Source organism: Psittacula echo (assembly GCF_963264785.1).
Source record: "Psittacula echo genome assembly, chromosome: 7".
Classification (NCBI taxonomy): domain Eukaryota; kingdom Metazoa; phylum Chordata; class Aves; order Psittaciformes; family Psittacidae; genus Psittacula; species Psittacula echo.
This window is the reverse complement of record NC_137740.1, coordinates 10593736-10662082: the sequence shown is the minus strand read 5'-3', so window position 1 is coordinate 10662082 and position 68347 is coordinate 10593736. Positions and strand designations below refer to the sequence as shown.

At 47.6% G+C, this 68347-nt stretch overlaps 6 protein-coding genes across 9 annotated transcripts in view; 3 read left to right on the top strand and 3 right to left on the bottom strand.

Moving 5' to 3' along the window:
• Positions 1 to 16629: 16629 nt before the first annotated feature.
• RAD54L (RAD54 like) lies at positions 16630 to 29709 on the top strand (the record flags this gene model as incomplete). The annotated part of the gene is made up of 13 exons (XM_080623164.1): positions 16630 to 16657; positions 19052 to 19340; positions 19791 to 19915; positions 21166 to 21316; positions 22814 to 22940; positions 25014 to 25088; positions 25528 to 25658; positions 25761 to 25871; positions 26005 to 26128; positions 26548 to 26626; positions 26734 to 26913; positions 28229 to 28392; positions 29508 to 29709. Exons 2-13 carry the CDS (start codon positions 19115 to 19117, stop codon positions 29707 to 29709), a joined length of 1695 nt encoding a protein of 564 aa, XP_080479290.1. The 5' UTR covers positions 16630 to 16657; positions 19052 to 19114.
• A 677-nt stretch (positions 29710 to 30386) lies between these two features.
• LRRC41 (leucine rich repeat containing 41) lies at positions 30387 to 38372 on the bottom strand. Of its 3 annotated transcripts, XM_080623028.1 has the most exons (10): positions 38218 to 38372; positions 38045 to 38131; positions 37407 to 37477; positions 35482 to 36640; positions 34833 to 35078; positions 33786 to 33950; positions 33383 to 33481; positions 32784 to 32906; positions 31783 to 31858; positions 30387 to 30812 (listed from the first exon to the last, which is right to left on the bottom strand). In XM_080623028.1, exons 1-10 carry the CDS (start codon positions 38303 to 38305, stop codon positions 30578 to 30580), a joined length of 2349 nt encoding a protein of 782 aa, XP_080479154.1. In that variant the 5' UTR covers positions 38306 to 38372; the 3' UTR covers positions 30387 to 30577. The 3 variants fall into 3 exon arrangements, 1 of the variants encoding a protein (XP_080479154.1); XR_013957400.1 differs by lacking the exon at positions 30387 to 30812 and having other exon boundaries at positions 33339 to 33481; XR_013957401.1 differs by lacking the exons at positions 30387 to 30812; positions 31783 to 31858 and having other exon boundaries at positions 32885 to 32906; positions 33702 to 33950.
• Positions 38373 to 38583: 211 nt separating this feature from the next.
• Positions 38584 to 40645, top strand: UQCRH (ubiquinol-cytochrome c reductase hinge protein). Its single transcript, XM_080622606.1, has 4 exons — positions 38584 to 39055; positions 39137 to 39157; positions 39820 to 39981; positions 40421 to 40645. Exons 1-4 carry the CDS (start codon positions 39014 to 39016, stop codon positions 40451 to 40453), a joined length of 258 nt encoding a protein of 85 aa, XP_080478732.1. The 5' UTR covers positions 38584 to 39013; the 3' UTR covers positions 40454 to 40645.
• Positions 40646 to 41594: 949 nt separating this feature from the next.
• Positions 41595 to 46386, top strand: NSUN4 (NOP2/Sun RNA methyltransferase 4). 2 transcript variants are annotated; one of them, XM_080624269.1, is made up of 6 exons: positions 41595 to 41711; positions 42300 to 42715; positions 42880 to 43034; positions 43179 to 43333; positions 45113 to 45237; positions 45970 to 46386. In XM_080624269.1, exons 1-6 carry the CDS (start codon positions 41604 to 41606, stop codon positions 46241 to 46243), a joined length of 1233 nt encoding a protein of 410 aa, XP_080480395.1. In that variant the 5' UTR covers positions 41595 to 41603; the 3' UTR covers positions 46244 to 46386. The 2 variants fall into 2 exon arrangements, with proteins under 2 accessions (XP_080480395.1, XP_080480396.1); XM_080624270.1 differs by having other exon boundaries at positions 41611 to 41707.
• Positions 46387 to 47417: 1031 nt separating this feature from the next.
• Positions 47418 to 57018, bottom strand: LOC308223802 (vitamin D3 hydroxylase-associated protein-like; the record flags this gene model as incomplete). The annotated part of the gene is made up of 15 exons (XM_080623248.1): positions 47418 to 47543; positions 48169 to 48314; positions 48611 to 48719; positions 49156 to 49195; positions 49646 to 49689; positions 50517 to 50616; positions 50792 to 50889; positions 51592 to 51717; positions 52611 to 52735; positions 52965 to 53005; positions 53252 to 53458; positions 53847 to 53980; positions 54893 to 55036; positions 55376 to 55489; positions 56809 to 57018. The coding sequence occupies 15 exons, from the start codon at positions 57016 to 57018 to the stop codon at positions 47418 to 47420; spliced, it is 1764 nt and encodes a 587-aa protein (XP_080479374.1).
• A 6683-nt stretch (positions 57019 to 63701) lies between these two features.
• The window catches only part of LOC308224322 (vitamin D3 hydroxylase-associated protein), a gene marked incomplete at its 3' end in the record, with an annotated part of 11186 nt that continues 6540 nt past the window's right edge, over positions 63702 to 68347 (bottom strand). Inside the window, exons 12-15 of the mRNA XM_080624103.1 lie at positions 67823 to 67862; positions 65542 to 65650; positions 64540 to 64685; positions 63702 to 63830 (exon numbers count right to left, since the gene is read on the bottom strand). Coding sequence (XP_080480229.1) covers positions 63702 to 63830; positions 64540 to 64685; positions 65542 to 65650; positions 67823 to 67862 — 424 coding nt within the window. The remainder of the gene's footprint in view (positions 63831 to 64539; positions 64686 to 65541; positions 65651 to 67822; positions 67863 to 68347) is intronic.

The following is a 68347-nucleotide window of genomic DNA, read 5'->3' as shown; positions in this document are numbered from 1 at the left end:
CAGCTGAATATCTTTAGCCCCTGGATTTCACTTCTTTGGAAAGAGACATTGCACAGCAGGCAAGGGGTGATGGTTGCTGCATTCCCCCTGATTGGCAAGGGCCCTCCACTGGCTTCTTAGCTCTGCTTCTGTTTGGAGGTCACACGCAATAGGAAATGCCAGAAAGTGGCCATTCAGAAGATGTGAGTAACTGCTGGCTGTGGTTTCTCCCAGGGCAACAAAAGCACCGGGATCTATAGCCAGCTTTAGGAGAGATGGGGACCATGGCAGCTCTTGTTATTTGATGAAATTAATGAAGTCTAGTCTTTTTTTCTCCTGAAAATTGAAATGCTTTGGGAAAACTGTATCCTCTGTCTCATGGCTGCAGGCAGCTCTCCTGAATAAGCTATTGTCAGGCCTCAGAGATGTGAGTCAGAGCATCTTTAATCTCTGGGCGGGAGTGTTCTCCGTGGCTTTCATGCTTTGGAATAAATCTTCAGAGACGTTCCCAAATTAAGCATGATTCCTTTCTAATCTCCTTGCACTTCTCCCTCTCCCCATTTTACCAGCCAGGCTCAAACATATTTTGCATGGCCTACTTCGAAGCAAACTGATTAACGTGATCACTTCAGGTTTTAGGAGGGATCAGTGCTTACAGCAGGGGAAAGGGCTCCTACTGTTGCCAGCAGCCCCAGCTCCACAGGGGCTTGGGAGGCTTATAGAGATCTGCCTGTGAGCAGAGCTGACAGCACAGGGTGGCAACAGGGATCACACACTCACAGAGGTATCTTAGAACTCCAGTGGGAGCCTGCTTAGTGTCCAGGTGATTCTCCAAGCCCTCGAGGATCAGAAGCGGCATCACGCTGCATAATGTGGTTGGTTCCTCCGGGGTTTGGGGGAGAAGGAGAGTGGAGCTGCTGGTTTGCATGAGGGATGTGCTGGGGTGCTCAGCGGTACCTCTCCCCTTCCTGCCCCTTCCTGGGTGCCATAACCTCAACCTGCTCCTTCAGCCAGAGGCAGCTGAGCAGAGGATCACAGCTCGTGCTGCTCAGCTGCAGCTGGTGCACATCTGGCATAGGAGAGAGGTTTTGGGTTTGCATCGCCACCACTTGAGATTCAGGCCTAGCTGTAGGATGAGCAAGTCTGGGAGCAGCTGTTTGAATGTCACGCTGCTGCAGGGCAGGGGTAAGAAAGGGATGTTGAAAGCGGGGTGGTGAAATGCTGTTGGAAAAGCACTAGCTCTGGATCCATATGTGTGTATTGATGTTGCTTGCTGGAGAGAAACCCGCTCCTCTTGGCTTTTGTGAATCAATTTTTCTGATAAAAGATGCCATCTCTCACTGCCAACCTTGCCTGCATTCAGCTCATGCAAGTTATCTTCTGTTTGGCTGATGGAGGGGCTCCTCATGCGCGGTGTCCTTGAATAGCCCCTAAGAGTTTACAGCCTAAATAGACAAAAGCTGTGTGCAATGATTAGCTCCAGTTTACAGATGAGAAGCTAGAGATGGAAAAATTATGCAGAAGGGAATCTCCTTCTGCATCTGCAGTTTTGGAAAACCAGGATCCTGAATCTAGCTGTACATTCGCGTGGGGTTGGGAGACTCCAAAGCTTTAACTGCCCTTGGATTTGTCACCAGGCTTCCCAGGACCAGAGTGGGACAGGCTGTAGTTTTTGAAGGTGAAATGAAATTATAGCTAAAACGCTGAACTAAAAAGTCAGTACATTTTGGATGGGTAACACCAAAATGGGACATTGCCTATGGAAAGCTGAAGCTTGGAGTTCCATGGAGCTCGTGGAGCACAGTTGATAGGAGGGGAGAAGAGAGGCGTAACTAAAACTACAAACCCCAAACCCAGCCTTGACAGATGTGGGCCTCCAGAAGCTGCTTCAACTGCAGAGTCTTTGCCTTTGCCTCCTCAAGCAGGGTTGTGAGGAGCCCTACCAGCTCCTCCTTTTGCAGTCTGGCCCATGTGCCTACACTCTTGGCTTTTTGTCTTGATTGACAAGAGCGGAGGACCCTCGTGCTTTAGTGAGTGCATAATGCCTGCCTTGATGTCATTTACTGAAGCTTTGGAATAGCTTTCTAATTACTTCTTCCCGCCTGCCTGAAGAGCACCTTTTGCTTTCAGATTAACTTCTTGCTGTCTCTTTGAACCTGTGCCTCTGTACTACGAACACCCTGGGGTTTGAGAGATCAAGACAGGCTTGGTTAAGGTAAAAGGCAAGTAGTGATGAAGCTTGTTTGGGGTTTTTTTCCTTTTCTGCACACAAACGTGCCAGGTTTGCTGATTAGACCGTGTGTGGCACAATCAGCTGACTTAGGGACTTTGTGCCTTTAGGAGAGACTCTCCAAGAACAAGCTATTAGGCTGCCTTTGAAGGGAAAAGCCTTCTTTCCAATGTTCAGAGGGGCATTGGTAGTGTCCAGCATGTCCACATGCACTGCACATATATTTTGGACATCTACAGTGGCCACTTTGCTGTGCAAAAGTGGAGATATTTGGTCTGTGTGCTTCCTATGTGAGTGCAGTTTTGCAGTTCAAGCTGGAATGGCTGATTTAATCCAGACACTCAAATGCCCTAGATAGAAATGTCAAAGTCCGGACCCAGACTGGATTTCTCCACTATATAGTAGAATAATGGTTTGGCTGAGTTTAAATTAGTAACAGTTGCATTGCTGTCATGGAATATAAATTCAGCAGAGCTTTTAAAATGCTAATTCACTGTAGTTTAGTTGTGGCACAGAGGAAAGTCCCATGGTTTTCCTGAATACAGATGGGAAATTGAGGCATAAATGATAATGTGGAATTTGCAGCATCCTTACTGTCCAGAGCAATGGGGCAGGAGTTGTCCTTGGGCTTTGTGAAGCTGACAAACTGGCATCTTCTCTTCTGATGCTCTTCTCTTCTGATTCTCTTCCCATCTATTTTAGGAAGAGCATTAAGCTGTTGGTGGTCTCCTCAGTGATTGTGGCTTCCTTACAGAAAACTAGATATTAGGTCAGGAGGGGGTTCTAGGGTCACCTCCATCCAAAGTGTAAAAAGGGTGTATTGCTTGCTCTTAAAAACCATCCCTGTCCAGAAGGATTATTTTTCCTCTTGGCAAGGTTTTCCTTAGTTTCTAACCCATATCCTCTTGAGCTGCAATGGAAGCCTACCACTTCCTTTCCTACCTGTTGTGATCACAGAGAAGACTCCCTTCTTCACAAGAACTCTTTGCAAATTCACAGATTGCTCTCTTATTTCCCCTTTTTTGAGACTAAAACAATAGCAGCCTTTTCAGTCTCCTTCTGCACCTTCTATTTTCAAGACCTCTGGTAATGCTGATCACTCTTCTCACCTCCCGACATTGAGATTGGGTACCCCAAACTGGGCACAATATTGCACCTATGTAGACAGGAATGATGTCTTGATGCATTTGATGGCTTATCCCTAATGATACACCCCAGGGTGTAGTAGAGCTCTTTAGCAGCTGCACATGGGATGTCTCCAGCAGGTCAGGACTAAAGAAGCCCTAAGCCCAACTTCCTTCCATGATAGAAATCATTGCTGCTTGCACAAAAGCGTTGCTCAGATCAAACTGCAAAGCCATGCCTGGGGAGACAGATGGGCTGAACCAGCACAACCCACTTCCCAAGCAGTAATTCCTGGAGGCCAAACTTTGCTTGGACTCCACAGTGCTCAGTAAATGAGTTGTTTTGTGACTGTCGACAAGAGGCATTTTGTGCTGGTGTAGTTTCTGTCTCCTCTCCCCAGCTGCCTGTTTACTCCAGACTTGTCAGAAACGCAGATCTGGTTCCCCTTGTGAAAAATTCGGTGCAAGCAGCCAAAGGATTTAAAAGTTATTAAGGAAAATTAAAAAAAGAGAACAGCGGCATAATTCTGCTTCCCTCAGAAATAAAGCTGAAGAAAGATGAAACGTATTTGCCTCAATTTTCTGCAGGCTTTACCTCGACAGCCAGCTGGAGAGACTTTGGGAAAGCAATTCCAGGAGCCTGGAGCTCTTAGTGTCAGTAAAACCCGCCGCTGGGACAGCTGAGCCATCTCACTGCAATCCGCTCTCCTCTGCTTCCTGGCAGTTTGAGTTTTCCTCCTGTGGTTTTGGGGGCTGAAAGTCCCCCGATAGCTTGATCTGCTTCCTGTGCAAGACTGCCCACAAATGGCAAGCAAATTCCTTGCCTGGCGGTCCAGGCTGTGACATTGAGGTTCTTCCTTTTTGTTTTATTGCTTCAGAGACTCATAAATGAGCCTCGTGCTCCCAGAAATGTGATTGCTAGCAGACTGATGAAGGGGGGAACAAACAAGAATGACAGACCAGGTATCACAGCTTTGGAGTACAGCTTGAAGGCTGGCTTGTGGTGGGGCTGAGTGTCTACAGCATGGCTGGTTTGGATGAGGCTGGTTTGGAGAGCACTCACATTCAATTACTCATGTCCCTACTGAAAGCTGTGTACAGAGCATGAAGGTTTTAGCAAGCTTTGGCCCACACCTTTATTTTTGAGGCTATTTCCCCTGCGATTGTAGATGCCACTGCATATGCCAATCCTCCTGGATTTCTTCCACTACAATCCCAAGGCAGTGAGGGGCATTGGGTCATTCTTTTAGCAGGGCACTGAACCTGGAGGCTGAGAACTTGGGCGCAATTTCTCTGTGACTGGGATGAAGGTGCTGGGGTGTCCATCCACAGACATCTTTGAAGCTCAATCAAACAAAGCCCAGAGCAAAACAAAATCTTTGACGCCGGCCCTGCTTGGAGAATGGGGTTGGGCCACAGACCTCCAGAGGTCCCTCCTCATGTAAATGAGGCCATGATTGCAGGCGTGATTTGAGGTAAGACTCATCGTTATGGACCTCCAGTCTCCATCTCTGGAAGAAGGAAAAGTCACCTTCCTAACTCTGCATTATCCACCCAGCCAAAATCATAAAGCAGAAAGTCAAAAATAAAATACCCAATCCCCTTTTCCAAGGCTGGGAAGATTATTGTGCTTGTCAGACATTTCATTTTTTATGACATTTTCACTGATTCCTTTTTTTTCTTGAAAATGTTATTGCTTTTTTAGCTTGACTGAAAAGCCAGCTTTCAGAGAGGAGAAACTCTCAATAGCCATCTTGATAATGCTTTCTGGAGCTCTGTCTTGGTGGTGTTATTTATTTTTTTGAAACCCAAATGATTAAAACCACTCATCACAAACGCTGAAACTCCCTCGTGGTCTCTCTCTTCTGAACCCTGCAAAATGAGAACAACAGATTTTTGTGTATTTTTCACCAAATAGTTTTTCCCCTTTATTTTTTGAAGTCCTTCCATTCAGACTGTAAGCTTTTCAGGGCAAAATCTGCCTCTTTAACAATGTCATTTTCCATTGCTCACTTCACTAAGGTTTTCTATTTGGATGTGAGCTCTAACTCACATTCAAGATCACAATGTCTCTGGCTCAAAGCAGTGCTGACCATTTTAGGTCACAACTCCAAATGAAGAAGTTCTGTTTATTAAAGAGTGAAGTTTGAAGGTGTTTTTTTTTTCCCTCAGTAGCTGAGTTTGTTGGTTCCCTGCTCGTTTTGTGAAGTATTGGTAAAAACAAGTTATGTTTTTTCAGGGAGGTGCTGTAAGTTCTCTGCTTCTCATGAATTGCAGCTATCAGAAATTACCTTAATGCCTAAGAGATATGTCATGCCTGTCCCTTCCCTTAACACTCACAAACATGTATCATGTTGATGAATTTAGATGGTCATTTAAAGGCAAATTGCTTGCCCTACTTTTTGCTTCTTATTGATTGTCATGTAATTAACTGATTCATTTCATTAATATAATCCAAAGTGTCTACAACCCACTTAATCAGCAGAGCCTGATCAGAAGACTAGGGTTTGATGAGACTGCACTAATTGCCCCAATGAAATGACATTTCCTCTGTCCTGAACCATTACTTAGAAGAGCCAGATTTATTTTATTGATATTTAATCAGGGCAGAGAGAGGAATATTTTGCCTCCTGACAGAGGAAGGACTTATCTAAATAAAGACAAAGCTGTTGAGGAGAGCAGTCACACATGGTTAGAGGTGACACATCCCTTATCAGGTGAGCAATATGATGATCTGCCCAGTCAGTGAGACTAGGTGTGTTTATGGTTGCATGGTCCGTGCTGTGAGCTCCCAAGCTGGCCCCAGAGCGCACTGGAGCCATACAGGACCTGGGGCAACTTGGTACTGTAGTGGGAAGGTCTGTGAAGGACCATGTGTTGCCACAAAATAATCTGTCAACCTTGTTGCCTGTATGTTATACTCAACCCCTGCCAGCCCCACTTTAAATAGAGAAGCTAAAGTGTTTGGGGACCATGCACACTTCAGAAGATGCTTTCTAAGGGGTGCATATCCACCAGCTATCAGATGATTCCTTAAACCTAAGTCCCAGCACAGCGAGCACCCCTGCTGCCAGCCAGCCTGATTCCTGGCCCTTGGAGGTTGTATAAATACCAAACATCATACGCAGGGGCCAAGCTGTTCTCCCAAGGGAGCCAGTGCTTGATCTCTGCAGAGTTCACATAGCAGGGAGGGAAGCAATTCCTCCTGCCCTGGAGAAAACGCAATTGCAGAAAAGTCTGTCTTAGTCATGCAAGCTGATCAGCAAATGTTTTTAAATGTGGTGGAGGGTGCTTGGAGATTAATCACTTAGAAAGTAAGTGTGTGTGTGTCTGTATGTATATATAGTATATACTTATACATATATTCTGTCCTTCAGCTTTCACACCCAGACTGACTATGGTGGGTGTCACAAAAGTGACATCGTGGAGGCAGCTGTAATGGTAAGAAGGTTGCAATCTGATTTATTTCAGTCCTGGTCCTGTAACTGTGTTTGTGTAAAGTTCCTATGTTCCTATCCTCATGTTCCTATCCATGAGTGCAGCCCCAAAGAACTCTGGTGGCGGTGCTGGGTGAGTGGTGAGGACCCAGCAGCACCAGGGGCTGTCCCTGGTCCATAAGGCTGAGATCCGCCCTTGGCTTTGTTCCGGAGGTCTCTGAGTGCTCTGTAAGTGCCTGAGCGTGGCAAGGAAAATTACAACTGATTGCAAATTCCTTACAAAAATGGACCTTCAGCAGGGCTAAACCAATCTGCAAAATCAAGCTGAATTTGGGAAGTCATTCTGGCTTCCCCTCCTCCCCTTTAGAAATGAGAGATGTGTTTTTGGAAGTGCCAACACAGCTTGACTCTGACGCTTCCTAAACCCAGGCTTTTTTATGAGTGCGGGTTGTGCTGTTGGCTTGCCTGTTCTTATGAAGGTGAGGGAGATGACTGGCTAATTAGCTTCTGAACAAAACAGAACGTTTTGCTTTGCATCAAATGAAATATTTTGTGTTGCTGAGTCAGACTTAGGCTTGCTTAAAAGGAATTTGGGGGAAGAATAAAAAACCCACAAAGATGGTGCAGGGGGAAAGTAGCCCATGGAGACAGCCTTCCTCCTGAATGAAGGGCTGCCTCTTGGAAGCAGTCCCATGGAGTGGGAAACAGCTGAAGCACTCAAGTTGCTGATGTTTTTTCTTGGAGTGGGGGGATTTTGCTTTGTAGGTGAGTGATGCTGAGCCTAGGCTGGTGTGTGAGCCTCTGCCTCCAGGTGCTCTTCAGCCAGTGCCAGGAGCCTGAAGAGGTATCAGGTGCTTAATGTTAAATTAGCATCAGGGACTGTAATTAGTGCTGGACGCAGCAGCAATGTGGAGAGAGAAAGCCCAGGGCTTTGCCTCTGGAGAAGGTTGTTGCATTACCTGCAGGGCAACCCTATTCCTCTTCCCAGCTCATCCCACTTCTTCCCCCTCTCTGCCACTGGTCCCTTCTCTGCCTCTTGGCTTTCAAGCCATGGCATTCAGCTCAGCACTGTGTGGAAGTCTTTGCCCTCAAGCGGAGGGCATTTTGATTTACAAAAGAGGGGCAAGGAGGTATTTGGAGAGGGACACACCAAACCTGTGAGGAAGGAAATGGATGTGCAGCATTTCTGGGGCTCAGAGCTCACTGGAGCAGCAGCTGTGATTCTTTTATTTGCTCCTTTTGCCTTTGCTGCTTCAAGGAAATAGGATTTTGTGGTCTTTTTTTGGTAAATAAACAAGATCAGCAAAGATTCCTTTTTCCTTTTCTAACAGTAGTAAGGATTAGGTACCACTAGGGCAAAAGGGACAGCAGTCATAAACGAATGAAAAGAAACTGTGAAATTTAGTATATAATGCGTGATAGCAAAGAGCTCAGAGATTGAAGCAGGCAAAGCCAACCCAGCTGTGCCACCCCACTGTGGGACACAAAAACTGTGCCTTTGGGTGTGCTCATTACACAGTGGAGTTCAGGCTGAAGTGGGTGCTGTATAAGAGGGTACTGCAGGGATGGCTGGGTGGGATGTGGGCCAGCCCCATAGCCACAGCCCTTTGTCGCTAGGCACAGCCTTAAGTGCTCAAGCACTGTGGCAGCTCAGCAGCCAGAGGGATGGAGGTGGGAAGAATACAATCTGCTCGACTTGCACCATTCTGGGCTCATGACTCAGTTTTCTTCCGGGTGATATTCATGCAAATGTGCCAAAAGCATCAGCGGCAGTGCTGGGATCCTCACCGCTAACTTTGCCTCCATGCAGTATGCAGCCCGGCTGCGTGTTGAATGGCACACGACCTCCAGAAAGGAAAAAGATTTTCCTCCCTGAAGTTAACATTTTTAAAGCACTTCATGTTTCCTCTCTCGATAAGTGGCTTTGGCGGAAGAGCAGTTGAGCTGTCTCTGACGAGGATGGAAAGAGATGACAACTCCAGCTGACAGCAACTCGGTATGATCGCATTCAGTTTCCCTCTCGTGGTTTGCAAAGGAATTAACTGGAAGGATATTTAACTAATTACTTTCTCAGCTGAATACGGTCAAGCTATGCTGGTGCACGGGAGTTTTCATCCTGGAGTCCTGGTCTCTCCAGAGCTTCATTCACCTGAGAAGATCCAGGTGGCACTGCTGAATTGTATTAAAGCTGTGGCTCTGCCCTTCCTATCATTACTGATTTTTACCTCTGCTTTTCATTGCAGAATGGCTGAAGCTGTTAGATGAGGTCTGAGGTGTCCTTCCATCAGGAGACATTTCCTCACATTATCTCTCCCCCATGCTGTTTTATGTCTGCTGCAAAGGTCACAAGCTGTCTTGGGCAGAACCTGTCCTTTTTCCTGCTTGCAAAGAGCTGGATACGAGGCCCCAGCTCCTGCAGCACATCTCTTCAAAGTCTCTGTGAGGACCTGGGGAGAGCCTGAGCTCCACAGTAAAAGGAAAGAGCTACCTCCTTCCCCCCAGAAAATGGGGAGATGTAAATGAAGGGAGACCCCACAAATCAGGAGGGTCACTGGAGTGCACCAGGGACTGGGTGGCATAGTGGCCCCATGGTGGTGGCTGATACTGAGGCAGTGCCATGAGTTCATACCATGGTGGTGGCTGGAAGACAGGCTTTGTTTTATGATTTTTTAATTTTGGGGAGTCTGGGGTTTTGGGGTTTGGTTTTTTTTGCCTAATCGTGTAGGGTCCCTGAGGAAGATGTTTGGAATCCTCCCCTCTCCTTGCTCATACTGGAGGGACTCAGCATCCTGCAGAGACTCAAGAGAAATCACAGGATTATTCCCCATGGTGATTATCCTGTGATCTCTCAGGGCTGCGTAAATGGGAGCTGATTACAGCTAGAAAAGAAGTAAATCGTGTAATTAGAAAGGGGGAAGAGGGGAGGATTTAACCTCTGCCTGAGGGTGCCAGTTTGGGGAGAAGAGTGGAAAACTGAGCAGTGTCTGTGCTGGGACCTCATTCCTGGCTGCTCCTGCAGCCTTGGGCAAGTCCTTGGGTCTTTCCCTCTGGAGAAAGATGCAAGTTTCTTTCTCCTAGATCTCTTAGCCAGTTTCTTTGGGAAGAAAAGGGATCTCCCTTGTGCATGTGTGCCTTGCCCCAGTCTTGCAACGTGGTTTGCAGTTGAGTGGGCTGGCCACGCTCAAGCATTAGCATCACTGCACATTTCCCTCTGGGACTTCTCACAAATGGTTAGAAGAGAAAAGCTGTTGCAGGATGGAGTCCCCATGGGTTCTGTGTCAGGTTTAAGTTGACTAAGACCTTTCTTGTCACTCTACACAGAGCAGGAATGAGCATTTTGCATCCCCTCCTCTTATTACTGACCCAGCCTGGCCTGGGCCAGAAAATGCATCTGTTCCCATCACAGACAAAAGGCACACAGCAGAATTGCTCTCAAAGCCATGGTAAGGGAGGCTTTTTATGCGAATATTATTCATGCCAGGAAAAATGGCCAATTACCTTCCTATAGAACCACTCTCTGCCCAGTGAGCCAGTAATTGCAACATCTAACATTTGTCACTGAGCTCTGAAAGCACCTCGGGGATAAAATAGTGACAAATGGCTCTGGACTTGAAAAATACAGGGGGAAAAAGTAAAGTTTTAAGGTAGCGGATATTCAGGAGGTGTAAAGGGATGCAGGGGAATCTATGCCCACTTACACCTCACATCCTGGGGGTGCAAAAAGTTGGCTTTATCTTACAGTCCCCCTATGTTTTAAAGGTGCACAACTATACTAACATAGATTGTTTAATAAACTGAACAGAAAACTAGTACGTAACTTGAGGTGGGGATATTGCCAAAGGGGATTCTTGTACTTCTTGATGATTAAGAAAGTCACTGTTCAACCGGAAGAGACTGAAATAAGTTTTCTCCTTTAATAACAAAGGGGAAATCCATCCTTCCCTTAACCTTTTTCCTCCTTGGAGGAGGAAGGAAAGACAAAGTCCTTTGAAGAGCTGCAGCGTTCTGCATGCTGACTTGTTTGCTCCACTGGACTGCACTGAAGGCCACATTTCACTCCTTGCCTGTCCCTAGGTGCAGCACCTAGAAATTCAATGAGTTTAAATAGATTTTGGGACACTCTGTCAGCTGCTGAGGACCCCGAGAAGCCAGGGGCTCCAGAGGACATGCTCTGAGGCCTGTGAGAAGCACATGTTGATATCACAAGCTGTATGGAAATCTCATTGTGTCTCCCCTGCCTGCCAATAGAAGAGTTAACTGCATGTATGATGGCTTATTTCATGGAGTTGTTTGGGGCTACCTCTGTGTAGCCAGAAGGAGAATTTAGCTGGCTGCCTCCAAAATGCTGTGGCTTGCAGTGTGTAAAAGGTCCGCCCTTTAAATTGCTTAGGTGAGCACCAGTTGTAATTTATCATGTCAGCTGTGACAGAAACAGCCTCACTCTTTCCTGAGGACCAGCCCACCCTTCTCTTTCAAGAAAAAACAATCTACGTTCAAGTTGCTGCTTTTCTTCACCCTGAACTCCCCCAAACATCCTTTAGGATGCACCAAAGGGAATGTCTTTTTGTGCTGCAAGTGCACAAACGGATGCTCATCCATAATCAGGGCCTTAAGTCAGCCATAAACAGCTAAGTATGTAAAATAACACAGAGTGCAAAAGCAGCAGTCCATTTACAAACTCGAGTGTAAAGGGAAGGCATCTCCCTTCCCACAGCTCTTTCCTTGGCATGAGGGGTCCCTCGCCTCTTTCTGTCACAACACCCAGCTTCATTCCTCCTCAACACCCAGTAATTTCATCCCCTTTACCAGAGCCACAAAATTTTACCCTCAGAACCAGCTCCCAATTTGCTCCATTTTTAAGCTCCAGCTCTCATCCTGCACACTGACACTGATTGACACTGATTGACTCTCGCAGCCCCCAGCCTCAGCAGAGCCCCGAGCGAGTCGATGCGGCTCTGCGCTCGCTTGGCCACGCCTGTCGCTATTGAGACGAGGAGGGGCGGAGCCCACCCAAGCGGTTTTCCCGCCTTCGCCGCGGCGCGCGCGGGCCGTTACGGCTGCCCGTGTCCCCTTCCCTGTGAGGCGATGGTGAGTGCGGGACGGGGTGCGCGGTTCCCCCCTCCCCGGCCCCGCCGTCCCCTCAGTGTATGTGTGCTGTGCCCCTCTTCCAGAGAAGGAGCCTGGCCCCGAGTCAGTTGGCCAAGAGGAAGGCGGGCGAGGAGGAAGAGGAGGAGTGGCACCCGCCGACGGTGAGTGAGGGGCCCGGAATGTAGCGGGCTCAGGCAGGGTTTTAGTGAGCTTGGCCTTGTGAGGTACCGCAGTGGGCAGGGGCTGTGGGGTGGTGGCGGAGCTGCTGCTGCCGCTGCCCTGGTGCCTGACTGGAGGTTGTGATCACCCCCATCTTCTGGGGACTAAATACCAGGCCACAAGTTTATGCTGTTTTCCTTGCATAGCTGTGTCTGGGGGGTGTAACTGGTAGAATAACTTCGCTGTTTGCAGGTCATGCATTGTGGTTATGGAAAAAGCTATCCCTAGGAGAGCTTCCAAGTGTTTTGTGGGAGGGCTGGTAACTAGGAATTGGTAAGACAAAGTAATGCTATGATGCTGTGTTCTGTGACATACAGGTCAAAGAGTCCTACCTGCTGCTTTCTGTGTTAAATCCCTTTTTCTATGCCAACAGGTGGTTAAAAATGTGTCTCAGTCTGAAGAGGAGTGTGTTAAATCAGGAAACACATCAATGACTTATTTATCTTCATGCTTTGCTAAGTGTTTGAAATCTAGGTTTCAATGTGAGGCCTTTCACCTGTGTAACAACAGATGCTTTGGGAGCCTCTGGGGACTTTAATGTGTTTTGTTCCATGCTATTGACCCTTCCATTCTTCTCTTCTGCTTTTCTGGGGGGGACAGGACAGACAAGCTTGCCTCCAGGTTAGAAGGAGGTAGCCATTTTCTTATCTAAGAGAATATTTTAACCTTCGTGTAGTTAAACTTTAGGTCATCATGACCTTGGTGGTGTTGCTGTCTCTGTCCTTTGGCATTGGGGGTGAGTAATGATTGTGTCTGTTTAGAGGTACTCAGCTGGCTAGATGGCTTGTCTGTGTGGTTAGGTGCTTACTGAGTGTGACAGCAATGCATCTCTCTTCTGGTCTCACCAGATGCCCCCCTGAGTTGTTTTGTCTTGGTTCTGTTTATCAGACTCAGAAAAAGCAGAAGCCTGTCAGTGAGACAGACAGTACAGAATGTTACAGGTCGCCTTTCCGGAAACCCCTGACTCAGTTGACCAACAGACCTCACTGCCTGGATAGCAGTCAACATGTAAGTGGGTGTTACTGCTGGCACACCATAGCAGGTGGGTTGCATATGAAGCTCATTCATCAAAGGAGTCCAAATGCTTCCATGGGCCCATTTAATCAGAGGCATTGTGGAAGTGCCACACACACCAAGAGACTTTAGGAAAGTCCTTTTGCTAGCTCCAAATATTTAATGTTGAAGGAAGTGCGGTGGGGATTATTTTCTGTAATGGAGATCTTGAACAAGATCGTTCTGTGCGGCCTGGGTAGAGGACATGGAGAGGTAGAGGACAGTGCCCAAGGACATGGGTAGCTTGCCACATAGATGGCTCAAGTGCTGTCTGCTTGCCCAGTTCTCTGGGCTTCCACTGCTGGAGACCAGGGGCTGTGGACTGGCTGCTTGCTGATCCAGCATGGATGTTCCTACAATGACAGCACAGCTCTTTTACAGGAAGTGAATTGCCTGACTATATTACCAGGGCAGAGATACGCAATAGCATTTAAAGAAGTGAATAATGCCAGTGGGTTTAAGAAGATGGGAGTTATGAAAGATCAATTTTACACATTGGGAAACCCAAAGGAATAGTTTCAAAAAACAGAATTGGTGGTGGGAATTGTGCTGGTTTGTTACTTTCTTTTGGATATTCTTGAAAATAGTTGGAGTTAAAGCTTTAATAGGTTGAATAGATGGACTCGCAGCACTTGGCAAAATTGAGTTCTCAAAATGTCCTGGGCTTGCCTTCTTGAGCAATCTCTGATTTCAGACTTCTTAAGCATGTTTTCTTTCTGAATTCCTAGGAGGCTTTTATCCACAGCATTTTGTCCAAACCCTTCAAAGTCCCGATTCCAAATTATAAAGGTAAGATGAGGAGGTTTAAGGATTATCTGTGCTAACTGACTTGGGTAAAACAGATGATTCTCAAGCCTGTCATTTATATCTGTGGGGATTACTGTTATTTTTTGCACTGATGCATATGTTCCAGAAATCCTGACTTAATTTTGAAAGAAAAATACTGGCACGTTAGCAAAGTGTTCATATTTCTTACTAGTATTTAGTTTGGATAATCCTACACTTCAGAATTGGATTTTGTATTCTTGCTGCTATGTATTTGATGTAGTGCCAGAAGATTGTACAGCCTATTGCAAATACAAAAGCAAGATGAATTCCAAGTTATGAAGGCTTCCCATCTAAATAATACCCTAATGATACTAACAGACAGAAGGCTGTAGGTGAAAAAGATAGTATGTGCCAGTTTTCTTTCTACTTGACTTGTTGTGTTGAGTCTCAAGGTGATCTTGAAAGCATGGCAGTTTTGAAGTTCAGAGCCTCAGCTGGTTTGAATCAGTGAAACACAAGATCTCAGAAACAGATGGGCTTGTTGTGCCCTTCTTCCCCTTCACCCTCCAGCTGAAACATTCAAATGCAGATCAACTTTCACTCAAACTTTAGTTACAGAAAGCATGTCTGTAAGCAAATGCTGACTATGAAATGTCAAGCCCAAAAAGAATTTGACAAAGTTAGCTTGTGGAAAAGCAGATCTGTTAAGAGGCTGAAGCAGAACTGTACCTAGGGAAGCTGCTTTCTGTGGCTGTTATCTTCCTCTGTTAATTAGGAGATGAGACTGTTTCATGTGCTCTCTTCTTGGAGTGCACTCATATTGCCTCAACTTGTGACACACTCATTTTGCAAGGAACTTTAGCATTCAGCGGGCAAATTGACCCTGCTTGAATCTTTCCAAAGAAAAATCAATCCTGGGAGCACAACTGGCTGAGTTTTGATGGGAAAAGGGATTTTTATACAGTTCGTTTTTGTGTTCATCTCCATTCCTAAACTGTGACATCAAAATACAATACTAGGGAAAGAAATTCATGCTTAGTTTCTGCTTTTTGCAGAAATTGGCTCCAAGGCCAAATGTGAATATTGCTCAGCAGAGAGCATGTAACACCCTAGAGTAAGTAATGGCAGTATGGTGCTAACTGTGATACTGTAAAACTTCCATCACTGTTAAAGATCAATTCCTGACCTTGCATAAAAGATAAAACTCTGGCTAAGCCTGGGTTAGGTGATCCAAAAAGAGGATTTGATTCTGTATATTTTATATGTGGGAATTTATTTACTGAACTGCCGAGACGTGTTCTGGAACCCTACTTGTCTCTCAAAAGACTAGAACAACCACCTTTAGGTACCGGGAGTAGTTCTGATGCCCAGAGATTGCCGACTTAGATGTGCCTTTCTGTGGTTGAATGCCAATAGCACATATCCGGGATGTCACCTTGCCAGACAACTTACAGTGTTGTGTGTCAGCATAGATGTCATCTGCTGCACCCAGTTGTGTCCATTTTGGTGCACCCAATGTGGCAGGCAGTCCCATTGCTCCACCTTTGCCTCTGTTCCTTTGGTCTGTTCTTTCCTGCTGCAGAGCTACCTGCTGTGTACTGGCGTAGTGCTGCCAAACAACCACACTGTGTAGGTTTGCTGTATGCACCAGTTGTGCCTGCATCTCCACTCCGGAACCCAATTAATTCACTGTTCCTAAACATAATAAGACTTTTCTGCAAGTCTCTGCTTTCTTCCAGGAAGAGGTTGTTCTTTGAGTGGTGCCTTTGTTTGCTTTCAGGGCCACTGGGCTTGCGTGCACTGGGTATCAAACGGGCAGGGCTGAGGAGTCCTCTCCATGACCCTTTTGAGGAAGGAGCTCTGGTTCTGTATGAGCCCCCACTGCTGAGTGCCCACGACCAGCTGAAAATAGACAAGTGAGTCATCACCTGGCACAAGTGCTTCAGCTCTGACCTTGTTCATGTAGGGTTTGTGTGCTTTCTTCCCAAATGTGTCTGAGCTGGGGTCTAAGCATCAAGGGAAGTTTAGTTCTAAGTATTCTGCCTCTGAATTGGTTCAGGTATGGTAACAATTGAAAAAGGAGTGTACTCATGCTGGATTGTGTTCTTCTTCAGGCTGTTTCCCGCTTACCAGAAATTCAAACCTCTGGCAGGGAATGAGCATGCACACATGGAGAAGCTGCTTAGAAAATCTTACGGCTTAGTTGTTAGTCGGGAAACATGAGCATCTAAGGACAAGCAAAGGGAGATGACTGACAGCCAAGTGTTAGACTGCCTAATGGTCTTTACTCTGAAGTAGTACCTTTTGTGCTGTTGTCGTAACTTAAAAGGCTGACAGCTGGATCTTCATGGGCAAAGCAGGGGGTTCCTCTCTAGTTATGCAGTTACAATATTGCTACTGAAACAAGGAAAATAATAATGACTCTTTAACTGTGTCTCTGGACCACATTCTGCCCTTCCTTTAACTACAGTCTGAATATATAGTTTCACTGATGTGTTTGATTGTAGATCAGGCCCCTGTGACTTTATTCTCAAAACTGAATTAATCCATTTTTCACTTTCTTGTTGGCACATGCTTCCCTCGTGCCACTGGGGAGTCCTCAGTATAACAGTGAGATTTAAGAAACCTAAACATACGCCGTGCTGAGTTCATTAATCACACTGTTGTCTTCCTTGACTGCCTCCTGCAGGGACAAAGCACCTGTACATGTTGTGGTGGATCCTGTCCTCAGTCGTGTTTTACGGCCCCATCAGAGAGAAGTAAGTTTTCCATTGGGACCTAAGGGTATGGCTGGAGGACTTTTAAAAAGCTGCAGTTCCTCTGCTGGAATTGTTACCCACCAACTGTGAGGAGACTAACAGCCTGTGGCAGTCTAAGAGACTAATCTGCTGCAGATGCAAAGTGAAACATTTGTTTTAACCATCCTCTTAGAGGTTTAAATGTTGTCAATATTCTCTGTCCTGTGCTGGCAGTGTTACAACAGTCCTGTTTGTCTTAAAATTATGTGGAAATTTACTGCTTGCTTATGGGTAAGAACTTTCTCTTGCCTCTGATGTAGCAGGGTCGCAGCACTCTCAGCTCAAACATGCTGCCTAATGCACATGTGTCTTCTCTTCGGGGCTGGAGGTCAGGTTAGCTGATAGTGGAAACCAGGGAATTTGTGACCATTGTGCACTGGTGCACAGGTCTTGGAAAGCACATTGGCTGACTTCTGTGGCACTAGTGATACCTTAGGAAAAGACCAAATTCTGCCAGGAGATGGTATCTTGCGGTGTCAGGGATGAAAGTCCAGTCTTTACTTATCTTGAAGACTAAGGATGCAGCTCTGCTAAGTAGAATTCGGTGTGGAATGTGATGGGATATAGTTGTAATAAATCATATTGCAGCCCAGGCTTGAGTTGAGCAGAGCAGACTGTGTTTTGCTGTCAGCAGAATGAATTGGATCTGTGGTCTCTGAGCCATGAAACACTGAAGCTCTTCCCTCTGGTACCATGGTTCCCTACACAGTGTGGAGTACATTCCTGCTTCATTGTGTATTATTCTGAGACTACCCTTTGTAGGTGTGAGCTGTCTGTGACCTATGTAGACATGGAATTCACCAGTGGAGAATGCTGAAAAACATTTCATGTCATAAATATATATAACATCACAATATTAAAATGATAGGTACTAACCTCCAAATACCTAATGTAGGTATCTGGACAGTTTGAAGTTTATCACAGATGCGGTATATAATCATTTAAGCCTAGAGGCAGCACAGATGGAAGCTGTGATTGTTGATCTTGCAGGCTAAGCAAGTCAAGCTGGATGTGTCCCTGTATGGGAGATCTTCAGATAGCTCTGAGAGCGCTGTACGCTGCTCCTAGCATGTACTTTTATCTCAGAGTTGGTACTGAGCCTATGACCCAGTGTAATGCTCATCTCTGGCTACGTAGCTGAAGGCATTCTGGTTTTGGGTAAGGTACTGCCTGCTGGGGCTTTTGTCAAGTAACAATAGTTATGTTGGTGTCCTAGGCACAGTATCTGTTTTTTGACAGCTAGGTATCACTGATAAAGCAGTCTCTGTTCTAGTCTGATGAATGAGTCTCTACCTGCTAAGATTTCTGTGCTGCTTTGTTCAGATGATGCTCCCAGGCTGTTGTACAGCCTTGTTCTTTGTCATGTCTTTTGCCCAGTTGCTGGGAGTCACCTAACTGGATCCCCAGCCAAATGCACTCTTTTAGTCAGTAATGTATTTTTTAATTGTTCAATTGGCTTAAATAAACTTTATTAAGTTGTTGTTAAGGGCCTGAGAAAGAAAAAGGCTTGAAAGTGCAAGTGAAGGTGCTCAGTCTTCCAGTCCTAAATAGTGGAGCACAGAGGTGTGCTTAGGTGTGTGTTTAGGTTGTGTCTCTCACTCCCTGCTCGGTTGACACAAAGCAGGGAGATTGCATATTCCCAGCACAATGTCCCATTTTTTTCTAACTCTGTCATCACATGATAGAGGAACGTTTTACAGTCTGTCCGTTTGGTTTTATTTTTCCTCTTTTATCTGCCTTGGTGACGTGCTAGAGCCTAACAGGGCTAAGCTCTTCTACCATGTGATGTGGGCTCAGCCTTGTGTCTTCGAAGCTAAATCAGCTTTGGACCTTGAGTTCCCAGGTGAGTCATTGTGCTTCTAGACAGAGGCGATGAAGGCTGCTGAGGGTATTCTGGGAGCTAATTGGGCAGCAGAAACAATCCTGCTCACTCTGATCTGTGTTCTTAGAACTATCTAATTGAGTGTTATTAAGATGATCAACTTCTTTGCAGTGATTGATGCAGGTTAGCTGATGGCCTGGGCCTGTCTAGTGCTGCCAAGGGTAGAAATTTCTGGGACTTCATGCCAGAAAGCTAGTTATAATTGTACAGCTAAAACGTAGTAAGATTGAGTGCATGTTACGAGGGTACACACTGGCACCAGTAATGTTTCAAACCAGATGTGGCTGCATTTTAGTTATGTCTCGGGCGATTTCCCTCTGTCTCATTAGAACACACCATGTCCCCAGGGATGTGCTACACAGATTTCCTGTTTGTTGTAGTATTAGTTCTATGTGTTGTGGTAATGAAGCTGTAATGAAGTTGACATTTTGCTGATGCCCCCATACTGCTCTGAGTGAACAATTTTTTGACAGGGAGTGAAATTCCTCTGGGACTGTGTGACGAGCCGGCGCATCCCTGGGAGCCATGGCTGTATCATGGCAGATGAAATGGGACTGGGCAAAACCCTGCAGTGCATCACACTCATGTGGACACTTCTCCGGCAAAGTCCAGACTGCAAACCTGAAATAGAGAAAGCCATGGTGGTGTCTCCCTCCAGCCTGGTGAGAAACTGGTACAATGAAGTAGAGAAATGGCTGGGGGGAAGGATCCAGCCATTGGCCATTGATGGAGGCTCCAAAGAAGAGATTGACCGTAAACTAGGTACAGAAATGTTTGCAAATGGTGTGGTTGGCTGTCTTTAAGTCAAAGTCTTGCATGGGAAGAAGCCTACAGCAGCTGATGTGAACATCTCTGAGCTGTCATTATAGCTCAGGAGACTGACAAAAGTCTCTCCACTAATATCTTAAGATCAGGCCCTTACATGTTAGGTAATAGTTGATCTTTTGGAATAAGCTGAGTCTAATCATGTGCTTAAGTTAGGGAGGTTCCAGTGCCTCTTTGCTTCTGCCAAAGAAAGGATTGGGCAGAGGTGGGAACGGGGAATGGAAATGGGGACAGTTGTAGGGAAAGGAACATGAGATACTGCAGAGTATTGAAACAGACAGATTTTCCTATATATTTTAAGGCAGATGTTTTGACTACAGAGCTTGAACCCTTTTCTATTAAATTTCCTCATCCCTCTTGTTTTCTTTTTCCCCTTTCCATCTGTAGTTGGCTTTATGAACCAGCGTGGCCTGCGAGTGCCTTCACCCATCCTGATCATCTCCTATGAGACCTTTCGACTCCACGCTGAGGCATTGCAGAAGGGCAGTGTTGGACTGGTCATATGTGATGAGGTACAGTAGAATCTTTTCCTAATGTTTTATTTGCATCTAGGCAGAAATGGTTCTGCTTTCTTGAGAGGGAAGGGCAGGAGGAAACAAGGTTTAGCTGTGGGCAGCACCCATTCTTGTGTTTGAGATGCTCTGAGTAACTGGCTCATCCGTACTGGGTGAGCCCAAGCAAGAGAGAGGGTATTTTCAGGAGCCGAGATAAGGTTGAAATCCAAGTGGCAGTAACTGTGGCTGCTTTGTAGAACCCTGGCAGGGTGGGAGAACTTACTAGAGCCCTCTCAGTGTGAAATACTTAGTGGAAAGGAGGTCCACTGCCTGTTCTCTGGCTCTGGAAGAGGCCTTACTCTGTTGGGATGGGAGTGCCCTGGCTCACAGATCACCAAATCAGGTTTTCATTTGTTTGTCTTTTCTAAAGTGAGAAGTACTTTTTGTTTGACATGGCCCCATGTTCAGCCCGCTAATTTTTAACTGGTCTCTGTTTTAAGCAAGAGGTTGGACTGGAGACACCTGAGGTCTCTCCCAACCTAAATGATTCTGTGATTCAGCAGGCTCTTGTGTGTAGTGCTGGCTGCTGTCAGCCATTTTATTTGGCTATCTTATTCTGTGCTTGTGGGGAAGGTTGAAGGGCACTTCCATGGCAGGACCCTCTTCCCCTCTCTGAAGTCTCCTGCTTGGGGCAGAGAGGTAGGAAAGCTGGGTGAGGAGTTACCTCATATGCTGCTTGTTTAAGAGGAAACAGACCTGGCTTGATGCCCTGCTTTGAGTGCTGGATCTAGCTTTGCCAAGCCTGTGCTGCCAAGCTTTCCTTTCACACGGCTGAAATGGAGTTGTTTTTTGATTTATAGTTCCTTCTATGTGGTTAAAGGGTAGTGAGAGCCAGAGATGCTCTGAAGGACAAAATAAAACAAATGCCCTCAGCCTCCTTGATGTGATCAAAGTGAGGGCCTCAGCCACTCCTGAGGCATTCTCTGCTGCCAGTTAGAGGGAATTTGTTACATAGCGGTGCCACCCAGTGGTTTGGGTTTGTATTTGCTAGAACACTGCTGAGATTTGCTTAAAAAGAGCAAGCATCCTCGTAAGTGTAACAGTTGAATATACATACAGCACTTAGTCCACTACCAGGAATGGGAAAAGTGGTGAGATGCCTTCTAAGAGATTACAGCATATCAGTGTTGATGAGGATGTCCAAGCTGCTTCTCATCAGGGCTACTGTATTTATCAGCTTCATTCCTTTTGTTTTCTGATTTTCAAAGGGCCATAGACTGAAGAACTCTGAAAACCAAACATACCAAGCTCTCAACAGCTTGAATACACCTCGACGAGTCCTTATCTCAGGCACCCCCATTCAGAACGACCTGCTCGAATATTTCAGCTTGGTGCACTTTGTCAATTCTGGCATCCTGGGTAAGAGGTGAATGTGTGAGAGATATGAGGGAGGGGGAAGTCGCTGGTGAGGCCTCCCCTAGCTACCAGTGCCAGCAAAGGCAGCATCCAAGCCATTACTGAGAGGAAACGTTATGTACAGATTGGAGACTTCTTCTCCTTCAGTTTGTATCCAGAAAGTCTAGATGACAGTCACCTTGTCTAGAGGCTGTGTATATCTTGTATCCGACTGGAGGCTGAAGTGACTGGTGCAAGGTGGAATGGTGTACCCTGTGGCAGAGCTAGGCAACAAATCCTGAATTTCTGGCAGTTTGCCATCCCTCTTTCAGATAATCGGAGAAAGCCAAGGGTGATGTCTAGCATATTCAGATTTAAGACTGCTCTTGATTTTTAAAGCAGTGGAGGTACGTGAAAATGGGGTTAACTTCATCTGAGAGAAAACAGTCTGGAGGAGAGATACTGATAAGTGTGTTTTCAGGATCAAACACCACCTACAATTGCTGGTAGCAGACTGAAATATTCTGTCTCTAGTTCTTATGTCTCCAAGCTCTTTTAATTTTAAAAGCAAAGTCATCTTTGCATCCTCTCCTACATCACTTGATTAAGAGCAGGTCTACTTCTTTCCAGTGTGGAACAGCTTGGTTTTGTCGAGAGGTCGTTTTTTCTGTCAAGGAATGAAAACAAACCAATCTGTAAATCATTTCCTTGTTGCTGTAATTTGTGACCTATGTTTGTCTTGGATTGTTGGGCATCAAGTCCAAGAGGCTTCTCATTAATTCTAGTGCATGCACAACTCCAGTTAAACACCATTTGTCAGATTCTTAGTCTTACTAGCAGCATTTGGGACATATCATTTTCTGTTCAGCTGTTCTGCCCCCAGGATTTCTCAAGTAAAGGATGGAATGGAGTGGTAGATATTCTACGTCTGTTTTTTCCATGCACTTCAATTTTGGGTAGTTACTGCAGGGAACTGATGTGGTTTCCTCTGTCCCCCTGGACCTGTACTTTGGGCAAGACTAGTCTCAGTACTTCCAGTTTGTTCTTTCTGAGGTGAGATTAATACTGTAACTCCTGCCGGCAAAGCTGCATGCATGCAGTAGTAATTTTTTCCCACCTTCAGCCTGTTGTGACCAGTAATAAGCAACTGATTACAGATAATTTTGGAACAGGCACACATAATGCCTGTGCTGTTGTTTGCAAAGACAAAATCTGGGAGTAAAAGTATAGCTGGAATGTGAGCAAAACCAGTGTGTGCCTGAGTGGACTCAGATTTAACTAAAATTGTCTGACCTTTGGCAGTGCGTTGTTGTTGGAATGCAAACTGGTTTTCTGCTGTACTCATTTGTCTGCCTTGTTTGAATCTTTCCTGGCTAGAAAGGAAAACAAATTGTGCTGATGGGGCGAGAGTTTATTTTATCTGCTGGTTCCTGTGCTTGTGGTATGATAACCGGGGCTGTGGGGTACTGATCAACAGTTACTTAGTAGTAGTTGTCACCTTTTAACTTCTGTTTTGTACAGGAACTGCACAGGAGTTTAAAAGACATTTTGAAATTCCCATCTTGAAAGGCAGAGATGCGGATGCAAGTGAAGCTGAGAGACACAAAGGAGAAGAGAGGCTTAAAGAGCTGATCAGTATTGTGAACAGGTGAGCTTCATCCCTCTTCTCTTTTGCATAAGCTCTTGGTGTATGCTGGTATCTTTCCAAATTACAGTAGTAGCTTTAATGAATTCTTTTGCCAGTTACTTCTGTTCAGCAAGTGATTGTGCAAGTATTTATTGCCTAAGAAATCTACACAGTGTGTAGCTTTAGTCTGAAAAATAGCACACTGAAATGGCACAGGTAGCTGCAGCCACCTCCAAGCAAGAGTGCTCAGTCATTGACTGTTATGTTTGTTTTCTCCTGGGATCTGAATAGCCAGGCAGCATCCTTTTATTTGTGTCAATGTAACTACAGCATAGACTGAGTCAGAATTGAGATCTGTCCAGCCCAGATGTTGAGTGGCAGACAGAAAGATTATGAGGAATATCACTCAGTTCTAGTGTTGATTGCTGAAGTCGCGAAAAAGTCCAGCTCACACTTTTATAGCTGTATTGGCTTTGTAGGTAATGGGATTAGACTATGAGTGTCAGAGATGAGACTTTTGATCACCAAAAAGCACCTCTGTGATGTGAAATGCTGTCTTATTTCTCTCTGGTTGATTTTTTGGTATGTGTTTAAACCTGGTTTCTTTTCTATGCATGGATACAACCAATTTATCCACATCTGTGGCAATTGCTTGTCTCAAAGAACTCTTACTAGAGACTCAAATTCTCAGCATTGCTGGTGTGTCTTCATTTTTTTTCTTTTTAATCTGAGCTTTTGCAACCATCACAAATACAATTCTGCAGTTCACAGTCAAGGTAAATTGAATTTCACACCAAGAACAGCCTCTCTGTAGAGACAGCCCTGACCTTGACTCAGGTCTGCTTGCAGAAGCCCAAGAGAAAGGAAAGGTTGGGAGGAGAAGAGCTTGTTCCTTCTTGTGATGCATTTATTTCCTGTTACAGTTGATGGAAAAGAGGTGTAAAAGTGTGTCAGAAATAGTTATACCTGGCTGTGTTGAGTGAGGTCTGTCCTTTCCTTTGTTGTGGTTTAGTCCTGATACACAAATAGGGGAGGTGAAGCATACAAGTAGTAGCAGATGAATCTGATGAATTTGGTAGGAATTACAAATAAGATAGTGATGCAAAGACGTGGAATCATAGGTCCAAGGCTGTTAAGGGCCCTGGGAAAGACATCTAATCCATCTTGCTGTAAGGTAGAAGTTGTTAGACCTAAACTGTCCCTTACTTAGCCCCCACCCAGCACTAAAGACCTTACAAATTCCCCAGGATGCCTTTTCCAGGGCATCACTGTCTTTGCAGTTAGAAAATGCTCTTAATGTGTAATATAAATCTTCTTTACTGCAGTTTAAGCCTGTTACTTTTCATCCTACTGCTTATGGGTTTGGAGACCAGATTATTCTTTTCTTTAACAGCCTTTGACAGATTTTGGGGCTGTCATATATCCTTGCTGTTTTTCTCCTATAGATTTCATAACATATTTATGTTTCCTGGCAGAATTGGGTTTCTGCACTTCGTTATTCTGGTTGCTCAGTTCAGCATTTTTTTTAGTCCATTCCATCTTTTCTAAAGTGTGATAGAACTGCTCCGTGGGGCATTTCTAGAGCCCCAAAGGTTATGCCCTTTGAAATCTTGGGCTGGACAATGAACCCATCTTAGCTGCAGGTGGCTACTAAGTTATTACATGGGGAGCTGCCTGCTTGTACTTTGGGTTAAGTCCATAGTGTGTGGTGGTTAAATCCTATCCTCCTTTGCTGTCCTTGCTACTGGTCTGTTGTAGCTCAAGTTGAAAATGAGTCTGAGGAAGAGCTGAGTTTCTCCTGTAAGGGACTGGGCTCTGTTAGGTGAAATCATGCATGATGCCTCCAAATCTCATGAACTAAATTTGGAAGCCTCACAAAGACAGCAGGTTATATTGGGCTCTGTAGCATGGGCTGATGGAACCTTTTAGCGCAGTTTTGTGTGGATGACAGTTTCTGGCCTTTGCCATGTGTTGGACTGTCTCAAATTTTTGGAGATATCAAACAGACTGTGTGTTGAACTCATGAGGAATAATAGTGATAAAACAGGGGTTTGATGTCCTCCAAACATTTGATCTTATTTTCCCTCCCGCCAGGTGTTTAATCCGAAGAACTTCAGACATCCTGTCCAAATACCTGCCGGTGAAGATCGAGCAGGTCGTCTGCTGCAGGTACCAGAAGGCATGTGCTCTGCCTGGGAAATGGGAGGAGCAGCAGGAAGGACTAAGAAGTTGCAAAAAGTCCTCCAATTCTTGTGGTGACTGGGACTACTTTCCTCTAGGAATAAGACTGTAGTCACTGGCAATATATTGCTTTTCCTCCTGAAGCAGGCATGAACAAGCCACAACTGGTAGTTCTGCCAGCCAGCCGGTGTGCTCTGGACATCTGTATACAGCAGAACACTGGGCTGGGCAGAGTATCTGTGAGCTTCTCTTCCAGCTCTGGGCTGAGATATCAATGCTCTACCATCAGCCCTGGGGACAGTTCTAGGCTTTCTGTGCTGTAGCTAAAAAAATAATAGGGCTAAAAGGAACACAATTCAGTAGATGGAGGAAAGATGGGGTTGGTTTGGTTGCAGGCTGAGACTGCAGTGCTCTTGTTCTGTTTCAGACTGACACCTCTGCAGGCTGAGCTATACAAGAACTTCCTGAAGCAAGCCAAGCCAGTGGAGGAGCTGAAGGAGGGCAAAATCAGTGTGTCGTCTCTCTCTTCCATCACTTCCTTGAAGAAGCTTTGCAATCGTGAGTTGTTCTACTCATGTAATAGGTTTGGGATTTGCACTTACGGGGTTTTTTGGGGTCTCCCTTGTGCACACCACAGTCTGAGCTCTGTTTGCTCTTCAGACCCTGCTCTTATCCATGATAAGTGTGTGGAAGAGGAAGAAGGTTTTATGGGAGCCCTGGACTTGTTCCCTGCTGGCTACAGCACCAAATCTGTGGAGCCCCAGCTTTCAGGTACTGTGGAACTGGACAGTATGAATGTGCTGCCTAACAATCATGGGACTGTATTTAGCATCTTTTGCCCCTCTAAGGTTTGGAATTCAGGAACTTCTGCTCTAGCTTTCTTCTTTCTTTCCCTTTTATTCAGGAAAGATGCTGGTTTTGGACTACATCCTTGCTGTTACAAAAAGCACTAGTAATGATAAGGTGGTTTTAGTGTCTAACTACACTCAGACACTGGATCTATTTGAAAAGCTCTGCAGGAACAGAAGGTTTGTCTTTGGATTCATTTGTTTAATCCTGCAAAATGGGATGGGCTGGGGTGAGACTTGGCATCATCTTACCTTTAATCAAACCTTACTGCCAACCACCTAGATCATACATCATGAGTGATCTGTTTCAGTGAAGTTTTAACTCTGGAGCAGTCTACACTGTAAAAGAAACTGGCTATTTTTAAAGTTTCTATCAGCAGGAACTTGTGATTTGTCTTTTACCTCAGACATTCCTGAACTGGAACTAATGTGGCTTGTGCTTTGGCTACTGAGGTCACTCAGCAGAAAAGTTCTGGCCCTCTGCAAAAGCTTTTAAAGCCCAGGCCACTGTTAAAAAGCTTTTGTGAAAGATTTCTCTTTCAAGTAGGATGCTCTAAAGGTTGCTGCAGTCTAATTGTAGTAAATGCTGTGTATTCCAGGTATTTATATGTCCGGCTGGACGGTACCATGTCCATTAAAAAGAGAGCAAAGGTCGTGGAGCGATTCAACAGTGCCTCGGTAAGTAGAACTACCAGATGCGAACAGCTTTCCTGCCAGCATTCAATGCTGTGAACTAAAAGTATGCCTACCTCTGTAGTTCAATCCAAGCCTGCCTTTTTCCACAGAGCCCTGAGTTTATCTTCATGCTAAGCAGCAAAGCAGGTGGCTGTGGTTTGAATTTGATTGGGGCTAACAGACTGGTTATGTTTGACCCAGACTGGAATCCAGCTAATGATGAGCAGGCCATGGCTCGTGTGTGGCGGGATGGCCAGAAGAAGACGTGCTACATCTATCGGCTGCTTTCGGTGAGTCTTACTCTCACCTCCTCAACATGGAGCTCTTGGTGCCAGCCCAGGCTGCAGTTGCTGTGACTGGGATCAGAAGGGGAAGAACTGTTTTATGTTGGTGACCAGAACTGACTGAAACTTAGTTGCTTCCTGCCCTTAGATATGTTGCTGTGGAAAACTATGAAGGTTCAAGCTGGAGGGTTATTGCTGCAGGCCTTGGTTTCTAATGGTGACTGGCTTCTCAGAAATAGAAACAAAAGTGGCTTTCCAGACAAGATGTTCCTTTGATGTCATTTAGGCATCTGAGTTATTTAATTTTGTGGGGTGTCTGATGCCAAAGTTGCTGTTTTCCAGTCTGGCTGCAGTCTGTTTTGGTTGGGTATATGGGTACTTAATAAACGATTCCCAGAAATATAGCAGCTTTTGGGATAGGGATGCCAATTAGCAGGTGGAGTAGCTGCTCTGCATAGGAAAAACACAGAGGAGACTAGTCTTGCTTCTTGAATGCTTTGTCCAGCAGTGCCAATAGTGATTACTGCTCAGAACAGTCCCCTGTCTGCCCTTGTTCACCTTCACCTCTCATTAGTTCAGACTCTGGCTTTTTGTTTTGGTTAGATTTTTGTTTATGTTGTAAGCTTGTGTTCCTTTGATCAATTATTAATTTAGTTTGACAAAACACATACTCTCTCTTCTTGTTCTCTGACCTGGCTGCACCTGGAAGCAGGTTGCTCCTTTGCTTTTAGAACTAGGAAACTGGTCTACAAATCATGACTAATCACCCCCTCCTTTGTATTACATCTGTTTGCAAAACAGACATTTTGCTCTTAAGTTTTTGTTTTAACAATATAGTGTATTATATTATATATATATAGTGTATATTCTGCATAACTGTTCTAGAAGTAGGCATCTCCCTCCAGACAGCAGGGGTGAACCAGCAAGTACTGCTGATGTGCCTCTCACCTAGGGCAAGCCCTTGTTTTTTGGGAGGAGGTTGTATTTGGTTTAGTTTTATTTTTTTGTCAAGAGTGGCTGTAGCTGCTCAACTTCTTTCCCTTCCTTCCTGTCTGTCAGCCCAGTGCAGTGTGTGAGCTCCAGCCACAAGTGACAGCTTCACCTCTTCTTCATCCACATTTCTGTTGAATCACTCCTGTAATCACATGAGATGTGGTTGGAGTGCAGTTAGTAGAACTTGCCTGTCACTTGAATTAGTCTGGCAAGGCACTAAATAGTTCTGACAGCTTAATGGTGTTTGATCTGGGACACTTTCCCTGTGTAGTGTTTCTTTCACACTAGCATCCCAACTGTGCTTCATCTCTGACTCTCTCTCCTGTAGACAGGGACCATAGAGGAGAAGATATTCCAACGCCAGACCCACAAGAAGGCCCTCAGTAGCTGTGTGGTGGATGAGGAGCAGGATGTAGAAAGGCATTTCTCACTTGGGGAGCTGAAGGAGCTCTTCACGTTGAATGAGTCCACCACCAGTGACACCCATGACAAGTGAGTATGCTGAATAACTAATGGCTAGGGTCAGCAAAGAAATCCTCTCAGTTTGGTCAGTGATTCAGGTGTTCTTTAGGGAGCAGGAGAAAAAGAGGGAGTGTGTCTCTGCTTCTCAAACTGTTAACCACCTGGACATGAGCACTTCCTTGCTGTCCTCCCTTCCTGTTGTCTTAGAAAAACTGTGCTGGCTCGACAAGTGAGCAAACTACCTTGCTGCTACCTGTGTTTGGAGGCTGTAAAATACTGCAGCTAATGAAATAGAGGAATTGATCAGAGCTGTTCAAATCGGTGGACCCCAACTTGGTCCTTCCTTGCTGCTCTCTTCCTGGTGGTTTGTGATCTCCAAATGCTGAATTGCTTCCACAGCCAAGGTTAATCCATCTGCTATGAATTCATGAGGCCAGCCCAAGTGCTTTTCTGGGGACTAAAAGAATCCTATTCTCCATCATCTGCTGTTTTCCCCCACCTCTGAGACCTATGATATTGTAACCACCAGAAAAGAGGACAAGGGAGTGCAGGAAAATGCTTCACTGCAGAAGTTAAGATTCTTAGTTCAGGCAAGAAGTGAAGAGGATTAGTTTTAAGCTGACTCAAAGCTTAGCTCTGTGGGGGTATCTTGTCTGCCTGGCAACAAGCCTTGCTGGCAGGGCTGCTGCTGCTCTTCTGTCTCCTTATGTAGTAGCTCAGTAGGGCATCTTCTAAACAGCCTGATCACAACCCGTGGCCATGGTGGGAACCAGGATGGAGTGGTTTGGAGCATGGTGTGCTCTCTTGCACATGAGAAGTCTGGCATAGGGCTAAGAAGGTGTTAGTAGGAGGGATGTTCGCTTGAGATCTGCTCTAAGCAACATCCCTCATCATAACTAAGCATGGGGGGGGTGTGCTACAAAAAACAGAGCCCCAAGGTTTCCAAAATGTGTGTCATTCCTTATCTGTCACATGGCTGTGTTTAAATGAAATGTGGTAATAATTAATCCTGTCTGAAGGTCCAGTTGCCAGTGTTGCAGGTGGAGGGGAGTCAATCGCAATGTTAATGAACTGTGTTTTTAAATAACCTGTGTGCTGAAGAAGTGGAGGAATCGTCCACTGATCTTGCACTTACTGTGTTCCAGGATCAAGTGTCGTCGTTGTGTGAATGGCCACCAGGTCCGGCCCCCTCCTGAAGGGTCTGACTGCACCTCTGACCTCTCCCAGTGGCACCACTGTGCTGACAAGCGGGGGCTACAGGACTCTGTGCTGAAGGCTGCATGGGATGCTGCTGTCACCTTCACTTTTCATCACCACTCCCATGAGGAGCAGCGAGGGATCCCCTAACAGGAGGTTACTGTCCCCTGTGGGGGCAAGGGCAGGCTGCTGCAGCAGTCCACCCCGTTTTAATCCCTTTCAAGGAAAGGGGCAGCAGGTAGCAGTACGTGCTGGGCTGTTCTGTGGCAGAAGGGCATGCTGAGAGGCTGGAAGGCTCTCAGCATTGCCGTCTACTGCAACAGCAAGGAGTCAGTGGCTTTTCTCTGCTGTGGGTATTATGTGCCTGAGAAACAGCCTCTGGGAGCTGAGAATAACTGGTCCTGGTGTGTTTGATCAGGTTCAGCACTGGTTCTCAAGCTGTTGGTGTCTGTGCCTTCTACTCAGCCAAGTTTTGTCTTCAGGTTTAAGTTAAGCCTGGAGTTTTATAGTACCTGAAGTGCACAGTCATGCTATTTTCCTTGACAGCTATGGCTCAGAGCTGTCAATCAGAAACTTGCAGGATCCGTTTCTTTTGTGAAATGTGAACCTTGTTGATTACTCAGGAACAAGAAGATTTGTACAAGGGGAAACAGTTTCAGCTTGTGTTGAACATTTGGCCTGAAAGATCATGCGTGCAGTATTAAGGTAACTCCATTTCTAAAACCACTTGCTTTTTTATGGGCAGGATCCCCTGATCTAGCAGAGTGTTTTAATTCAATCACATTACAAACCAGTAATAAAAATCACACTTTGTTATATTATGGGTCTTAGTTATATTTTTGTTATAAAAATGTTACAAAAGAACAAACTATTCAAAACCTCTGTAAAATGCCAGCAGATGTTGGAGAGGACAACATGACTGCCAACAAACAGCAGGCTACTTGGCCAGGGACTGAACTGCTTAGTTCAAACTGTTCAGTTTTCTCCCTCTCCTGTGTCCATCGGTCCTGCAACACTATCACATAACACTGATGTAATCAGCAAAGGCCTGGGAGGAGTCCCATGAGTCATTGACCACACTGCACACAGCTTTGAGACGCCGAAGTGCTTCTTGAGCTGTTTCAGCATCCTGGTCCAGCCAATTCTGGAAGAGGCGAAGGTGTGTGAATTGAATCTGTCCCCCTCTCTGCTGGATGTAGCCTTCCAGCTTCTTTGTGAACTCCAGGAGCCCATCAGGTTTGATGCAATTTGAGCTTTCCAGGGAAAGGAGGACAAAAAAGAAGTCATTAAGAGTCTAGGCTATAATTTGAGCAGTTTAAATTACTGTTCCTTGTAGTAACTGCTGTTTTTGGTGCACAATAAAACTGAAGCACAGCAATATGAAAGGCTGGAAGCTGTTTAAAACGAAGGTGGTAACCACTGACAAGTTAAATTCAGTATCCTGGCCTCCTTTATACTGACTGAAGTAGACTTGGCTGTGGCCTTAAAATGTTGCTGGACCCAAGCTGCTGGTTAAGTGGTGCCAGAAGCACTGCAGTCTCACAGCAGCTGTCAACTGCCTGGTCCAATCTACAGGCCTCAGCAGTAAGTAATCATTTATCTCTTCCTTATAAGAAAATCAGGAGAGCATGTGTCTGGGCCTGGGGGTTCCCAGGAGATTAACTTATTTTCCCTGCATAGATGTGTAAATAAATATGAAGTTGCATGCTGGACTTAATCTTGGGAAAGGCACAGTGACAATCAGGATTCAAGGCAGCTGAAGGAGTGGCCATGGTTAAACTCTCAAGCCTGTGTATTCTCAGCAACCTGAGCCTTCACGCTCAAGAAGAGAGAAGCAGTTCAGCTGGAAGACCAAAGATGATTAAAAGAATGCAGAGGCATGCATAGGCCCTAACAGGGGCAATGGGAACAGAGCTGTTCATGCTGATGCCCAAGAATCAATGTACACGAGGATGCAGGAAGAGCATGCAGCTGCCTCCCAGGGGAGCAGCAAACCAAAGCTGCTTTTATGGAGTTTTTTGACTCATTTATGTAAGTGACAATGATATGTCTCAAAGATGCTGGAGATCCCTGACGCTGTATGTGCCCACTGCAGCATTCTCTAAGCTTTTCTTGGGCATGTGTTCCAATGAAGAAGGTACAAAACCATTCTCCTGCTTTCTGTGCCCAGTTCAGCTCTGGCCATCCTGAAACAAGAAATTCAATGCTAGAGCAGCAGAATACCTGACATCCAGCTGACAAAGAGAAGAGGAGGAATCTTCAGAGAAAATGTCTGCAAGGGCAACCAGCCTGTGATTCCCTAAGAGGAGATAAATGTGGGTGTTAGATGCTAACTGGGAGCCTCTTAAACATTTAAATGGCTACAGGGCTGGGATAACAGTGCAGAAAGGAGGTCATACGCACATGCACACAGGGCTCATCTCTGGACCCTCAGTTTGTCCCCCTCAGTGGCCTAAAGCGAGTTCACCCTCCAAAGCAGTGTTCAAGGCAACAGAAACATTTGCTCATAGAGCAGTCTGTTTCAGTAGAAAAATCCTGGGTTTGTTTGAGGAGTCAATATACAGCTTTATTTTAAAAATTGCCAAAATTACAGGGTTAAACCCATAATTTAGAAATTAAGTATAGTTGGGTGATCCCAAGTTTTCCTTCTTCAGGTCATTAAAAGAACAAAAAACAGTATTCTGGGTTTACACGAAATTCACTTCTCAAAATATTTCTACTTGGCCTGTGATCCTCAAAGCCTATCATTTCTGTAAATTCACTTCCACTTCCTTGACACAAACCCTTCCTTTACTTTTTCCCATCCCTCGAGTGGCTGCCAACAGCTTTTAAGGCACAAAATGCTCAAACTCAGGCAAAGCCTGCACTGCCTCATTCAGAGGTGCATCTGCTGTTGGCTGTGTTCCTGCTAAAGAGTCTGAAGCAGATCAGAGTCCAGACAAAGGTGGAGTCCTGCTGATACTTGCTTTTGATGCAGAAAAAAGCAACCGCAGTGTCCGCACAGCACCTGGGCTCCTGGTACACTGCTGAACACAACTGAAATTCAGCCTTTAAAAATGAGCTCAGTACTCCTTATTTTGTGAACTAAATCCATTCTGTTCATGTGTGTGTGTTCAGTTCAGCACTGAGGTCACCAGCTAGCGATGGTCCTAACTCCAATGCTGAAGTTGTCTCTGAGGGCTAGCCTAAGGTCAAGGCCCCATAGCAACATTCACAGTACTCACCAAGGCGATTCCCAGGCAGTTTGAGACTCTTCAAAGCTGAGTTTCTTTTCACTGTATTAATTATTTCTGACAAAAACTCAGTAGTAGAGCTTTCAAACAGCCGGCAGAAGGAAAACGTGATTTCTAGGGAAGAAATTGATTGACAGTACATGTTAGTACTCCCTGTGTGCTTCATTATGCCATAATTACATCCTGCAGACAGCTCCAACCCCTAATCCGTATGCAAGAACAAAGCTTCCCCAGCAGTGGCTTGCACACAACAGCACAGGAAGAGAGCAGAGATCACACCCAGCGAATGGCTTTGCCAGCTGACCCAGTTAAAGGCGGATGTGCTCTGCAGGTTAAAAATCTTTGTTTTATAGCCAAGACTATGGACTCATCTCTCCAGCATGCGACAGCTTTGCAGCTGCTCCTCTCTGCCCTGCTGGCACAAAGAACTAGATGTGTTCCCACTCTGCCAAGAGCTACAGATCTGTTCCAGGGACAGTGACATTTGGCTAAACTTTACGCATCTAAAGATCACCTCCTAAACACCAGCCAGCCCAAAGCAGTCACCTGCAGCATCCTTCCAAGCAACAGCACCCGGGAGTTTCCTGTACCTTGCAGGACAGGATCCTGAAGCAAAAGCAGGACTTCTTTCTGGTGCTCAGCCAGGTTCACATCATGAAAACTCAGTTTCTTCAAATTTGGATTACACTCTAAAAGCAAAACAAGTTCTCAGGTAAAGTACCCTTATGTCCTTGGGATAAAAAGACCCTCCCCAGAAACTGAGTTGGACTGCGGATAATTTGTGTGGGATCGTGGGGAATTCAAAAGGATTGAGCATTCAAATGCTCAGCACAGAAAGTGGAATGGCTGATGCCCACTTCCTTTTCTTGGGAGACTTCAAGGATACCCACACTGAAGAAATGGACCCACCTAAGCTGGCTCCACGCTAAAGGATGGAAGATCCCAGCAAGGAAGCTACTCTGTGTGTCACAGTGATGCAGGTGAGCAGAGTACCTTTGAGAGCCTCCAAAAGGAGCCCAAGCTCCTGAGAAGAAGGCAGTGTAGCACTGTCAAGGGACAACTGCTGGAGGGAGTTTGATGCCTTGAGCACTGGCAGCAGGAATGAGGTGTGCAGAGGTTCCCTGGGGAATCGGATCTCCAGCTGCTCCAGGCAGGTCTCTAGGGAAAGAAAACCAAACAACAATGGAAGAGCTTGGCCTGGAGTGTCTGTCTTCAATGTAGCTAGGTCCTACAGCAAGCAAGGAGTCTGTATACCTGACCCAGGTATCATTTCGGTTGGTAGAAAGGACCTGTGTGATGCACCCTGCCCTGCAGAGCTCGATGATAACTCAATCCTATGGTAATGTGCATCACTTCAGGCTCATTTCAGGACTCCCACCACACCACAGGGCCACCAATTTCTACTGTGTTCTGGCAGTAAAACTGCTTGAGAAAAGGTCACACTTCATCCACAAACCAGTCAGTGACTTCTCAGAGCACAGCTTTTCCCTGACCCCACTCCATACTCGCTCAGGCTTTCCCCACTGCTTTTCTGGTCACTCCAGGGCTAATGAAGGTGATGGGAGACCTGCGAACTGAGAATACACCACTACAGCTCCCAGACTGCAATCCATAGGCTTGGGCAGTTCTTTGCCACCACCTGTGGTATTGTAACAATCAAAAGATGCTATCCCTCGGCTGAAGGGTCTAAGGCTTAGAGCCTCACAGTCAATAGGAGTAGAAGCTCCCAGCCAATTCACAGATTTTGTGGGACACACTCCCCATGGCTACGTGGACAGTAGGTTATGACTAGCCCTGTACAAAGCTGCTGTTGCAGCAGCTTAGCCTACAGCAACAAAATGCTTTGTCCAAGACTCAGGCTCCAGAGAGCATGTCACAGACTGGAAATGACAAACTACACCACCACCTAAATCAGAAAGGTGAGGCTGTAATTGCTTACTTACACATCACTGTAAGTGCAGAGTTCAAATCTATATGCCAAGCCTTATGGCTCTATCTGCCTGCCACATCCTGGCCACCACTCAGAACGCTGATTCCTACCTGGAATTTCTACCTCACTGCAGGTTGGATTCCCCTCTGCCCTGTTCCCTTCCAGCTGGTTTTTGAGGTCGAAGCTGACTGAGAGTGTGTGGAGCTGGGGAGAGGCGCTCAGGATGCAGTGAACAAGCTCCATGCAAGGCACGTGGGAGAAGATGTCGCTCACGCGCAGCACATGGAGGTGGCAGTTCGAGTGGCGGGACAGGGTCCGGAGCGCCGAGAGGATGCAGGAGATGTTAGCACCCAGGCCTGGAACAGCATTTGTACAGAAAGGTGTTAGCTGTGCCCATGCAGGCACCAAAGAACACACAGCTGGTGCTGCACCAAAGGCCAAGCAACCCAAGTCAAAGGCTAAATGCATAAACTGCTTTATACACACGTTCTTAAAGCTAGACTGTGTATATGGGAGATGGAGATTTGGCTCTTCCCTTCACCCTCTCAATGGTAAGCACAAGGGCTGTTCTGGGGCAGAAGGGCACCATTCTCTCCCTCAAACAAGTCCTCACACTCATTAAACATTTCTACCAATGCCATTCTCCAGATCAGGTACCAATACTCTTACAATGCCAATCCAGTAAAAAAGTCCAGGTAGAGCAGTACATCAGCCCATTAGACCAAGGCTGGAAGGAAGCAGCCTGTTCACACCACTAACCGTTGTAAGACAGAACCAAGTTTTCTAAAGACACCCAGGAACTCAGCAGGTTACTCAGAGTCCGACATGTCTCCCCAGTCAAGGGAATGGAGAACAATTCCAGTGTGGACACGCTTCGGAAGCGGTGAGCAGCTTTCAGAGAAAAGATCCCAGCAGATCCTCCTCTTTTCTTACAGCCAGCATGGCCACTGCACGGAGATCCTGGGGAGGAACTAGTCCAGTTCTCAGCGTTTTCTCCCTCTGTGGCACTGTTTTTGTTGAGTAACCCTGAATTATCCTCTTTAGCAACAGTGAAAACAAAATCATACAGGTCTTCTGAGTCGGCATGTGGTCCCCTGCTTCCTCTGAGGCAGCGACGTTTCCTCCCCACGGCAGATTTTAGTCGTCTGCGTGTCTTCCGAAGAGCATGCTGACAGGACAGCTGGTCTGAGACGCAAGAAGAACCTCCCTCAACGCTGGTGTGGTCACAGGGCACCTTGCTGCTTGCCTCCTCACATGCCTGGTTATGCAGAGGAGAACTTGCTCTAGAGAGGGCAGAGTTCAGATGAGCATCAGCCCCACATCCATCCACCTCCATGTCAGCCTCTTCCAGGGCGCTGGGGCATCTCTTCTGGTTCTCATCACTGCTCCGCTCCCTCTCATCATAACAGCCCCTCTCTGCTCGCTCTTGTGGGAGCTCCTGGCTTTGCGCTTTGCCCTCCTCTCTGCAAAGGCCACACGGGCTGCTGTGATACATTAAGGCATTGCCCGAGCGCCAGAACCCAGCGCTCATGCTCAAAATGAGAACAAGAAGAACCGTGTCGGGAACAGGCCAGGAATACATGGACACTTGGCTGACAGAGCCATGGTGAATCAGCCGGTGAAGAAGCAAAACCAGCGAACGCCTGATGGACTGGTCGGAGGAGAGGAGGTGCTGGAACTTCAGGATCCGCAGGGATCCAGCCAGGTTTTCAAGCACTTTCTGGTTGTGCTCAGCAGTGAGCTCCACCGCGCCCTGCAGCATGTTGCAGAGGGTAAGCTGGGAAACGTGCGGGGAGCTGTGGAGCAGTGGGGAGAAGTGATGGTGATGGAGGCGCCAGTCAGAGGAGACATCCAAGACACCGTGAAGAACATTTGAGAAGAACGTTTCAAGGAACTTCTTCCTCCAACAGGTTATATTCTGCAATTAAACAACAGGGACACGTTAACAAAGCCACAATTTTTTCTCATTCTTTTTAAGTTAAATTACTGCTCTCTGCTAACATGGTAAATGTGGTGTCCAAAAACCCTGCTGCTAGCACAACCTGTCTAGCTCTCAACATCCTTCCTAAGCGTACCTGTTGAAAAAACACGTTACTCCCATCGCTCTCACCTCATCCTGCTTCCAGCCTAACTTTAAACACACGTGGTGGTTTGAAGCTAAGCCATTGGTTTTGCTTATCAAAAACCATCATCAGGAATTTTATTCCCAACCATCAATTTATAGGCTGTGATTAAGCTGCCTGATAATGATTGTTTTGTGGTGCTGGATCAGTGGAGCTGCCTCAGTTTACCTATGCAAAGCCATTCTCCTAAACTCAGTCTTCCCTAAGTATTTCTTTAGTGCTTTCTGAGACGTCAGCACAACTTTTGCCAGCGTAGGTGTAAGCATGATATCAAATACTGATTTTATCCCATTTCCCTAAGAATTACATCTCTGAAGACAGGATTTACTCTTTGGTCAAACTCGCTGTTGTGAGATGATGGGCATGGTTGTACACTACAGTCCCTTTTAAGAACCCCATTTCCAAACTGATTGTACTACCAGGGTCATGCCTTGGTCCAGAGCTCTACAAATCCCTATAAACAAGCACCAGCAATGGCTTGGAGGCGGCCAGCAGCACCACCGGGCTTAGAAACAGGGTGCCTGCCTTGTGCCCCTTCTCCCACCGGCAGCGTTTCCTCACCTCCGAGTTGGGCGGCCTGGTTTTCATCACATCATCCCACAGCTTGCGCCAGATGGGCTGCGTCGAGAGGCCTGCGGGACAACAACAATCAACCAGGCGCTGTCATCCCTGCTCCGCACCCCGCTGTCCTGCCTCAGAGCCTGCAGAGCAGACAAGGGGCAGCACTGGGGCACACAGACCCAGACCTCTGCAGCGAAAGGATGGTGCTTTGCAGTGAGGGGACGAACACGCACCGCCTTTCATGGGATATGAGTTAAAACCAGCAGGGTTTGTTGATCCTCTAAAGGAGCACTGACAGCAGCACCCGCACTGCTGCATGAACCCTGCCCAGGGATGGGACAGGGCTCAAGGTTTTGGGCACTGGGGGTACCCGAGCCCCGGTGGTGATGGTGGCAGGGCCTGTGCTCTGCGGTGCCCCACACCCTGCTGAGGGGCTCACCCCTCTGGGCCAGGGCTCCCATTTCCAGGCAGGAGGGCTCTGTTCGTCCACAGCAGGTTCCTCCCTCCAGACACGGGTCCCTCCGGTGTGGGGCTCATCCCCTCAGGCCGGAGGGAACCCCTCAGTGTGTGTATGAGGGGGGTTTGTCCACCCCATCAGTATGGGGGCTCGTCCCTCCCACCCCTCCAGGGTCTGTCACCTGCTCTCTGTGCTGCGCCCTCAGCCCGCTCGAGGTGGAAGATGGTGAGCAGCGGCAGGAGCCCCCGCAGGAGATGTCCGGGCAGCGCTGTGGAGAGCCAGAGGGAGACGGCGGCAGAATGCGGGCAGGCCCCAGGCCCAGCGCCCCTCCGCCCCGCGCCGCCCCCGCCTTACCCCAGACGTCCCGCTCCAGAGCCGCCATGCTGCGGCTCACGGCCGCCGCGCTCAGCGAGAACAGGCTGCGCGGCCCCTCCGCCGCCATCGCCCCTCTCACTGCTGCCCCACCACCGCCATCCTGGGGAGGGACGCACCCTCCCTTCCGCGCGTTGTCGCCGCCATCTTGGGAAGGAACGCGCCCTCCCGCCAGCTCCGCCACCTTGGGAGGAGGAGCAGGAGGAGGAGGGATCGGGCGGCCATGCTGGGGAGGTCGAGTTGAGCTGGAGAAGGCTCGGGGCGACCTTATCGCTCTCTAGATCTAACTGAAAGGCTAGAGCCAGGAGGTGGGTGGTGTCTCCTCCCTAGTAACAGATGACAGGACAAGAGATAACGGCCTTAAGCTGCGCCAGGGGAGGTTTAGTTTGGATTTTAGGAACAATTTCTCCACCCAAAGGGTGGTCAGGTATTGAAACAGGCTGCCCAGGAAAGTGGTGAAGTCACTGTGGAAGTGTTCAAAAACTTGCAGATGAGGCCCTTAGTGACATGATTTAGTAATGGACATAGCAGTGCTGGGGTGACAGTTGGACTTCATGATTTTAAAGGTCCTTTCCAACCTAAATGATTCTGTGATCCTAAGGAGGACAAGAGGAAATAAGGCACACAGCGGTAGCCGCCATGTTTGCAAAGGACGCGCCCGTCCCTGAAGCACCACCCTGCGTTGGAGCGGTCCCGGCGCGTTTCCGCTTCCAGGGCGGGCAGCGGCGCTTCCGTCGGGTGACCCTGCTGAGTCCTTCTGTGCGGCGGCAGCGGGGCCATGGGGCTGCGGGACAGCGTTGTTCACGCCGGGGAGCCTGAGGTGAGCGCAGCTTCGCCGGAGCCCTTGGGACGCGGCCGGCGTGCGGGCAGTCGGTAACGGCTCTGCTTTCCTTTTTCACAGGAGGAGGAGGAAGAGCTGGTGGTAAGTCGGAGTATTGTGTACGGTTCTGGTGTCCTCCGCATAAGAAGGACATGGAGCTGTTGGAGCAAGTCCAGAGGAGGCCACGGGGATGATCAGGGACTGGAGCACCTCCCGTATGAAGAGAGGCTGAGAAAGTTGGGGCTGTTCAGCCTGGAGAAGAGAAGGCTGCATGGAGACCTCATAGCAGCCTTCCAGTATCTGAAGGGGGCCTACAAGGATGCTGGGGAGGGACTCTTCATCAGGGACTGTAGTGATAGGACAAGGGGTGATGGGTTCAAACTTAAACAGGGGAAGTTCAGGTTAGGTGTAAGGAAGAAGTTCTTTATTGTAAGGGTGGTGAGGCACTGGAATGGGTTGCCCATGGAAGCTGTGAATGCTCCAGCCCTGGTAGTGTTCAGGGCCAGGTTGGACAGAGCCTTGAGCAGCCTCAGCTAGTGGAAGATGTCCCTGCCCTGGGTGTTGTAACTGAATGATCTTAAGGCCCTTTCCAACCCAAACGATTTTGTGGTTGACAGATCCACAGCTCAGCATGGTGGCAGCTCAAATTCCAACTTCCACGGAGATATATGGCTTCCTCTTAAAGCAATGGGCCTCAGGGAAGCGTATGGGGGGAAACTGCATTTCAGGGTGTCTGTGCCCTCACAGCAGTCCTGTGCCTGCAGGATCCTTTAACCACGATCCGGGAGCACTGTGAGCAGACGGAAAAATGCGTGAAGGCGCGGGAGCGGCTGGAGCAGTGCGATGCACGGGTGTCCTCCAGGTCCCGGACGGAAGAGCAGTGCACTGAGGAGCTGTTTGACTTCCTGCACGCCAGGGACCACTGCGTAAGTGCAGCACCTGCGGGTGCCGGGAGAAGCTTTAGCTTAGCCACACTTCCAAGAGTGCAGGCGGTTCAGGTGTGAGAGGTGGTCAGAAGAACTGTGAGCCTTGATGCTTTTTCATGTTAAATGTTTGTTTCCTCCTTGTTACAACAGTTCCAGCTGGAATTCAGTAGGTTATTAAAAGATTAAATAAGTCACATATGATGTTTCTGCCCCACAGATAGCACTCTGCTGTTTCAGGGTTGTATTTGCCATTTTGAAGCTGAACCTTTTTAAGCTGAGCTGAAACTTTGTGAGAAATTTCAGCTTGTTTGTTCTCTTGAATGACTCGTTGCAAAGCCAACAACTGTGGGGCTCAGAAAGCCAAGATGCACATGGTAACACCCTGCTGCCTTCCAGCCCTAAACTATGAGTTACTGAGGGCTTTGCCTCTTCTTTTCAGGTTGCTCACAAACTCTTTAAGAACCTGAAGTGAAGGCGGGCGCCATTGTCCATCTGCTTCCACGGCCCATGTTGGTGGTTCCTGGATTCACAGTTCTGCTCCTGCCCGTTCCTGGCAGCAGCCAAGCATCAGCCTGTCTCTGCGTCTGGTCCTGTGGAAGATGTGCAGCTACGCAAAACCCATGTTGATGTTCTGTAATTTTCCATATTAAACATTGAGTTCCCATGGAAACACCCTCTGTTTATTTCCTAGTTCTTACACTCCTCACTGGTACTGGGTTAAGGTGGAATTAGTGGGTGTCAGAGCTCAGTGTGTGGGGGAAGACTTTTCCTCACTTGTGGGAGCGTTCTTTTTGTGCACCCATGAGGGGGAGTGGCTGGATCCTGATCCTGCAGGGAAGAATTCGTCTACTGAAGCCACAAAGATTTATTTCCAAGCCCCACAGACCAATATTGTTAATGCAGTAAGTTAATCACTTTAAATTAAACTAAAGGGAGTGACCCCTTTCTAGGAGAGGAAAGTTTCATCCCCTTGGGGGGAAAAACTGTCAGCTGTCCCTCACTGTCCCCTAATGCTGCTGGAGGAGCCTCTTGGCTGTGGTTGGCTTTGCCACCTTGCCCAAAATGAGCTGGCCATGGCTGCAGAGGGGCATGGTGGGGGCTCCACCTGCTCAAACTCCCAACTGGAGCACTAAGGGGGGAAATGCAGCCCCCTCTGAAGCACAAATCACCAGCCCCTTCTGCTGACCTGGGACTGCCCTCTGCACCCTCTGCCCGTTTCTCTCCGCAGCAGGGCGTTCAGTAGCAGGAAAACTGGGCTGCTTCACAGGGCAGCAAGTACTTCCTCAGCTACTCATCAAAGTGAGAAGAAAACCACCACCTTTTAGATTCGGCTGTTCTTTATCAATGCAGCAGTCCATAATGCTTTTGCAGGTGGATTCTCGATTTCATCCCTAGTGGACTGAAATGCAGCTTTATTAGGGTAAGTGTAACATGTTACCTTGGGGAGGGCTGGATATGTTTCTCTTGTCCTAAAGCCCATCCTGTTGCTGGGTCCTCCCCGGCAGCGGATGCCCAAACCCGCCTCCTCCCGTGCCGCACCGGGGGTGAGCTGTCGGGAGGCGGAGCAGGGTCGGAGCCGCTGCCGGTCCCGCCCCGGAAGGCGCCGCAGAGGAGCGCGAGTGATGGCGGCGCTGGGTGGCCGGGGGGCGGTAGCGGCAGCCCTGCTGCGGCGGGGTCCGGCACCGGGGCTGCGACCGGTACCGCGCCGGTACCTGTACAAGAAGAAGTGGGTGAGCGGATCCCTGCCCTGCACCTTCCCTTTTATCCCCGCTAACCTTGCTGCACCCCTCCAATCTCTCCATTTCACCCCCTTGCACCTCTCGCTGCACCTGTAGCACCCCCTGCCCCGTTACATCCCCGTTACACTGCTCTGCACACAGCTGCTCCCCTCCTTGCATGCTCACTCCATGCTCCCAGCCCCATTCAGCCATTCGCAGTCCTGGACCTCCCCAGGAGACCATTAGCCCATGGGTGTCTAGGACATAGTCACCCTTTGGGGCTGCAGAAAAGGCTTCAGGGACTTATAGAAACATAGAATCATAGAATGGTTTGGGTTGGAAGAGACCTTAAAGCTCATCCAGCTCCAACCCCCTGCCATGGGCAGGGACAGCTTCCGCTAGAGCAGGTTGCTCCAAGCCCTGTCTAACCTGGCCTTGAGCACTGCCAGGGATGGGGCAGCCACAGCTTCTCTGGGCAACCTGTGCCACTGTTTTGGCAGCCCAGAGCTTGGCGCTGGATTGTGAAGGGAAAACGTTGAGGCTGGGGGGGATGTTGAGGTATTTTGTCTTTTAACATCTCTGATATTTTTCTCCCCCAAGGCTACCACTGCTCCCCGCATCCCTTGCACACGTCTGGCCCTGCACCACTTTGACATGAGCTACAGCCTGCAGCTGAAGGACCTGTGGCCCTCTGTCCGTGCCAGCCTGCTCTGTGAGCAGAAGTATGGTGCCCTCCTCAACAACTTCTCTGCTGATGATTACGTCACCCAGGAACTGGAGCTGATGAACGCCACTGATTTCGTGTCCGAAGGCTCCAAAAAGGCACAGCAAGGTGCAGCTGCAGAAGAAGTGAGAAGAGAGGAAGGCAGGTCCCAGGAGGGACCTGGGAAGGTCAGGACAGTGATGCAGACAGAGACACAGGCAGAGATGTCACCTCCACTTCGTACCTCCATCAGCTCCAACATCAAGTGTTACACCTACCCCAGGGGGGACATCACACGCTTCCGCCCTGCACGGTGAGACATCCCTGGGACACACCTCCTGCTGTGCTTGCCAGCCTCGTGGGCTACACGTGTGTGAGCACCCGCTTTCTCTGCACGTCCCCATTCTCACTTCCAACTGCTCTTTTCTTTCCCTCCCTCACCCCTTTGCTTTTTTTATGGAAACTGGTGTTTTCCAGGCAAGACTCTCTGGGGCTCCTCGACTATTATCTCATGGATGCAGCATCTCTCCTGCCTGTCCTGGCGCTCAACGTGCAGCGGGGTGATTTGGTCCTTGACCTCTGTGCTGCTCCAGGTGGCAAGACTCTGGCTCTGCTGCAGACTGGACTTTGTGGTAAGTGTTCTTTGTCCTCCATGGATAAAACAAGGCTGGAAGAGTGTGCTGAGCCCATTAATGCCTGACGTTAATAATTTCTGGTTATAAGAGTTGGGATTCTGTGTGAATGACATTCCCAGTGTGCCTGTTTTGTCCTCCCAGGGCATCTGGCAGCCAATGACGTCTCCATTTCCCGGACAAAGAGGCTGTACAGCATTCTCAACAGCTACGTTCCCAAAAATATCAGGGAAACTGTGAGTGTTACATCCTATGATGGAAGAGACTGGGAGCAGCTGGAAGGTGGCACTTTCCATAAGGTAGGTGATTGGGAGCCAGTGAAGATAAACACATCTATTTCACTTCCCTCCTGTTCCAGAGGAAGACAGCAGCTTATCCTACAGTATAGAATCATAGAATAGTTAGGGTTGGAAAGGACCTTAAGATCATCCAGTTCCAATCCCCTGCCAGAAGGCTGTGTGGAGATCTCATAGCAGCCTTCGAGTATCTGAAGGGTGCTGGAGAGGGACTCTTCATCAGGGACTGTAGCGATAGGACAAGGGGTGACGGGTTCAAACTTAAACAGGAGCAGTTCAGGTTAGATATAAGGAAGAAGTTCTTTACTGTGAGGGTGGTGAGGCACTGGAATGAGTTGCCCATGGAAGTTGTGAATGCTCCATCCCTGGCAGTGTTCAAGGCCAGGCTGGATGGAGCATTGGTGTAAAGTTTTCCATAATCTTAAATGCAGAGGAAGAGAGAAGGCTAAACCACATAAGGAGTAGTATTGCCTTCCTGTAGGATCTGGAGCATATGGGTATCTGTAGTTGTGCCTTTATTTGTCTGTGTAATATCCCTTAAAAGTCCTGTTCTAATCAATCACCCTCAAGGGGTTAAATGTGAAGATTAGATAATTGTTGTTTCTCAGCCTGTTGGGGATGGAGTGACATGTTGCACTTGTAAGACAGAAGTAGCAATAAGTTTATTGAGATAAAAGAATGATTTAACAAAACTGTTAGTAAATGTGACAGTGGTTTAACAAGATTCAGTGTTGATGTACACTTGGTTATTTACTGTACAGAGTACAAGGTCAGACAAAACTGCTAGGGAGACTTTCCTGTTGAGAGGATCAGAAAGGACTCCTTTGCTTTCTAAACTCCTTCTCAGAGGGCAGTCTGCAGCTGGATCCAGACTTGGTCCCAGACTTGGTCAGTGATTTATGTCTAAAAGATTGTACGTGCACAACCAGTCCTTCGTATCACTTAGCTAAGACTGCAAATTCAGCATGCTGTTAATAATCACTTGTGGCAAGGATCCCCTCAGCCTCAAGGTGTAACCTTAAGAGGTATCCTTACTCGAGGGGAGATCCTGGTGTGCAGCCTGTTGCCATGCGGGAGAGCTCAATGGGCCCTGGGCTGTCCACTATTGATGGAGTAAGATAATTGACTTAGGTCACATATGCACACCAGCTGTATTTGCAGCTGTTGAGCAAGATTTATGGCCCTTAGCTACTGCGTTATCTGTCTTCTCAAAGTACAGCTTAAGCCAGATGCAGCCGTTATGACCACCCCTGGTAGCTATTGCTTAAGCAGGAAAAAGGGTGTGTTGGAGAGCATGCTGCCAGATATTCACATCCAACCTTAGGAGCTGGGTTTGTTTCTCCAGGAGATGTCACTGCAGGAGCTCTGGTTGTGCGTCGTCGCAACCATAGGTCCTGAAGTAATGCCTACCAGAAAGATGCATAGAGTAGAAATGTTAAAGGAAGACACGTGTGAGAGCGTGATGTCATCCCAACATAAAAAAGACATGAGATTGTTGGAGAAAGTCCAGAGGAGGGCTACGAGGATGACCAGAGGGCTTTATCATGATTCTGTGATCCACCATTTCTGTGTCTGCATGTTCCTGAGATGCAAAAGCAGCCAGATGAGTTGCAGTTCAGTGTGGATGCACAGCAGTGTTTGGGCAGTATCAGCCAGGCAAGGTACCAAGAGCTGCTTGGAGTATTGCAAGGATGGAGGAGTCGGGCAAAGGACAGGTTGCAGTGGGAGGCTCACTGAGCTGGACCTTATCTGAGGGCTGATGCAGAACCTCTGCTGCTGCAGGTCCTGGTGGATGTGCCCTGCACGACAGACAGACACTCTGTCATGGAGGAGGAGAACAACATCTTCCACAAGAGACGAACCAAGGAGCGCCAGATGCTGCCCATGCTGCAGCTGCAGCTGCTGATGTGAGTTTGATGCTGTGTCTTGGGGCTGTTTGTGTTATGGTAGCAGCTCTCCATGGCCAGCGCTGAAACCTCTTCTTCCTTTATGTGTCCTCAACTGGGAAATGTGGAAACCATGTGCAGTTTTCTGGAATGGCGATAGTTGAACACATCAAATCGTAGTATGTGTAAGAAGGGGCAAATGTTCTCGGTAAGAAGGTAGCCACAGGAGGTAGGGAGCAGGGTCCAAGGAACAGGATGGGTATAGTGTTGTCCTTTTGTGTGAGATGATCTCCTGGGTCCTGGCAGTCAGCCTTGGAGGTTTCCTGAGTGTCCACATCTCCCAGCACATGGGGGCACTTTGTCACCCCTTTCACCTAGGAAAAATGAATGGGCTGACTGCGAGCTGGAGCAGTAAGGAAACAGATTAGAGCCCCATGGCAGCTTGAACTGCAAGAGCCTCTTCCCTGCATGTTCTCTTTACCCCTTCCCTTGCAGGTGCGTGCAGGATTACTCCTTCTATCTGCTCTCCTGTGTTAAATACTTTATCAGTCTTACAAATCTATTTAACTCATATTGCCCTGGTCTGAAACAATCCTCAAGCTGCAGTGAGAGTGCAGAGCCTATGGGGTTGGAGATTTGTCTCTGACCTCCTATGAGTTACGTGCTGTCTTCCCAATATTGGTGGGTAGGAATGCTGGTGTCCCACACAGTCCTTTTCTCATGACAGTGTGTGTGTGTTCATCTCGCTTGCAGGGCTGGGATCCTCGCTACCAAGCCAGGAGGAAAGGTGGTGTATTCTACGTGCTCCCTCTCCTCGCTGCAGAACGAGTGTGTGATCGAGAGAGCAGTGGACATTGCAGAAACCCAGTTTAACATCAGGGTCCACGTTGAGGACTTGAGCCACTTCCGGACGCTTTTCCAGGATACGTTTTCCTTCTTCTTGGATTGCCGGCTGGGGGAGCTTGTTCTGCCTCACCTCACGGCCAACTTTGGACCTATGTATTTCTGCAAACTGCACCGGGTGTAGAAGGGGTGACAGACTGTGCTGGCTACCAGGAAATGCCCCGGATTTCCAGGGAAAGCAGAACTGCTTTGTATTTATTTTTCTTTTTGGAATGTCCCACAGGAAGTCTGCTTTTTTACTGCAGACATAGAGAATAAATGACAAAGACCTGCTGTGGAGCCTGCTGAATAGTTATTTCTGTTTGAGACTAAGGTGTTTAATCTAGGAAAGAGATAGCGGTCTTATCAGGGGGAGTGATTTATCTGTCCATCTCAGGATGGGGTAAATGGCCCTCTGTGGATGCTGCACTCTCGCTCCTGTCTGACTGCTTTGATCGTACAGGCGCAGGTTTGCGTTAACAGACACCATCTGGGGATCTCAGCCTCTCTGTCCCAGACCTCACGATCTGCATAATTGAGTTGCATCTGTCTCTGCTTTCTCTTACCTTCCGAAAGAGCAGCCTGATGTCCTGAAGTAAGAAGTTCCTAAGAACGTACCTACTGTGAGGTTGGAAATGTGCTTGGGATGCTCGAGATCTGGTGATGGAAGAAGCGTGGCCAGTGACTGTTGCCAGCCCTCATCCTTGTGGTTGAAATGGAAGGTGGGAACACTCCCACGTTAGATGCTATTTAATGGCCAGTGGCAAGGTGTTTGTATGATTTTGAGTAATAACTGTGCATTCATACAATCATAGTCATCAGTGAACAATTACTGGAGTTTATTAATAGAGTTGCTTAATAGCTACATTTTTATTTTTGTGTGCAAAATACAGTGATGGGGAGGGTACACATGGTTGTGCTCCTTACAGGGCGGCCATAGTTATATCTGTAGGAAGTCACTCCAGTGTCAGCAAGAACATACCGTTCAGCTTTTGTAATCCTTTGCTCTCAGCATCACCCTGGTTCTGCAAGAGGCAGCATAGGTGAAAATGAGGGTGAACCCCCATCCATGTCCATCCTTCCAGGAAGGTGCGGTTCATAGATGTATCATCATTTGAACCCAGCTTAAACCAGTCCCACCCTCTGCGTAGCATCTTGGTTCCTTACAGGATCTGCGGTTATTGGCAAGGAGGGGAGGCAGGAAATGGCTTTTCCTTCCTCCTTCCCTCCTCGCTGTCATCTGTGCACTGTTGATTGCAAAGAGAAGTGGTGCAGCGCTGTCATCTCCTCTTGCCCCTGAGCCTGGGGGACCATGGAGGCTACCCCACTCTCTTCTCATGGCTGAGGGTCTCCACCTCCTTCATGAACCGGAGACACAGCTCCTCCTGCCATGGCAAGGCCACACACTGCACGGCCACGGGCAGCCCCATGGCTCCGGACACAGCCTGCAGCGAGGACACAAGTGGTGAGGGAGTACCAGGGGGCTCAGACCTCCAGCAGCTCTTGGAAACTTGGTTTAGGAATGTGGCTCCCTTATCCTGCCATTCAAGCAGCGTTAGTGTGCTGGGGCAGAGGGAAGGCTCTTGCTGTTCTCATGGTAGAAATGGTTGCTAAAGCTTGGGCAGTGTGTTTAAGTCATCCCACCACACACAACTCCTAACCACTCCGCTTTGAGCTGTCTTGCAGCCAGATCCCTCTTTCTTCAGAATGTTTGCTCCTGGTCCATGTTCCACTGACAGCATGGGCCTGGTGAAGGCATCATGGAGCAGGGGGAAAGTGCATTGCTGTGCTGTGGGTTCCGGCTGTCACAAGGACCTACTCAAAGAAGTCTTTCTGGTTACATGTCTCCTTTCTGGTTACAGCCTATAATCTGCTTGCCCAGTCCCCCCCAATCTTAGTGACTTACGTGTTGAGGGTTTGAGAGAAAAGGGATTTTCAAGTGCTATATAAAGGTGATTTACTTTTTGCACTGTGCCCATGTTGATGAACACATTTAGCAGCCCCTGATTTCAGTGAAACTATTGAACATCCACCAGCAGTCTCTGCTCCACCACTTCCCATGCTGCATACCTGTTTCAGCATCCGGTCCCAGGGGTCATCACAGTATCCTTGGTAAAGCTTTAGCTCTTCCTCATCAGCTTCTGTCACCATGCTGACGGGTACGACTCCAGCAGGGAAGTTCAAGACATTGTACAGCATCGTGGAGGAGATGGCAGCTGAGAGAAGCAGAAGAGACAAATGCAAGTAGTCACAGCCTCCTGCCCTCCTTCAAACTTACACATTGCACGCTCACATGTGCCTTGGCCTGAAATCCCAGTGTTTCTGATTAGAAACTGGAGAGAGATTGCACAAGGCTGGTTGTCTATAGGTCCAAGTTCTACTGCAAGAAACAACTGCCATCAAATGACTTCATCCACATCTGTCTCCATCTGTTTACATAGGTTTATGACTGGTCTCTGTCCAGTCTCAACCACCGTGGTGCTCTGCCCTCCCAGGAAGGTCCCAGACTCACTGAGGAGTTTCCCAGGGTATCCCGTGGTGAAGGCAGGCCCCAGGACAGGGCACAGCACAACATCGAGCTCCAGTTCCCTCCACCGTGCGATGAACTCAGTGCGGTACACCTTGGGGAGGAGAGGGGAGATGACATGGAGGCCGTGTCCATGCCTGGAGCATCTCAGCTTCACATGGGTGTGCATCAGGCTCTGCACAGCCAAGGAAGTAGCAGCAGGAAGCTGTAATCGAGTCAAGAGCATGAGTTTGCCTTGACAGCACATGGCCAGACAGCAGCCAGGAATTGGAAAGGACAGCCTTTGTCGGGACCACTAAGTGTGGGCATTTGGGCATAAGCACCATGAACAACTGATAAAGTCCTGGCTGGGTTGACCCACAAGCCCATTTACCCCATTCTTACCTCTCCTTTTTGTGCCCTCTGTCTTGTCTCCTCCCCAGCACCCTGCTGCACAGCCCCTTTCCTAACTGATGACTCTCTGACCTGGCACTTGTCACAAAGCCTCAACTTGTAGCATGATGCCAGAAGGAAAATGCCTTAAAACATACCTCTATTTGATGTTGATGATTCCACATCTCCTTCACCGAGCTGCGAGTGGAAATGGTAGTGACATTTTTAAGCTTTAAAATGAGGAATTGCTTAAATAATCCCTGGGTTGATAAACACCAGGGATTTTATCAATTACTTAATACATCTTTCACAACTTGTCTAAAGTTTCCTACAGCATTTGGCCAAGCAATTAAGCAACAAATGTTTGGAAGTGGTAGAGCAAATAGCCTGGACTTAGTTCTCCTCTCCACCACAGGCTTCCCAAATGACTGTATCCACCCAATTCCCGCAATCCTTTCAGGATAACACTAGGCGTAGTGCAGCACGGGGGAGATGTGTTCCTAAAGGCTGAAGTAGGGGATGGAGGGACAGCCCCTGCAGAGAGCAAGTCAGAGCCTGTGATGAATCCCGCCCTACACCACTATGGACACTTAGAGGAGAAGGTACTGCTCATTTCCATGAACATCCCTGGGGATGATGCCTTCTCACCTCATTCCACTCAAGGCACTTAGGTAGTCAGCCAGGCGGGGAAACTGGAAAGGAAAGAGGTTCCTGTTAGGGATGTGACATGGGGGTGCAATAACTTCTGACATCCTGGGAAACTCCCTTCCATCCCTGGGGATGCTACACTGAGGGTGAATGGTGATTAAAAATGCTTCTCATGGTTCTGAATTTACTTTGCTTCCAGCTTCTGGTGGTTGTTTCCCAATGTGTTTCCTACAGCCCAGTATTTCCTGCTCACAGAGGAATGAACTGACTTAAACCAAGTCACCTCTCATTAGTTTTCATAAATCAAACATTTGTTAGCTCAGTATCTCACAGAAACAAGACCTCCACAAGCACTTAGGCTGCCTCACACTCACTGCTTCCTTTCTGATCCTCTCAACTGAGAACCACAAAACTGGACAGAGAGGCAGAGAGAATGGAGAGAAGCCCTACAAAAGGATGCTTGGCTGGTGAAAGGACTACAGTAAGGGCCATCTCTTATTAATCACCAGAAGTCTCCATGAAGCTGTGGTATTTGGGAGGCCTCCAACACAGGGATAGACCTTCAACCGTCAACTGCTGCCGTAATCCCAATGCATGACTCTAGGAAACTGGGCGCTGCAAGGTCTAGAACCACTTGCTATAGACTCTGCATCAATCTTTTACAGCCCTTGGCTGGTCCTTCTCTCATTTCCCTTTGCATTAGATAAATCCCGTCAGTGGTCTAGGAAAGACCTTTCACAGTGCCAGCATGTGCCTTGGCCTGAAACTCCAGTGTTTCTAGTTAGAGGTGGCTCTCAGTTCCACCATGCTTTCAAGCATCTCAAGGCATTGCTGACACCGCTCTGCTTTGATCCTGAAGTCAGGGACTCACCAGAGGTTTAAGAATCAGAGCCAGCAGCTTCTTTGCCAGCCTTGGGATCCTGCAGCAATTCACCTGGGATTTCAAGCTTGGATCTACAGTATCTCCTGTGCTGAGAGAAGACAAGGGGAGCGGTTCATGCCGGGGAAGCTGTTTGCCCTTTCTCAGAAAGCTGAGTATCTCCTGTTTGGGATGGGAGAGCTGGGCTTGTTTTGCCTGTGTGTTGTGTTCAAGAGCACAGGGATGGAGGTGTCTTACAGCACTGCTGCCCCAGGGCTCCTACTTACAACAGGTCCAACCAAGCATGGCCTCCGTCAGCAAAAAAGGTCTTCAGAAACAGTTCATTCATGACATAGTGGATCCGAGGTGGAGAAAAGGGCACCAGCTGCACCAGAACACAAGATTATGTGACAGCCTGGGAACACGATAATTTCCAAAGCCTTACTGTGGGTATGGTTCAAAGGCAGAGCAGCACCTCCCCATGCTCCACACGTCAACAGAGCCCTGGTTCAACCCTTTACTAGCCTAGACATTTCCCCATGGGATTATTCCTCCCTGACAGCGATTTGGCTCCTCTTTCTCCAGAGCAGTTTCCTCCTCCATCAAGCTCCAGGCAGTCCCTGAGCCAGAAGTTGCACCAGGTTCCCACCTCTCCCAGCACTATCAACATCTCAGACCTGGAGTCACTTTGCTATGAAGAGCACCACTGGCACGTTTCTGCAGGTAGGTCTAGATGGAGGGAAAGATATTTCCCATCCTATGCCCCATGGCCCTTTTCCTTCAGTGGTCCAGGATGGTCGGAGGTCTCCATGGGCATTGGGGAGGAAGGAGAAAAAACACCTCTCAGAGCCCTGCTTGGAAGAACAGTCCTAGAAACTTCAAGGCAACCTTCCAGGGTCAAACACAGCACTTTATGGGTGCTGCTGTCTAGTGTGGACCACAGCAGAGCAGAGCTGGGTTGGTTACACTCCTCGCAGGTACAAGTTCTCCAGTTGCCAGTGCTGTTTCCCCATGAGATTCACTGCTACCCCATATGGGACCATGCCTGTGCTGTATTACATGGCTGTAGTAACGTGGTTGTACTCACCTGGTGCCCAGCTGCCTGCAGAGCCCTCCTGGTGTCCTGCACTGCGCGCCGCATGCAAGGGGGCAGCGGGAAGTAGCCGTCTGTGTCGTAGTACCCGACCCGCAGAAGAGCGGAGCTGGAGTACACCTGGAGCAAAGAGACACCAGTGAAGCGTCTCCAACCCCGCTGAGGGTAGGACTGCCCCGTGCTGAGGCTCACTGCAGAAGGGGGCAAAAGCTCCAGCTGGAGAGGACCCTTTTACAAGAGTGTGTAGTGATGGGACAAAGGGGAATGGCTTTAATCTGACAAAGGGGAGATTGAGACAAGCTCTTAGGCAGAAGTTCTTCCCTATGGGGGTGCTGAGGCGCTGGCACAGGTTGCCCAGAGAAGCTGTGGCTGCCCCATCCCTGGCAGTGCTCAAGGCCAGGTTGGACAGGGCTTGGAGCAACCTGCTCTATGGAAGGTGTCCCTGCCCATGGCAGGGGGTTGGAGCTGGATGAGCTTGAAGATCCCTTCCAACCCAAGCCTTTCTATGACTCTATGTTAGGGAGTAACTAATTTTCTGGTTGCTGCCTACAGTTCCCATAGGTTACCCTTTCCAAATGCCCACCCTTGCCTTTTTCTCCAGCCTCCCCTTCATATAAAGCACAGCCACTCAAGACCAGTAATTCAACCAGTGTTCTGAAGATGGAGGTGGTAAAACCTCCTGAAGCTCATCTGCTGCAGAGGGAAAGGAAATGTCCTCAGCCAAAAGATTTCCTGATCTTGTCTCATCTTCCCCTAAAAAGCTTTTTGCTCCTGGTATTGCCTTCATTTCCACTCTTTTCTGGGGTCTTTCAGTCTGATAAACTACATGCCAACTGAGTAGAGAGAAAGGATAACTATTTATAACCTATTTCTTGTAGTCATTATTAATTGTACCTTCAAACAGAGCTAACAAGTTAGAGGAAACCAGTACTATAAAGATAACTGGGCTCTTAAAGAATGATGCGTTGAGTGTGCAGCACCCTCAAAAGAGCCTTGCTGACTTAAGGACTCACATCCTCATTGAAGGGGATGGGGGGCACGGTGGGGTCCAGCTGGAACATCTCCTCACAGAGCAGCGCCTTCATGCACAGGGCCAGGCTGTCCACGTCCCTTGCCATTGGACCCAGGGCACAAGGAACTGGATTGGGAAGAGAGCAAACATCCATGTTAAGCAAACGAGTGCATCAAACGCAGTCCACCCCTCTGCATGGCCATGTTGGCTGCAAGAGATGATCAGGCAATGAGGTGGGATGTTTCAGATGGACTTCAGACAGATCTTGGTTGTCTCAGGCTTTCCCTAGGCCTAGAGGAGGCCATAGGGCTCTTCACAGCATGTAGAGAAAAGCAATTGAACATAATTCATGTACCTGCCAGGATCCCATTGAATGGGCCACTCACTCCAGCCAGGCTGTGGGAAAAGAGAAAGGAATGTATTCTATTTTCAGCAATGGTGAGATATGCCAAATATGTTTAAATAGCAGAGCAGGGTCTGCAGTTCAGGACCCGAACCAGTGGGAAGTTGTTAAAAGCATTTGATTTATGTGAAACAGAAAACCCAAATCAAAACAAAATACCCTAACCCCCAATAAATCTTAGCTTTAGTTTAACAAAAACCAGTCAATTTTGGCATTATTTAACTACTTCAGCCCCCTACCTGAGCCTTTCGGCCGTGGGTTTGAGCCCACACAGCCCGCAGAAGCTGGACGGCAGGCGGATGCTGCCGCCGATGTCCGAGCCGATGCCCAGGATGGAGCCTCCCCCTGCGATCAGAGCTCCCTCCCCTCCCGAGGAGCCCCCAGGGCTCTTCTGGTGGTTGAAGGGGTTCAGGGTCTGGCCGAAGACGGGATTGCTGCAGTCATAGCTGGGGAGAAGAAAACCAGCAAGTGGGCTGTCAGGAACGGCACAATGCCTTCAGTTTGTTGGCTTTCCCTTCCAGTGGGAGTGTGGCATAGCTAAACCTCATCCTTCCATCCTGTAAATCCCTCGGGACATGGCTCATTCTCATAAGCCTCTGCTTTCCCTCCCAGGCATAAGTACACTTGATTTCTCTTATGTTACGGAAGGTTTTTTCATCTTAATCTTATCTGAAAGCTGTTTTCAGTTGAATTGAGGTTGTTGGCAGCTGATGGAAGCAGGACTCATCAAGGCAACATCTCAGGAGACAGGAAGAAACCTGTCCCAGGACCTACAGGGTGGGTTATAGCTTCAGGAGCATAACCAGAAGAAAGATTTCTAACGATGTATGTTACTTGAAGAGGGATTGTGGCACGTTGGTCATGGCAAAGGGGATGGCCCCCTGGCTCTTCAAAACCTTGACTAGGACGCTGTCCTCCTGCACCACAGTGCCCAGGCACTGCACAAGCCCACAGGTCGACAGATGCCCCTGTAGAGAGGATAAGTGACAGTGGACATTGTCAGCAAGCTGTCCTTGCTCTTTTCCATGCTATTTCTCTTCCCTGTCCCAGATGCCACTCCATAGGTACACTAGCTCAAGGATCAAACCTAGTGTCCTGCTGCCCAAGTGGAGTCACCAGTGGATGTTCAGGGAGGGAATATATATCCCATGCAAACACAGTGCAGTACTTTTTCAGTTAGCCTTGATGTCTGCAGCTTGCTTTGGGCTTAGAGCCTTTTAACTGTGTTGGTAAGTCATTATGGAGGAGACTGACTAACAGATACAGCTCAGGAGTGTGTGGTCAGTCCTCATCAGGGTTTGTCTGTGAGGGGGGCCCTGGTGTGTCTCACGCACAAGCTCTTTGCTAAGGCGCTCAGTGGCCAGGCTACTGCACAACAGGGGTTTGAGGTTAACGGGTCCTGCTATTAATGACTTTTTAGAAGTTGAGCCATGTTTTAATCCCCAAGACTGCAAACCTCTGAGTAACAGTCTGAGTGATGGCCCAAACAACCCAGCCTGTGCCATCTCATGTATCAGAAATCATTTGAATCATAGAATGCTTTGGGTTGGAAGGAGCTTTAGAGATCACTTAGTTCCAAACACCCTGTCATGGGCTGGGACACCTTCCACTAGGCCAGGTTGCTCAAAGCCCTGTCCAACCTGGCCTTTGGTTGTATTTGTGTGTATAACTATTCACCCCTTGGGGTTTTTTGCTAAAGGGGGCTTCTAACTGCTAGGGTTGCAGCTGCAATGGCACGTAGGGCTACAGCCTCAGACCCAGCCTGGCTTCCCTGGTGTAAGCATGGAGGGCTCAGGCCCATTCCCCATTCTCTGTCTCCCACCACTTCACCACCCAGCCCAGTTCATGATGGGACACTTCAGGGGCACAAAGGGAAACACCTGGTGGCCGATGTGGTCCTTGATGCTGATGGGGATGCCGTAGAGCAGCCCTTTCTCCCTCTGCTGTTGTATTTCCTGGAGCTGCTCCTCACACTCTGGAATGAAATGTCGCAAGCAGTTTGTCTGCTGGGTCACTTCCAGGGCCTTTGCAAGACATGTGGAGAAATAGGTGTTAAGAATAGCATCGTTACACAGCTGCGTACATAGCTACCTGGATCTTCAGAACAAGGACGAGTGGCTTGGCATGAATGGTAACCACCTTTCCCCAGATCATCCCAGCTCAAGCCATCTCCAAGGGCTGTCTAGTCATGAGTCTGACCCAGGAAACAGAGAAAGCCCTGCCTTTTCATATCATTCTCCTATATCTGCTATATTAAAGACTGGCCATAATCACCAGCTCCAAGTCTTCTCAGCCACCTGCCCACACACCATGGCATGGAGAACATAAGTGATTTGCCCATCACATTATGGCCAGGCACTCACCTTCTCTATGTAGGTATAGAGGACAGTCTTGGGGGACAAAGACCCTTCCCGCAGTCTCCCAGTGAGTTCCAGCAGGGTCAGGGACAGGATGGCATCTTTCTGGACACTGGGGACCTGCAAGGGGAAGATGAAGGGGATGCCAGGACAGCAGTTCCAGTTACTCTTTGGCTCAGGGGGAGCAAGTCTCTTGAGTTGTGCCAACATTTATCAACAGATCTTGCTGGAAAGATGGATCCTGCATGTGGGGCTTCAGGCCTTTTGCTGCTGAGTGTTTCATCCTGAGTTTGGCTGCACACACAGGACTCCAGCTGTCTCTGAAGGTGTACAAGAGCTTCATGCATCCACTGCAGCAGAGGGCAAGGCAGTGCCTCACATCAGAGACTTCCTCCTGGCACTTTAGGACTTACCCGCTGACCAAGAGTTAACCTTAGCTGAGAAAGCACCAGCCTGGGCAGAAGGTACCAAAGTCCTTGCACACAAGCCTCAGGCTGGCCCTTCACCCCTCAGAATGGGTACAGGCAGTGCGGGTCAGCCTAGTTTGAGAACAAACATCTCATAGCTCAAGCCCAGCAAAGTACAGATGTGTCAGTGAGGACTCACAGGGGGGTAGGGTCTATTCATGTGATGGAAACTGGTGGTTCTCAATACCACCACTTTTTAAGGTTTTATATAATATTTATAGATATATGTATTTAAGAAGAAAGGTTGTAAAGATATGTATCACTTGTAGCAGGTATGCTTTATCTCCAGGTATGTTACCTGTGTAAACATGAGCTGGTTTAACCAGCATCCCTAGTCAGAAGCGAACGGAGCAGGGAAGAAAGGTGGTTAGAAATCAGTGTTGCAGTAAGTATTCAGGGCCACATCCATGCTGTTTGGGTGCCTGCCTCATTCATCTCTGTGTTATGTCCTGGTTGTTCCCAGGGGACACTGAATGCCCTGTGCTTCATTAGTGTTTAGTTACGCCAAGCATCTCCTGGGTCAGGAGGTCTCACTTGCTAGGAATGCACCATCCAGAAGCCAGGTTTTGGAGATAAGGATATAGCGGTGTGGGCAGATGTGTAAACTTGGAGTTAGGAAGAGGAAGAAGCTTTCTTGCTTCTATGCATAGAGGCAAGAGACATTTCTAGATCCCAAAAGAAGTGGGGTTTGGATCAGTGAAGGTCCACAGTGCTTCATCACCTGTGTGGTTCAGAACCTCTTTCCAGTGAGCAATTCACCTCTCCCTGGCTGTAGATTCCCACTGCATCTCACCCAGCTTGAGGACAGCAGTGATCTCCCTTCCTCCCAAGGCAGCCTTTCCTCTCACTGGGGGCACATCTCCCCTAGACTCCTCATTATAAAAGCTATGGAGGCATGAGCTGGAAGGGGGAGCTGAAGAACCATCAGCAGACACCCCAGTGGGATTCAGACCCCCCAGAAGGACGGGTTACCTGCTCCCTGAACTGCTGGATGGCCTTTGCCATTTTCTTCACACCCTCATCCCGGGTCCTCCAAGCCTCTTCCATTCTCTTCTGGATCTGCCTTTTGCCCAGCCATTTCCAGACCACCACGGCTGCTGCCGAGCCACAGAGCAGGGCGAAGGCAGCAGAAGGATCCACCTCCCTCTCTGGCAGGAGCTGTCTCAGATGTTGCTGGATCATAACGTGGCCTTCTCGTCTCCGGGGATGGAGTGAGAAACAAAAGAGACCTTCCCTGCTGTCCCTTCTCCCAACACCACTGTCTCAGATCAGCAAACAGTTTATAAGCCTAAGGCTGACCTCTGCAAAGCTGCCTTCAGTAGAGCATGCAGTGGAGAATGATTGACTGGGAAATGGAAATGGTGAAGTTTGGCCAGTGAACCTTGGGGCACTGAGTTTATAGGGGCTTTCTGGGCTGCAGGAAGTTCTTTGCTGGGGAGGAAGGGCTGTGGGATCAGCTGAACAAAAGCAGCAAGGAAATAGCTGGTCTTCTATTTCCTGTGTAGCTGGAGAGGACAATGGGAGAAGGGGAAAAAACAGCTTGAAAACACAAGACTTCCCTGCACAGGGATGGGGAACGGTATGGTGAAAGGATGCATAGCTCTGAGGACCCACTTGCTCACCAAATCCCTTAGCCTGTGCTGCTCCCATGGTGGCCAGAGGCTGTTTCAGGCAGCCTGTGGGATAGGGCTCAGTACTACTGTGATTTATTCAGGCACGATAAGGAGAGGCTGTTCCAGCCCATGACACAGCACACCGGCATGGCCTTAGGAGTGGAAAATCCCACAGTGTTGCAGGCCAGAAGCTATTTCCAACAGGCATTGGGATGGCTAGTGTCCGAGGTCTTCCCAGCACACAAGTCTCTCACTACAAGCACACAAGAACCAGGCACTGAGCTGAATAACCCACCAAATATCAGCCCCAAAACAAATGCCATGGTCTGTCTGTGATCCCCGCTGGTTTTGGGTGATGGGCCCTCCTATGGGTCCCACCTTAGAAAAGGTTTTTGGGCAGCCAGATTGTGCATTACAAAACTTCGAAAGGTTGCACTTGATGGAAAAGAGGCCCAGAACCTGGTGCTGGTCCAGCAGAGTGTAGAACTGGATGTGGAAAGGAAAGTGAAGAGTCTTCTCCCATGAGGATTGGTTAGTCCTCTAATAATCATTTTTTCACCCACTGTCATATCCATTCTTTGTAGTTATGAGTTCACTGTCATTTTCTGTAACAATTCATGTCAGCAGGAGACGTTCTTCTCTTGGGTCTTAACTGGGGAAATTTATGGACTCTGAACAGAGGATGCCAAACCCAATTCTAAGAAACAATCCAGAGCTGACAGCAATTAGCTATGTGGTAACAAATTAAGCTGGCCTTTTACTGTGTTCCCTTTCAGTGGCACACTTGCTCAGAGGAAGCCCCCTCAGTGAAGGCATTGCTGGCTTTATGAAGGCACTGACATGGGGACATGCCTGCAGCCCATCCAGCTCCTGCCCCATGCTGCTGGCTGTAGCAGGTACCTCTGGAAGGTGCATGTGGACAGGGGCAGCACACAGCAATACCCAGCCTCTGGGAATCCATATGAGATTCCCAAGTCAGAGGTGGGCTCTTCGCCTATGTGACAGCTATATAACCTCTGTTATGGGCTGAACATAGGAGGGAGGCTTTTTCCCTGCACTGAGGAGGATCAGGGCATTGGCTTCTCACATCTGGCTGCACACTCGGACCTGTGTTCTGATCTTGCCCTTTAGACACTTAGCAAATGTTTAACAGAGAAAGAGCCAGTGGTGTCCGAACCAACTTGGCGTCTCAAAGGGCAAATCTATCAGCAGGCACAGCTGCATTTCCAGGCAGCTGGATGCTGCTGAGGAAGCCCCTTTCCCTATCCATGTGTGGGCATCTCCACCTCCATGAGCCAGAGGTAGGGCTCCTTCTGCCACTGTAATGCCATGCACAGCACTGCCTTGGGGCAGTCACAAGGCTCCTGCCACAGCCTACAGTGGGAACACGTGCAGTGGGGAGTGACTGCAGGGAGTGAAAGTTGAATCCACCTTTAGGATGGGGATGGTTTCGAGACCCACGTTTTACACCCTCCGAGTAGATCTCCTGAGGTGCTCCAGGGGCCATATGAAATGAAAGAGGGGAGCAGCTACACAGAGATGGATGGGGTGGGTCACAGGGGGTGGCTTTGTGCGGACCCACATCCAGGCAAGGAGGAGCAGGGGGTGCTTGGGAGAAAAGCCTGCTGAGAAAGAGACCATTTGTCCCATGGGGAAACCGAGACAGGGAAGCAAAGAGATGTCCCAGGTCAAATCTCAATTCCATACCAGAGACAGACCTGCCTGATTCACAGGTCAGCATTCACCCCTCTGCAGCACACTAGTGCTGACCACCCAAGGCCAAGCACAACATTTTGGGTATGTTTTTCTCACCTGAATCAATTCAGGCCCTGTGTCAAACTCACCAGTGGAGTTAGAATGGAAACCAAGACCCTTTTCACAAGAGGAGTCAGCCTGTAGCAGCTCATCTGGAATTTCATTGTGGCATCCACAACATCTCCTTCACTTGGACCATCACAGGAGAAAAGCAGTCAGACCAACTCAGTCCACCCTGTCCCCAGTAAGAGCTGCACTGTCTTTGCTTGCAAAAGTAAAACTGCACTGATTTATTGTCATCACACTCTATCCAGCACCTTCAGCTCTCAAGCAGGCTGAGTTTGGACAGAAATGTTCTACAATTAAATGGTCTTCCCTCTAAATTAGTGATAATTATTTTTAAGTCAGTTTTGACTGCATTCTGAGTAAAGTCATAAAGAATAAATCCTGACAGTTGTATCTCATGTTCATGTGTTTGGAACCAAACACTCTGATGTGCTTTTTCCTAACAATTTACACAATAGCACATGCAAATTACACTGCTCTGAAAGTATCATAAAGGCATTCACAAAATGCTCACATCGCAGTGAAACGGGCTGGTCCCCTCTGCAGAAGTTCTTCCAGTTGACTCAGAGGGATGAATAAATGTTTTCTGGGAACTTTCCAGTTCCTGAGTCATTTCAGCCTGGAGTAGCTGTTGAAAGCACAAGACTTTCCTAAATTCCAGTCCAACTCCATCAACACTCACAGAACACCAACAGCTCTTAAGAAACCTGCCACTGCTTAATCTGCACCTTTCCAGCAACCAGGAACAGTAGCTGAGAGGTGAGGGTCTGTTTCTATCAACCCTTTTTTGTGTTGCTCAGCCAGGACCATGATTGCTCTCCCTGTATAAACTGCAATAGGACGGGGAGAGAAACCTCTCATATCAACCCTCTGACATCAGCGGCTGCTTTGCCTCCTGACCATCTCTACATCTTTCCCACTTTTGTGGGTATTGCACTATTTCCTTAGGCCTTTCCATAGCCAAGTGGGTTGTATGGATCCTACTTACAACTTCTCCAGCAAGGCAGACACAGCATCAGCAAAGATGCTGCAGAAAGCTGATAGCTCTTCACCAGATGCCCAGGAGCATTCCTGCTTCTTCTGTCATACCTGGTGTCTTGCACAGGTCTGTCCTCACTGAGGGACAGCAGAGACTTCAGTGCTCTGATGGTGAAGGGATGTTCCTAGCTGCTCCATAGCTTGGCACAATGCGAATCGCAGGAAACTGGGCTTTTCACTGGTGTAACCATGGGTGAGTAGGGCAGGAAGGGAGCCGGGAAATCTTGAGTGTGAAGCAGGAGAACAGGGATGCAAACAAAGGAACAAAGCATTAATGGGAAAAGAAAGATAAATAAAATAAAATAATATAAAATAAAACAAATAAAATGGAAAGGAAAAAACTAAGCATATTGAGACCATGCTTGGAGCAATGAGGATCTGTGCAGCTGTTCAGAGTGAAACACCAACCCTAGCGCTTGCATTTTTGCGTAAATGTCAAGCTATTTCTAAACATTTTATTTTAGCTGCTTCAACAATCTCCTCCCTTGAAACTTGTTTAAAACCAAAGGCTGGGATCCTGGGGATGTTTGTGTCCCTAACGCTCTGCTACTTTCTGTTACACCGCAGAGCTCTGTTTGCTTCAGATCTGCAAGAGGCCAACTGACCTGTTCTAACAACTTATGATCTGCTCTTATCAGCTCCTCTGGAGGGTTCTATTTGCTTCTAATGATGTGGCTATACAAAGTCTAACCTGCAAACTAAAGAAAAACCCCTGCAGGATAAAGTAAACCCAAATACTAAAGCTGGAGCTGTTTGATAACAAATCATTGTTTGATGACTCAGTCTCTCAGCCTTGCTCAGTTACCTGAAATGTAGCTTGAGGAAAACAGGTTTAACTTCTTATTAAAATCAGCAGGAAACATTGTCAAAGCAAAGACCACAGCCAGGATATTGTACTGGAGATAAGAGGAACTAACAGAAAGCAAGCCCTTTTGGCCCAAGCAGCGTTTCTATCTAGTAAGGCACACAAAGCCTGGACTTTGGTCAGTGCCAGGCAGCTGGACAAGCGCTCTACAAACACAGTGCAGATTTGCAAGGGCTGCGCAGCCTGAGCCAATAGCTTATGGTGAAGGAGCCACAAAAGGGCTTGAAACACAGCAGCACCGTGCTTGTGCGACCGAGCTGATGTCTTTTCTCCAGCCCTGCTAAAGGCCTTTCCCTCCTTGATTTTCAGTGCCTGCGCTCAGACAGCTCAGCATCACCATCACCACTTTTGCCTCCACACCCAACATCATGGACTACTTGTCCTGAGAAGGACCCTGAGCTTTAGTCAGAAAAGTGGTTTGCTCTCTGCCAAGCTGAGGCACTTACCTGCTCTTTAAAGTCCTGAACAGACCCTTACATCTGGTCCAAACCTGTGTCTTGTTTCCCCCACACCTCATCCAGTTCCTTCTGGACATGTCTCCATCTCATCCTCATCACTGAAGTGAGTGCCAAGAGAGTGTTGACAGAGTTGCAGACCAGGGCTGAGATCACCCGTGCACTCTGTGTCAGCATCTGCTGGATCATAGTGAGAACTTCCCTTTGGGAGCTAATGCTGCAGGATCCTTAGATCTAATGTCTGGCTGGAGACAGGCAAGGGGAGAGTGGGAGAAACAATAAATCCATTCCAGAGCCACCCACAAAGAGCAGCTGGATTGTAGAGCGCAAGTATGCATGGGGAAATTCCTTCCAGGAATAGGACCCTTTCCCTTCATTCAGTTTTTATATGGAGGGATACCAGGGCAAAGGACACTGTTCTTTCCTTGCAAAACAAGGTCTCTGCATGCTCAGATCTAGCCAGGAATAACATTTGGGCAGGTCACCTGTTTAATGATGAGCTCCCACCATGCAGGCTTGGAGAAAGCTAATCTTGATGCCTTGCTTCAAGGTACGCTTGCTTGTTAAAGCATTTTGGTCTCCTTCATCACTCTCACCTTCCCTTCCAGCCTTTTCCTCCATCTTGAGAGTGAAGGACTGGCCGAGAAACAGCACACAATTGCCACGGCGACACTGGAAGCACTAAATAGCGCGAATGGTCAAAACATTAACCACAAAATGCTTAAACTCAGTTTTCCCTCAAGTGTTTATTACAGTCAATAAAAAGTCCCCGGCCTCCTTTTCCCATTGCTTAACTGGAACAAACAATAAGGAACAGCAGTGGCAACAGACCAGTAGCCATTTTTCACAGCTTATGCTTAAATAAAACCAAGCTTTCTACTACTCACACAGAATTAAACTGCAGAACCCACCGCCACCGGATGGTGCAGAGATAGAATCATAGAATCATAGAATAGTTAGGGTTGGAAAGGACCTTAAGATCATCCAGTTCCAAACCCCTGCCATGGGCAGGGACACCCCACACTAAACCATGCTACCCAAGGCCTCATCCAACCTGGCCTTGAACACCGCCAGGGATGGAGCACTCACAACCTCCCTGGGCAACCCATTCCAGATCAAGAGGGTGAGTTCAGGAAGGGGCTCAGCAAGTTCACAGAGTGCTTTTTTTGGCAGCTATTAAAGCTGATGGGCTGCTTGCAAGCCTTTGCTAAAACATCTCTTTTTGGCAGAGATCAATGGCACAACCAGAAGGGGAATTCTGCACTTACCAGGTTATACTCTGCCATGGATATCTGCTCCTGTCCACTGCTGGAAGTAAAATACTGGGGTAAATAGCTCTTTTGTCTCGTATCATGAACTACAGTTATATATACTATATATACTTATATATAACTATATATGGCTATATATAAGTATATATAGTATATATGTGTGTGTATATATATATATAAAAATAACTATATATAGTTATATATACTATATATAGCATATATAGGATACTAGATAAATATAGTGTATATAACCGGTATATATTCACTAGTTATATATACACACACTAAAAGTACATATAATATGTACACTTTATATAGTTATATATATTACATTACTATAATTTAGTTATATAATACAAATATAATGGGTTTATAATATAGTAGTTATATATACTAGTTATGTATGCAACTAGTATATATACGAATATATACATACTATAGTATATAGTATATATGCTATGCATACTATACTATATGCACAATACATAGTATATATAGCATATTATATACTACATGCTATAGTATATATACAGTTAAATATACTATAGTATATATAACTACATATATGCACACTATCTATAGTTACACTCTGGTGTAACTATGTATATGGACTCCTTTGATCTGGCATTAACTCTCATTCTTTTGGTTTTTAACTAAATGTAAGCCTAACAAAGAAGGACAGTTTGTACAAAGATGAGATTTTTGCTGACTATTTTTAAACAGCATTTATTGCCAGCTTATTGAGACAGTGGTTCAGAGTCTGCAGGTCTTTGTCTGCTTTGTGGTTATTGGTTCCTAGAAATTACACATTTCTCTTCACGCTGTGGGCAAGCATCTCCACCTCCTTCATGAAGCGAAGGCACAGCTCTTCCTGCCATGGCAAAGCCACGCACTGGACAGCCACTGGCAGCCCCACAGCTCCTTCCACAGCCTGCAAAACATAAGCATGGTGCTGAGTCAGAACACCTGGGGAAGCACAAGAAAGAATGTTGTCTTTTGACATTAGAGCACCTCCCATATGAAGACAGGCTGAGAAAGTTGGGGCTGTTCAGCCTGGAGAAGAGAAGGCTGCGTGGAGACCTCATAGCAGCCTTCCAGTATCTGAAGAGGGGCTATAGGGATGGTGGGGATGGACTCTTCATTAGGGACTGTAGTGATAGGACAAGGGGTAGTGGGTTCAAACTTAAACAGGGGAAGTTCAGGTTAGCTATAAGGAGGAAGTTCTTTACTGTAAGGGTGGTGAGGCACTGGAATGGGTTGCCCAGGGAAGTGGTGAATGCTCCACCTCTGGCAGCATTCAAGGCCATGCCTTGGGTGACATGGTCTAGGGTAAGGCATCCCTGTCCATGACAGGGGGCTGGAACTAGATGATATTAAGGTCCTTTGCAACCCAAACCATTCTGTGATTCTATGACATTATGGGAAGAGAAGACAAAGGAAGACATGCGCATGGCAGTGTCAGGCAGATATACACCAGCCTACCTGCACTGCACGCAAGGTAGTAACACGGTGTATACAAACTGCACTACTGAGCAAGCTTCTGCTCTCATCAGATGTAGACAAGCCTCAGGTCAATGTACCAGAGCTGTCACTGTGCCAGTCATAGTCTTCAGCTAACACTTAGCCCTTTCCTCACTGACCTCTTTCAGCCTCTTATCCCAAGGGTCTCCATAGTGCCCTCGGTAATGCTTCAGTTCTTCTTCATCAGCTCTTGTGACTGTGCTGACCGGCACCACCCCAGCAGGGAAGTCTAAGACATTGTATAAATTGGTATAGGAGGTCGCAGCTGGAAAAGATCACACAGAGACAGCAGAAAGGCAAAATTGAGTGTGCTGGGCCAGCAACGACTGTCAGATGATCATTTGGGTTGCACAAATTGCAGACTGCAGTTGCTGGATGTGAAGAGACCATGAAAACATGCTGCTTTCAAAGGGACTTCTGATGGAGAGGTTTGAACCAGAGGCTCACATGGCTGCTGAGAGCAGAGAGAGACCTATCCCTTACCTATCAGTCAGCTGGAGGTTAGATTTGCTCTGGGAGAGGCAGATACGAGTATTTGATCGGATTCACAGTCTGTGTCTATGTCTCACATATCCCAGGGAAAAATCCCAGCTACCTTTTCAAGATAATCCAGATGTCCAGTTCTGTAACACCATCCTGGGGATTTAGGATCCCAAAGGGCCATTGCTAGAGGGACAGAGGACCTCGGCTGTTTGCTGGAAGCTATGAAACTATTGCCTTTTTCTGCAAGTCACAGGCAATGAGCTTTTCTGCTGCTTGCAGAGTCTTTGGTAATGTAAGATGGCCACACTCAAAAGAGCTTGGCCTTCTACTAAGGTCTACTGCCCTTCTGACAACTCTCCTCACAGCCGCCTTCTGCTGCAAGAATAGCTCTTGGGCTTTCTACATGCAGGGAAAACTCACCATGAATGACTGGGACAGATGTGCCACTAATTGCTGCCCCATAATAATCCAAACACCTGATGAAGTTGGGTGCATGAGAAGACCCACTCCGGGGAGACCTTCCCCAGAGGGAAGACCAAGCACCACACATGCTTTGGGGAATGTCTGAGAGACTGAAATATCTTGCTCCAGCTCTGCCCACAAACACCACCATCCAGAGGCACCTCAATGGAGATTACCAAATAGCTTCCCAGCATAGCCATGGTTAAAGGCTGGCCCCAGTGCAGGACAAAGAATCACATCCAGCCTCAGCTTCCTCCATTTGACAATGAATTCAGTGCGGTAAGCCTAGGAGGAAAGACAGAGATGACAAACAATATCTGTTGGACAGCAGTGGCAGATCAATGTCCTACAGCATGGAAAAAGGAGGACAAAAATCTTCCTGGATACAACTGAAATGTACAACAAAATCTGAAACATGCTTTAAAAGAGCCAATAAATTTTGTTCTTCCATCCTTAGGTTTCCTGTCAGAATACCATGTGTTGGCCTGAACTAGATATTAATGCTAGGTGGGCATTTCAGAGTTGGTTTATTCATGTATTAATCCAATCCTTCATATGAACAGTTTTGTCTTTGAATTTTATTGAATGGAGATCAACAACAGTTTGAAGAATCATGTCTAGGTGACTAAAAAGTCAAGTTTCCTAAAAGCTTTGTTATTTTGGTAGGAGAACCTAGATGTGAATTCGAAGTATTTTCACAAAACCTTTCATTCTGCATCAGGATGCAGGTAAGTAAAAGCAGCAGCAAGAGACAGCAAGGCAAGCCTAAGCTCTTCCCCCTGCAGTGCAGGAAGCACAGCTTTAGGCTTGGACTACAGATCGAAGAGATATCTAGCTTTGTAGTCTGGGTAACCACAGCTTTGCTGAACATCAGGCAATGAATGAATCCGTCCCCAAAGAGCTGTTCCACTTTGTCTTAGTAAGTACACACTGATGGACCACAGCATGGTTGCTTCTGCAGCCGTATTCTGGTTACAGGGATGCATTTGTCCTGTGGTCCAGCCCCTGTTCTGCACAACTCCAAGCTTTCTGCACAAGGGTCTTCCCTATCTCTCAGAGAGCCCCAGCCACGAGGCTGTTTTAGTCTGACCTCGGTTTCCATCTGCAGTCTGACATCCTTCCTGCTGACAGGGGAACAAAGGCGATAGATAGGTTTCCAGGAAATACTCTCAATGCAGCTAACCCGATGGTTTTGTTCAGAGAGAAAAGCTGTTTTCTAGCCAAAAGTTTTGAATCAGCTCTTGGTTTCAGATGAAAAAATGTGAATATGAGTTCACTGAAGAAAACAATTTAAAGTATCTCCGAGGCCAACAAGCCTTTTAAAGAGTTTTCTTTTTGGTTAGATTTGGAGGGGTTTTGTTTGCTTGTTAGCTTTTTGTGGTTGGGTTTTTTGTACATGTGGTTTGGGTGGGGGAGAGGAATCTGTTTTCACCTAAAAAAACCCAAACCCATTTCCTTCCAAACACACACATCTGCACAGTGACCAGCAGGTTTTTCCTCTGCCCTATAATGTCAGACCTGCTGCAAGTGAGCAGCACGTCCATTGAGTGACTGGCACTGATGGAGGCTGCATGGTGCAGGCTGCGGGCATGATTCTTCTCAGGGAGGGTTGAGAGGGTGCCCCAGGGAACACAGATCCTGCCTTATGGGAGGGAACCAAAACAGCTCAGCTTTGTCAGCCTTGCAAAACACCAGCTGAAAGGGCATACAACTGCCGTCTATAAATAGATCAAGGATGAGGAAGGCAGTGGAAAATACCAGAGAGGAGAAGTTCTATTTAAGCCCAAGGACAGGAATAAAATGAGAATACACTGGAAGTGAATAAACAGCACAGAGAATATGAAGGTTTCCAACCATCAGAGCAGAGAGGAGCCAGACAATAAAAAAATAACACAGCAAGCATAAGCAATCAGAAAACTCCACTGGTTTTAAAGAGGAACCTGCACAGTGTGTGGGCAGCATTGGGCTCAGTTGTCCAGGAGAACACTTCCTGTCCTATGTTCCTGATCCCAAATGAGATCATATGGAATCCACCTAAGCCAAACGGTTCACAACCACAGTTTCTGACTGCCAGGGTCTCTGCTGGATAGCTCAAGCATGGTCTTAACTTGTGACAATAGCACCTAATGTCTGAAATGAAGGATTTGCACCAAGAGACAGAAAAAATGAAGACTCATCTTTAGTGGCTGTAGTTATGTTTTTCCTGCTTAGAAAATGCAGGGCAAAGGATAATCATTCCTCCCCATCCTCCACTAACAGAGACCTCCACATCTATTGCCTTGAGCTCTTAGCACTTCTTGCAAAGCTTGACTTTGAAAGAGCCTAGCTGCTTTATTTCCACCTGATCCATTTCCAAGCCAGGATTCATCACAGAGCTCAAAGCAATTGCTTAGGAACTTTAGGGATCCCTCACTATATTTAGTAAGGAAAAGGGAAAAAATACCAAATTGACGTTACCTCCACTGCTCCATGCTGATCCCAGAGGTTTTTGGCAGACCTGGAAAGGCGACAGAATTAATCAGCTTTGGGACTGTGGCAACAGAACACAATTCACAACATGCAGTCAGCCCACTGTTAAGGAAACTCTGTGAGCCTTCTGGGAACAAGGTAAAGTGTCACCCGGATGATTCCACTGGGCTCACACGTGCTTACAGATACAGCAAAAGAGCTTATGTTAAAAGCATGCCACCATGCCTTGGGGCTTTAGCACATAGACAGAGATCATGGCAGCTCTTCCAAATTCACTTTGGAAGTGAAAAACTCCCATTTTGGTGTGTCTCTGTCTCTTTTGGAGGGGCAGGTATTTCACACCATGAAGCGTTTGCATGCAGAGACCTCTGTTCAACTTGGCACGTGATGCTCTGGGTACCAGAATCCACCTGATGGGGAAAGTAGCCTGTATATCTCTGTGCTGATCTCCATAACCCTGCCATGATGAGGATCCTTGAGCTCTTAAAATAATCCCCGGTGGCATAAGATAAC

Excerpts from the sequence above, each read along its gene's own strand:
- NSUN4 (XM_080624269.1), top strand. The coding sequence starts at position 41,604 with ATGGCGGCGCTGGGTGGCCGGGGGGCGGTAGCGGCAGCCCTGCTGCGG. Across the intron at positions 41,712-42,299 it reads ACCTGTACAAGAAGAAGTGG|GCTACCACTGCTCCCCGCAT; the intron begins GTGAGCGGATCC and ends TTCTCCCCCAAG. Across the intron at positions 45,238-45,969 it reads CTGCAGCTGCAGCTGCTGAT|GGCTGGGATCCTCGCTACCA; the intron begins GTGAGTTTGATG and ends TCTCGCTTGCAG.
- UQCRH (XM_080622606.1), top strand. The coding sequence starts at position 39,014 with ATGGGGCTGCGGGACAGCGTTGTTCACGCCGGGGAGCCTGAG. Across the intron at positions 39,158-39,819 it reads AGGAGGAGGAAGAGCTGGTG|GATCCTTTAACCACGATCCG; the intron begins GTAAGTCGGAGT and ends CTGTGCCTGCAG. Across the intron at positions 39,982-40,420 it reads TGCACGCCAGGGACCACTGC|GTTGCTCACAAACTCTTTAA; the intron begins GTAAGTGCAGCA and ends TCTTCTTTTCAG.
- LRRC41 (XM_080623028.1), bottom strand. The coding sequence starts at position 38,305 with ATGGCGGCGGAGGGGCCGCGCAGCCTGTTCTCGCTGAGCGCGGCGGCC. Across the intron at positions 33,482-33,785 it reads CCTTTTGGAGGCTCTCAAAG|AGTGTAATCCAAATTTGAAG; the intron begins GTACTCTGCTCA and ends TTTTGCTTTTAG. Across the intron at positions 30,813-31,782 it reads CTTTGTCAGCTGGATGTCAG|CTCAAATTGCATCAAACCTG; the intron begins GTATTCTGCTGC and ends TTCCCTGGAAAG.